This window comes from Aythya ferina (assembly GCF_964211825.1).
Source record: "Aythya ferina genome assembly, chromosome: 31".
NCBI lineage: Eukaryota > Metazoa > Chordata > Aves > Anseriformes > Anatidae > Aythya > Aythya ferina.
Window position 1 is genome coordinate 1043427 of NC_140328.1, and position 67358 is coordinate 1110784.

The 67358-nt window shown below is 57.3% G+C and overlaps 5 protein-coding genes across 7 annotated transcripts in view; 1 reads left to right on the forward strand and 4 right to left on the reverse strand.

Annotated features, from left to right (window-relative positions):
* Positions 1–13406: 13406 nt before the first annotated feature.
* LOC311425456 (putative serine/threonine-protein kinase SBK3) lies at positions 13407–17144 on the reverse strand. The gene is made up of 4 exons (XM_084501323.1): positions 17024–17144; positions 16059–16235; positions 15761–15963; positions 13407–15441 (listed from the first exon to the last, which is right to left on the reverse strand). Exons 2-4 carry the CDS (start codon positions 16228–16230, stop codon positions 14695–14697), a joined length of 1122 nt encoding a protein of 373 aa, XP_084357449.1. The 5' UTR covers positions 16231–16235; positions 17024–17144; the 3' UTR covers positions 13407–14694.
* A 3197-nt stretch (positions 17145–20341) lies between these two features.
* LOC311425559 (CD5 antigen-like) lies at positions 20342–22096 on the reverse strand. The gene is made up of 5 exons (XM_084501500.1): positions 21984–22096; positions 21766–21795; positions 21053–21364; positions 20646–20965; positions 20342–20549 (listed from the first exon to the last, which is right to left on the reverse strand). Exons 1-5 carry the CDS (start codon positions 22015–22017, stop codon positions 20541–20543), a joined length of 705 nt encoding a protein of 234 aa, XP_084357626.1. The 5' UTR covers positions 22018–22096; the 3' UTR covers positions 20342–20540.
* A 389-nt stretch (positions 22097–22485) lies between these two features.
* Positions 22486–32820, reverse strand: LOC311425457 (uncharacterized protein). 3 transcript variants are annotated; one of them, XM_084501325.1, is made up of 11 exons: positions 32525–32820; positions 30735–30761; positions 29705–30019; positions 29358–29432; positions 29192–29269; positions 28742–29056; positions 28264–28431; positions 27540–27854; positions 24498–27236; positions 22948–24198; positions 22486–22801 (listed from the first exon to the last, which is right to left on the reverse strand). In XM_084501325.1, exons 1-11 carry the CDS (start codon positions 32547–32549, stop codon positions 22524–22526), a joined length of 5586 nt encoding a protein of 1861 aa, XP_084357451.1. In that variant the 5' UTR covers positions 32550–32820; the 3' UTR covers positions 22486–22523. The 3 variants fall into 3 exon arrangements, with proteins under 3 accessions (XP_084357451.1, XP_084357450.1, XP_084357452.1); XM_084501324.1 differs by lacking the exon at positions 32525–32820 and having other exon boundaries at positions 30735–32372; XM_084501326.1 differs by lacking the exons at positions 29705–30019; positions 30735–30761 and having other exon boundaries at positions 32525–32555.
* Positions 32821–34145: 1325 nt separating this feature from the next.
* On the reverse strand, positions 34146–39664 carry LOC311425458 (uncharacterized protein). Its single transcript, XM_084501327.1, has 2 exons — positions 39428–39664; positions 34146–38449 (listed from the first exon to the last, which is right to left on the reverse strand). Exons 1-2 carry the CDS (start codon positions 39643–39645, stop codon positions 34879–34881), a joined length of 3789 nt encoding a protein of 1262 aa, XP_084357453.1. The 5' UTR covers positions 39646–39664; the 3' UTR covers positions 34146–34878.
* A 15257-nt stretch (positions 39665–54921) lies between these two features.
* LIG1 (DNA ligase 1) overlaps positions 54922–67358 on the forward strand; it is a gene marked incomplete at its 5' end in the record, with an annotated part of 13059 nt that continues 622 nt past the window's right edge. The window contains 23 exons of the mRNA XM_084501328.1: positions 54922–54938; positions 55055–55099; positions 55221–55401; positions 56262–56404; positions 56505–56591; positions 57132–57188; positions 57301–57473; positions 57577–57743; positions 57841–57917; positions 58013–58104; positions 58221–58320; positions 58593–58678; positions 58767–58882; positions 58974–59069; positions 59166–59276; positions 59379–59450; positions 59547–59691; positions 59784–59866; positions 59941–60093; positions 60171–60224; positions 60305–60448; positions 60535–60627; positions 60738–67358. The exon at positions 60738–67358 is cut by the window's right edge and continues 622 nt beyond it. Of these exons, the coding sequence (XP_084357454.1) occupies positions 54922–54938; positions 55055–55099; positions 55221–55401; positions 56262–56404; positions 56505–56591; positions 57132–57188; positions 57301–57473; positions 57577–57743; positions 57841–57917; positions 58013–58104; positions 58221–58320; positions 58593–58678; positions 58767–58882; positions 58974–59069; positions 59166–59276; positions 59379–59450; positions 59547–59691; positions 59784–59866; positions 59941–60093; positions 60171–60224; positions 60305–60448; positions 60535–60627; positions 60738–60818 (2373 nt within the window). The 3' untranslated portion in view covers positions 60819–67358. The remainder of the gene's footprint in view (positions 54939–55054; positions 55100–55220; positions 55402–56261; positions 56405–56504; positions 56592–57131; positions 57189–57300; positions 57474–57576; positions 57744–57840; positions 57918–58012; positions 58105–58220; positions 58321–58592; positions 58679–58766; positions 58883–58973; positions 59070–59165; positions 59277–59378; positions 59451–59546; positions 59692–59783; positions 59867–59940; positions 60094–60170; positions 60225–60304; positions 60449–60534; positions 60628–60737) is intronic.

Sequence of the window (67358 nt, forward strand, 5' to 3'; positions counted from 1 at the left end):
CAGAAAGGCAGGGTAGCATAACATAGCAGAGAGGGATTCTTGCAATGAACCTGTGCAAGGAGGGTGACAGAAATGTCACAGGAACATGGCATTGCCCTGCACCCACAGACTTACCATGGGGAGGTGGCTGTGAAAATTTCTCCCCCTGCAACTTCTCCTCTGCCTTTCCCTCCCATACACAGGGTGCCTTAAACCTCTTTCCCCCTTCTCTCCTCTCCCCATGTCAGCTGCAGGTAGTGCCCCCAGCCCTGCTGCACCTTGCAGAGGAGCTGGTGCTTGGTGGCTGAAGCAGCTTCTCAAGTAGTCCAAGCCTGATACAAACTCCAAAGCCTCTCACAGTGTTAATGGTCCCACTGAGGGACATTACTGACAAAGACTCCCCATAGACTTTGATTCATGGAAAACTGACTCCACAGTCAGTAAGACTGTAAAGTAGGTATGTTTATTCAGTGCTGGGCAGTGCAGGGGGTAGTCATACCAAAGTCGTGCATGCCCTAACGCGGCAACTTGCTTTGGTTATATGCAGTAAAGAGTTACATATGCATGAATTTTCCCAATATGCCTATACATATGCATAACCTATCCCTGCTTAGTATTAAAATTAGCTCCAATAAGTCATTTCCATAAACTGCTCCCATCTGTGCTTGCACAGTGTCTTCTGATGGTGGGCACTGAGGGTCGTGGGGATGAAGTAAGATGTCTTCTTGGGGTTGAACTTTTCACCTCGTCTCCTTGCACATGCTCTCTGAGCCCTTGGTCACAGTCTGGTTTGTTCCAGTTCTCAGGGTCCGAAGGATTCCTGTTATCTCGAGGCCTTGCAAGTTTGACATTCTTTATCTTGTCCTTTTATGAACAGTCCTCCTTATCTCTGAGCCATTGGTCACAGTCTGAACCATAAGGCTGGTTTGATCTGGTTCTCGGGGTCCCAGGGGCTCCTGTTATCTGAAGGTCTAAGCGCACCACAGGCACATCGCAAATGTAGCACATATTAAGCAATGAGTGTTGCCTATATATTCATTCTAAATCAATTGCTATCTAATTTCTAACCCCGTGTCTCAACTTGTTAGAGCAGAAAAGTGCAGGCAATGATGATGGGGAGACCAAGGCCAAGTAAAGATGGCCCTGAGGCTGAGGAAACCTTGATGTTCCTCATGAAGTCCAACAGTTGGGCCCTGACCCCAGTCTGTGGGAAAGGAGATCCTGTCCCTCCAGTGGGGTTTAGGGCTCCTGTTGGGTCAGACCAGTGTGGGGATGAGCAATGTCAAGTACAAGGCTACACGTGGACATTTCCTAGACTCTTGGAGGGGGATAAGGAAGCCTTGAGATCCTATTGCTGTAAGGAAAATGTGTCTTCTCATTGACATCACTGACAGAGACAAGAGTCAGAGATCAGCAGATAAAGACGTTCCCTCTGTTGGGGACTTTCAGCCTTGCAAAAGAACCTTGATCATAACCACCGCATGCTGTCCCTGTGCTGTCCCATGTCTACACCTGTTTCCATGTAGGACTCAGATACCCACCCTGCTTCTCATCCTCCTCTCACCTGAGCACCTTCCTGCCTTGACTGATGTCTCTCCATCTGCCCTCAGTAATCCATGAAACACAAAGCCAAGGGCTGATCCAAACACCCTCTGGGTGATCTCTTGCACCCCAGGTCTGCTCATTGAGTAAGATTTCACCTCAGCTCCCATCTCACCATGCCCAAAACTGAATTTTGTGACATTTTCTTTCTCATGCTCTTTCCTATTAGGAGGAAAAACTCCATCACTGCAACCACCCCTCAAGCAGTCTCTGCATACTTCTTTACTGCCCAGAGCCTGCATGACACAGGGCCAAAGAAGCCGTCAGCCTGTGCCACGCTGCTCCAAAAATAGCCACAGCAGAACTGAGTCAAGGGGGATGATAACCCAAGTGGTCTGGGTGACCCCCACTGCCTCTATTGCTGCCCCGTAAGGGCTTTCCTCCCTGTCAGCATGTCCTGTCCCACTGGCTCCTAAGGTGTCCTCGTAGTACCCAGGCCTTCTCCTCAGGGTCCCCCCTCAGCTGCTCACGTCCAACCCTGCCCTGATGGATGCAGGTATTCTGCCCCATGTGCAGCACTGGCCACGTCTCCTTGCCAACTTCAGGGGTTTCTGTTGGCTGAAGGCTGGAGATTCCCAAGGTCAATTCCTCCTGCACTGAAGCTCCATTTTGTCACCTGTTCAGGATTGAGTGCAGATGGCTCATTCTGATCACAGTATTGATCACAGGATAACAGCATGAGGGTTGTCAGGACAGTACAGGCACTAAAAGAGGTACTCGTTTGGAGGCATTTCTGACCCAGGAAGGAATTACCATGAGAACCATCTCTGAAACACCCAATGACACTACAAAGCAAGCAAAACCAGAACCAGAGTAAATGAATGTTGGGCTGTTTGTATGCTAGGGTATTTTGCAGGAAAATATATACCTATACAGACATCCATGCAATGTGGAATCTTCCAGCATCTGGTCTTGGACCCTGTGTAGAGCCAGGACCAGGCCCCAAGATCCTCTCACATTTGCTGAGCAGATAAATTCCAATGGGAATCTCCCACATAGAATCACTGAATCTCTTTCAGCATCAATGATAATGGAAGGCACCCAGATGCAACGATTTAACTGCTTCCTTCTCCTATCTGGTTTTAGTTAGGAGCTCCTTTCTCATCCGTGACAGGTTCCTGCCACCTTTTCTTGACTTCATTTGTGTCTGGGTGGACTGCACTTGGGTTCAAAGAGGAGATCCTTAAGCATTAACTGCTCCTTGTACCACTGCTCTCTGCAGGACCACATCCCATCGAATTCCTCCAAAAATGTCCACCAGCAGGCCCAAGTCTGCTCACCTCAAGGCCTCTGCTTTGCCTTGTTCCTCTCTCTCAGCAACCTCAACTCTACCTTCTCATCCCTTGCTTTTACACCCATAACCACCTCATCTTGGTTTATAATATGATGTCCTGGAGGGCACCTCATCTTATTGGTTCCTCAGTCTCCCATGCCATCAAGATATTATCAAAAAGCTCCCAGATCCTTCTGGACATTTTGTGTAAAGCTATGCTGAAGAAGAGAGTCTGCTCCTTACAGTTTATCTGGTCAAGTACCTTTTCCAGTGCACCAAGGGATGATGTAAGCGGACCAGATCTAGACACCACATCTTGGGACCAGGTCTGGGGATGAGATCTGGGTCAGCCATGGGCTCTGTGCTCTGTAGTCAGCACTTGGGCTCAGCTGTGGTGTGTAGGGCCTGCAGTCGGCGCTCGGGGTGAGCCGTGGGCTCTGGGTCCCGGAGTCAGAGTTGCTCCACTCAGAAGACAGTCTGTTGACAGAGAGACCCACCCCAGGTGCTCTCTTCCTTGCAGAAATTTGTTCACAAGTAAACACAGAGGTTTGGGTAAGATCACTGGCATGAACAGTGAGCTGCCTGAGATGGGAAAAAGCAGAATCAGGATTATTTTGGGGTTGGACTTGATGATCTCTTGAGGTCCCTTCCAACCCCTACAATTCTGTGATTCTGTGATTATGAGTGAGGATCTTCTGCAAATGGTTCTGCCTGTGTGATATCGATCAAAACAGAGATACTTGTCACTGAAAATTGTTACTTTCAGAGTTAATGCTGAGCAGGGGTACTACATTGTCTGGACAGATTACCGTCTGGGGATGCTGTTGCAATTCACTGTGCAGGATTTTTATGTTAGATGAGTGGCAAGATACTTTTTCAGTTTAAGAATGGAAACTTCTGTCAGCTGTCAGGCCAGTTGAAGTCTGGTTGTTCAGCATAGGAAAGACTGTTACTTTTAGGGCAGGAAAACTAAAGCTTGAGGACAAAAAGTCTAAGCAGAGTATTGTGGAAGTCATCTGACTAATGCATGCCCTCCTGGGACTCTGGGCAGCTTTAGGTCCTCTTCCAGCTTTGGGTGTAGGAGGAGAAGGAATTGCAAAGGAATACCCATGCCCTGCTGGCTTTAGAAGTGGCTAGTGAGTAAAAACCATATGCTGTGGGTATGAGTGGAAAAACCTACTGCCTTTTGAGCATGTTTTTTCCCTTCAAGTAGATATAACCCTGCACTTATAGAAGGGTCTACATTTCTAGCCTTTTATATTTATTGCTACTCCAATTGCTTTTCATTTAAGAAATTTTAACAGCCAGGGCCCTGGGCTTCTGGTATTACTCCCCAGCCCTGCCTAGCAGCCTTGGGTCCTTGTCCCCATACTGACTGTGCCGGTGCGAGACAAGCAGAGCCAGCAGTGTTACAGCTATGGCCACAGACATCTCCGCGGGATCACCTCTTTCATGCTCTCTGGCCATCCCATCATGACTTAAATCACCCAATGTCATCCCCATCCAGCAGCTGACACCCAACAGCTCCCCTGCAGATGAAAGGAACAGGACAAGAAAGTATTTTGTGGCTGACGATTAAAGGAAAATTCATATGTTTGGCTCTCCCCTCCTGTTCCTCCCTAGGAAAGGCTTAGTCAAGAGGCTTTGTGTTGAGATTCAGCACCTGCTTGGCTTTAGGTTTCGGTCCCGGCCACACACAGATCCAGGTTGATCACTGGAGAAGTTCCTTGTTTTGGACAGTAGGGGTCTCTAGAGGATCACAAAAGCTGCCAAAATTCAGCAGCGGCTCCAGTTAATACGTCAGGTGGAGTTGAGGTTTTACTTTGCTTTCCTCCATTTGACTAAAGGTTCCTTCAGCTACAGCTTCCTACATGTCTTTTTTAATCCTTTGGCATTCAGGGTGTCATGCTGTGTGCTTGGGACAAAGATTTCAATATTGGCAACCAGAACAACATCCCTTCTCATAATGCTGTTGGTTCATTGTCATCCCATCACAGGAATTAGGCAGTTGCAGCTCAGATCGAGCTGATTCCCCACCACCTTCCTGAGTGAGAGGGTCAGAGAGACGGTGAAGTGCTTCAGCGCCTTTCCCCTGCCAAAGCTCTGCTCTGACCTCCTGCCTCCTGCCTGGGGTGTCTCAGTGCAAGCTCTTGGGGTGGCTGCCACTTTTTGGTGCAGTCCTAGATCTCCTCGCCCATAGCAGGACTGCAACTTGATGTGGCAATGCAACAAGATCTGCTCTTCTGCTCTGTTTGTCTTCCACTCTTTGGCTGTTTTCTCTAGGCTTGCCTGCAGTGTGGGGGGCTGTGGATTTCACCTGCCAGCCTGCAAATGACCTGGCTGCTATTGTAGCTGAGTTGGAGAGACCAGTATCTGCAGTGTCTGACAGCCGCCTTCCACCAAACCAAAGCCCTGGGGAATGGCTTGTGAGCCAGGACACCTCTCTCCAACAGTAAAAGGAACAGAGGGAGTGATAAACTTATTAGTGTTAGCCACTAAGGTGGGCTTCAAAGGCATTGCTTTCCAAGAGGGCCTCCAACACCTGCTAGCAGATTTACCACTATGTATAACAAAAATATAAAAACACGTGGAGTACTTGGATTGGAAAAGAACCAGCTTGTCTCTGTGCAAAAGGGGGGAATGAAATGGGGAAACTAGGGAGCACCTTCAGTCACTGCTGAGTATAAAAGGTGATGGAAAATGAAATAAATGCCTGCCTCCGAGTCACCTAAATGAGCTGCCAACTTCTGTTTTGCTGCAGCTGGACATGTTTCCTTCATTATCTCCATGTACTCCTGTTGGATCTGTATCAGGGGATGAGGGTGACACTGGGTGATTTAAGAAAGCCATGGAGATGACCCAGGGAGATATCTGAATCCACTTCACTGTCAACTCTCATCCCTGTACAGTGCTCCTGTATGGCTTCATGCTGAAATGGCTAAATAGCTGAAAACATTAAAATTACCAGAGGAGGTCACTATTGAGCAGGCTATGGATGGATGTCTTCAGAGGTGGCATTGCGAACTTGTGAACCAGGCTGTGGATAAGGTTACTACACACCTGCAGTCCCTTGAGACGGGGAGGGCTCCTGGAGGAGAAGAACCAGGGACACGGTCAGGAAGGAATCTTCTTGGTAGTCAGATGGAAAGCAGCCCTCACTGAAGAACTACAAAAAATCCAGCAGTTACTCATCCCTTATAATTAAAAAGGAGTTACATGTGCTAGGGGCACTGAGGTTTTAGAGGACATGTATTTTAGGTTTTGATATAACTGCCCAACCACTTGATAGCTTTGTAAAAAGAAATGCAATCTGGTGGTTGACCCCAAAACAAGAAGACTCATGACTGTGTGCATGACTGGTGACCCAAGGTTTATTGCGTGTTGGCCTGCTCAAGATGTGGTGCTCAAGCTGTGGTGCAGCTTGACCAGCTACAGAAGAACATAGTATAAGCTCTCTGAGGTTTAACTGTGATCACCTTAGAGACACGTCTTGTTGGAAATCTGGTATTGCCATACTTTCCTCAGTCCTTAGCTTATGTAAAGTCACCTTTTGGTGAACAGATTATCGGATATTGTTGCCATTTTTGCATACCAAAGTTTGCCACCACTGTGCATTCAACTCTAACACATTATGCAGACTGGGGGATGAATGGACTGAGAGCAGCCCTGTGGAGGCCTTTTGGGTGTCGGTGGGTGAAATACTCAACCATAAGCCAGCAGAGTGTGCTTGCAGCCCAGAAAGCCAATTGTTTCCTGGACTGTATCAAAAGGAACCCAGCAGCAGGTTGAGGAAGGTGGTTCTCATCCTCTGTTCCACTCTCATGAGACCCTTCTGGAGCACTGCATCCAGCCCTGGGGTCCCCAGCCTTGGAAGGACATGGACGTGTTGGATCAGGTCCAGAGGAGGGCCATGAAGACGATCAAGGGAGCACCTCTCCTATGAAGACAGGCTGAGGGAGCTGGGGTTGTTCAGCCTGGAGAAGAGAAGGCTATCGGAAGACCTTAGAACAGCCTTCCAGTACCCAAAGGGGGCTACAAGAAAGCTGAGGAGGGACTCTTTGTCAGAGGATGTAGTGATAGGACAAGGGGCCATGGTTTTAAACTTAAGAGGGTAGATTTAGATGAAATATAAAGACAAAAAAAAAAAAAAAGATGTACATGATGAGACGTGGGAACAGGTTGCCCAGTTGTTCCACTGTGTATACCCCATCCCTGGAAGTGTTCGAGTTCAGGTTGGATGGGGCTTTGAGCAACCTGGTGTAGTGGGAAGTGTCCCTTCCCATGGCAGGGCACTGGAACTACATTATCTTTAAGGTCCCTTCCACCCCAAACCATTACAAAATTCTATAAATGTGATGTTCATAAGGAACTGAGAAAGAGAACTCAGACTTCCCAACTTTAAAGAGAAAAGAAATTAAGTTTCAGCACAGCTTGGCAACCTTTGTACCATTGTTCACTGCATTACTTTTCTCAACAAATTATGACACTGTCCAACAGATACAGCAACACTCAGTCTCCCACAATATAAGGCAGAATTTGTTATTCGCAAAGCTCTTAAACAAACCCCTATATTTTTACTCATTTCTGCACAATGAAACTGATAAAATAGAAGAGTTATATTCTACTGAAGAGAATGCAAGGGCAAAATGCACCTCTATGCTATCAACTGTAATTGGTGGTGCTGAGTCCTCCTAGGGCCTTGCTCTTAAATAAGCCCCTCAACATTTACCAGAAAGGGGTAAATAGGGGCACAGAAAGTGCAGCCTGTTATTCCAGGCCTCTCATTGTAATCCAGGCTCTAAGCATCCACCAGCAATTAAAATAGAGAAAAGGTACAGACCTCTACCAGAAATCAGCAGTTTTGTTACCAAAAATGGTTACTTCAGTCCATACTTTTGGTTTCTTTTCTTCTTCAGGGAAAGAAGATTCCCTGATATCCGGGGGAAATTTGTCAGCTATTTTTCATGTGCTCTCATAGCCTGGAGTCTGAAGAAAAAGGAAGAAGACAGTAATTTGAAGAGAGAGTAGAATGGCTCCTTTGTGGCTTCTGGTAATATTGGGGTCATTAAAATATTTTAAAGTTCTATGAAAGTTCAGACTTTCTGAAAGCAGACACCACCACCAAACACAAGCTGCACAGATCCTAGCTCAGTCAGAATAGGGCTGCTCAAACAAATCCAGTGGAAACAGTTCAAATGGATCTGAATAAATAGATAAATAAATAAATAAATAAAGCGAGCTTTACTTGGTATGATGAGCCCTTCTTCTGTGGACACTGCAAAAAGAAACATTCAACGTGACTCCAAGGAAATGATATCACTACTTACAAAAAGCCTTTGTGTAGCTCCGAGGATTATCTGTCTTTCAGCAAACCTCTTACCAAGTCTTCTTGCCTTGCTCGAACGAGCTGCAAAGCCTGGGACTGTGAACAAGTGCAAGTACAAAATCTTGTAACCAAGTGCAAGGTCCTGCACCTGTTTCAAGTAAATCCCAAGCACAACTACAGGCAGAGAACGGCTTGAAAGCAGCAATGAGGAGAAGGACCTGGGGGCGTTGGATGACAAGAAGCTCAACATGAGCTGGGAATGTGAGCTTGTAGCCCAGAAAGCCAACCATATCCTGGACTGCATCAAAAGAAGTATGGCCAGCAGGGCGAGGGAAGGGATTTTGTACCTCTACTCAGATCTCGTGAGACCCCACCTGGAGCACTGTGTTCAGTTCTGAGGCCCCCAGCACCAGAAGGACATGGACCTACTACAGAATCACAGAATCACAGAATTGTCTAGGTTGGAAGAGACCTCAAGATCATCGAATCCAACCTCCAACCTACCTTTCAGTAAAGAAGTTCTTCCTAACATCCAACCTAAAACTCCCCTGGCGCAACTTTAGCCCATTCCCCCTCATCCTGTCACCAGGCACATGGGAGAACAGACCAACACCCACCTCGCTACAGCCTCCTTTACTGTACTTACAAAGAGCGATAAGGTCACCCCTGAGCCTCCTCTTCTCCAGGCTGAACAAGCTCAGCTCCCTCAGCCGCTCCTCTTAGGACTTACTCTCCAGACCCCTCACCAGCTTCGTCACCCTTCTCTGGACTCTCTCAAGCACCTCCATGTCCTTCTTGTAGCGAGGGGCCCAAAACTGAACACAGTACTCGAGGTGCGGCCTCACCAGAGCCGAGTCCAGGGGGACAATCACCTCCCTAGCCCTGCTGGCCACACTGCTTCTTATACAAGCCAAGATGCTGTTGGCCTTCTTGGCCACCTGAGCCTATTAGAACAAGTCCAGAGGAGGCCCACAGAGATTAATTGAGGGGCTGGAGCAGCTCTCCTATGAAGACAGGCTGAGAGAGATGGGATTGTTCAGCCTGGAGAAGAGAAGGCTCTGGGGAGACCTTAGAGCAGCCTTCCAGTACCTAAAGGGAGCCTACAGGAAGGCTGGGGAGGGACTTTTTGTCAGGGAGTATAGTGATAGGACAAAGAGGAATGGCTTTAAACTAGAAGAGGATAGATTCAGATTAGATTTTAAGAGTGTTTTTGTTTTTTTTCCTGTGAGGGTGGTGAGGCACTGGAACAGGTTGCCCAGAGAAGCTATGGATGTACCATCCCTGGAAGTGTTCAAGGCAAGGTTGGATGGGGCTTTGAGCAACCTGGTCTAGAAGAAGGTGTCCCTGTCCATGGAAGGGGGTTTGTAGTGAGATGATCTTTATAGGCCCTTGAACCCGAACCATTCTGTGATTTATTCTGTAATTCTAGTCTCACAGGGCTAGGAACACACAGCCTTTTTGCAAGAGCTCAGAGCCTCATCCAGAAGACTGCTTGTTTGCAAGAATCATCAGTGGAGGAAAGCACAAGGGAAGGCACAGTGTAGAATCCAATAAAAGTTGTGTTTGGAAGGGACCTTAAAGGTGATCCAGTCCAACCCCCCAAAACCAAACACCAGGGACCCTTCCCACCTCTTGGGACATCATGATTCTTGAAGGAGTCTGTAGGATGCAGAGAGAGTCAAAGTGAAAGGACACTGCCTTCATCCAATTTCCCCATGAATAATTTAAAAATAATATTAAACCAAAGGTAAAATAAACATCTAATAAATATTGAAATTAAAAAAATAATCCACTCATGATTGTCACTGATGACAAGAAGGTGCTTTGCTTTTAATACAGGTTGGGCTCACAGCTGAGTTTGAGGGAGCTTTTCAGAATCTGAAAACCAACAACAAACCTGTCAAAGTATTATCGAGTTCAATGCAGAAAATAGTAGTTTCCAATAAAACAATCCTAAAGAACTGAACCACCAGATCCTTAGTGTAACTTTAGGATTTTGCAGTAACTCACTAATATTCTCAAGAATATAAGCTGCACCAGCTTTAGACCAAAGCAGATGGTGCAATATTTTCTATCCTCAAGCACCCAAGAACTATAGGTAATGCACTCCCTGGATGAACCCCTGAGACCCTCTAGAGCCTGCTAGCTGCATCTCTCCACCAGCGCTGGTGCATCCTGTAATTTTATTCCTGTCTTTCTTTTCCCACTATGAAATCCATCCTGAAAGAGCAATTAGGAGTAATCCTGTGTCTGATATAAATGGGAGAGTTTCCTGCAGGACGTGCTGTAACCCATGATGGCATAGGTGGCCCTTGAGGGTTACATCTAAATGGGGCTCTCAGGTTTTGCTGCTAGTGTGTCTGCTGAATACACCCAGCTGTAAAAAGTTGTGCATATTGGTGTACAAATCCAGAACACATCCATATCCAAAGCACATTGTTTTTCCATATCATGGTGAACTCTTCTGGCAGCCACTGACCCTGTGTTTTGCAGCATATCCTCCACAGCCCTGTCACTGTGACAGCAGGGCTGGAGACAGAACTGTTAATAAAAATCCCATGGACTTTGAGACCCAGCAAGTTTTCTCATTCCTGGTACCCTAGAGCTGAGATTGGTGGACCAGGAGGTTTCTCCCATCCTGTCACCATAGATGCAGCCACTGCTTTTACCACTTGCAGGTACAGCAGCTCCACCTCATAACTGATGCAAGGCGTTAGTGCAAGATTGTACTTTTTGCACAATGCTTTTGTGCATTGCTTGTTGCAAATATCACCCAATGCGTTGTCCACTAAATGTTGCTGTGGTGAGCCTGGGGAGGCTTCAGCACCATGAAAGCCAGGCTGCTCTGGAGGAATTTGGTGACCCTAGGATCCCACCCTACCCCCTCAGCTTCAGAGTACCTCATGGGCACCTCACCACAGTTTGGGTGCTAAGAGTTACAGCGGTGAAAATCCCACCTCAATGCAGCTCAATTTCAGCTTCATCAGCAGTTTGATGGAGCCAAAACACGGGACCAAGCTGGTTCTTCTGGGATGAGGGAGTTTTCCACCCCTGGCTGCAGGGATCACCACCATCCAGCCCAGCATTGCTGTGTCCAGGTCCACAGTCCCCAGGCTGGGATTTAGGAGAGACAGCTATAATTGAAAAGCATCTGTACACATTTCAGCTGCTGGTGTCAGGCTCTCGGCATGAGTCCCAGCTGCCAGGCACTACATCCACATTCCCTGTGCCTTTCCCATTCATCCCTCCAGCCTGTCCAGCTCCTGCAGAGGGCTGGGGCCCAAATCCCTCTGGGGTTTGAGCTTTTCTCAGGATCTGCCCACCCCAAGGAGAGATGCCAAAAAGTACAGGTGTGGGGCATTGGGAGGAGTGGTGATGCCAGAGAGGGTGAAACCATAAAATATAGAATGACTCGAGTTGGAAGGAACCTTAAAAATCATCCCATAGGCAGAGATGCCACCCAGTAGATCAGGTTGCTCAGGGCCTCATCTAACCTGGTCCCGAACACCTCCAGGGATGGGGCATCCGCAGCTTCTCCAGGCAACCTGTGCCAGTGCCTTACTACCCTCTGAGTGAAGAATTTATTCCTAGTGTCTAATCCATTTCTCTCCAATGTGGAGATCAGGATGTCATGTGAGACCATGTCAAAGACCTTGCAGAAGTCCAGCTTGGTGACATCAGTTGGTTTTCCGCTGTTGACTGATGCAGTCACCCCATCACAGGCCACCAAGTTGGTCAGGCATGATTTGCCCTTGGTGAAACCATGCTGGCTGTCTCATCTTTGTCTTGCATGTCTCGCCCTTGTCTTGCCTTGACATTGCTTCCAGGAGTATCTTTTCCATGATCTTTCCTGGCACAGAGGTGAGGCTGACCAGTCTGTTCTTCCCTGGGCTCTCCTTTCTACCCCTTTTAAAAATGGGAATGATGTTTCCCTTTTTCCAGTTACTGGGAAGTTTGTCTGGCTGCCAGGACTTCAAATATGATGAAGGGAGGCTTGGTGACTCCATCAGCCAGTTCCCTCAGGACGCTGGGAAGCATGTCATCGAGCCCCATAGTCTTGGGTGCTTTCTTACCCAGGGGGATGTGCTCTAAGTCCTTGTGTTCTGAGGGAAACATCCTTAAGGAGCTGCCAGCTCTGCTCAGCTCCTTTTCCAGCAGACACTGGGTGCTGGAAGTCCCCCATCAGGATGACAGCGTGTGAGCATGATGCTTCCTGTAGCTGAAGCAAGAAGGCCTCATCCACAGGCTGCCCTTGGTCAGGCAGCCTGGAGCAGACCCCGACCACAAGGTGTCCTTTATTGGTGTGGTCCATAACTCTTACTCACAAGCTCTCAGCCCAGCTAGCTTACTGCCCACAACACTCTTGCCCCACCTGGATAGCTGTGCCCCATCCAGCATCAGCACACCTGGCCCCTCAAAAATGCACCCAATGTCACAGAACCCAAACCCTTGGGCATGGCACCAGCCTCTCAGCCAAGCATTCACTTGTCCCATTTGTCTCCTTCTTCCTGGGTCCCAGTCGCCAACTGGGAGGCCAAAGGAGAACACTACTTGTGCTCCCCATCCCTTCGATATTTTTCCAAGGGACATAAGATCCTTTTTATATTTCAGAATGTCCTTGCTAGAGCATCGCCTTGCTACTTGAAAATGTAGGAAGGTGTGGTGGTCTTTCGGACCCAAGAGAATTGTTAGCCCTAATATCATGAATGTGGACCCCAGGCAGGCAGAAATTCTCTGTGGAGAGATAGTCTGGACGGCAAATGGGAGCCTTGGTGCCTCTTGTAGATGAGTCTCCAATGACTTAACACCCTTCATGCCTTCTTTGTGGCACTGGTTTGGATACAGTTGGGAGAGACTGAGCCCACCCTGTGTGTTGGTCTTTCTGAGGTCTTTACTATTTCTCCCCGAGTCTCCTCTCTCCTGCCTTAGGACCTCATTTCTATTGTGCAGGGGCACTTCAGGGGCAGGGGGAGGTTTCTTTTCCAGCTCTGATCAGACAAGGGTCTGCTTTTCCTTGTCCTGTGAGTCCAATACCCTTCCAATACCTCGCTCTGCAAGCATGGCACCCAGAGGAGATTCAGGGCTTGTGGGAAAACACAGTTATAAAAAGGCAGAACAACAGAGAATTTTATTAACTTTCAGCATCTCAGCTGATTTTCACCTCTCCTTCCCCTGTGCAGCGGGGCTCCTCTCACTTGGCAGATCACAGAACTAAACAATGGTTTGGGCTGGGAGGCACCTTAAAGACCATCTCTTTCCAGGTGCCCAGGACACCTCCCACAAGACCAGGTTGCCCAAAGCCCCATCCAACCTGACCTTGAGCACTTCCAGGGATGGGGCATCCCCAGCTTCTCTGCATGACCTGGACCACTGTCATCATGAAGAATTTCTTCCTAAGATCTAATCTAAATCTACCACCTTTTATTTTTAAGCTGTTACCCCTTGTCCTGTCTCTACACAACCTGATAAATCCCTCCCCAGCTTTCTGGTGGGCTCCCACGAGAGATGGGAAGGGCTGGCATGCCAGTGGCAGCACTCAGCACCCCTCTGGGCTCCCTGGGCAGAGCAGGGTGAGCCTGGAGGGAGCAGGTTTTTTTGTCCAGCCAACATGCACCGGGCTCACACCAGGTGAGCTCCACTTTGGTGCAAACAGCCCAGACCTCAGCGGCTTCACTTGTGGAACCCCTCTGCTGACATCTGCCACCCTTCGAGCTGCTGATGCCCATTCTCCTGACCCCCACCCCACCTCCTCCACATCCAGCGTCATCCCAGCTCATTCGCTGTGCTCTCTTCAGACTTTTGTATTACCCAGTCCTCGTGGTGCAGATTATCCCGCCTGTGGCAGAGCCTTGCATAGCTCAGAGGGAGCTGAATCCCACGTTGATCAGGTTTCCGTCAAGCACTAAATTCGCCCTGCGGCTCCTCCCAGCCCAGCTGTGTGCCTGGAGGGCTCATGCTTGGTTCTTCAGCTCATTAACCCCAAGGAGACTGCTTGGCATCTTAACTAATTACAGCAGGGATGACAGCCTCCTCACACACACGTGCGAGTAGGGGAGGTTGGACCCATTTCTGGGTTCCCCTGCTGTTACTGAGCCGTTTTTGCAGCTGCTCCTACCAAGGCCTTGCACCAGCCTTAATGATTTCTGACTGATTGCTCTCCTCCCACTTCTCTGTCAACCTTTGGCTGCTTTTCCCTTGGCTTCTCCTTGCCACCCTAGCACATGTGTTAATCAAGCATTTTGTCATCATGAGTGATGTTCATTAGCAGCAGGCGAGGTGCTGAGATGGGACTGGCATCCCTGACCCCCCTCCTCCTCCCCGCCAAAAATGCTGCCCCGAGCATTTCTTCTCCTTCCCTTGCCTGCAGCACTTTTCTGGCACTGCTTGCTGCCTCTGACCCTTACACCCAGGGTGCCGCGTGTGGACCAAGTTTTCACCCCAGCCCACAAGAAGACCCTGGCCCAGACCTTAGGACCCCATTGCTGCCTGTCCCCGGGGCTTATGGAGATGCTGACTAATGGCACAGGGCGAGGGTACCAGCGGGTGGTGTGGGTACACCCTCCCCGCTACTGCAGCTGCCATCACCCTGCTCCCCAGCACCTGCAGCATCCCTCACACCCCCTCCTGAGCCACTGCCTGGGGCACAGCCCTGGGTAATGGGGGCCTGGGGGCTGCCTGCTGCTGCCTCCTGCCTGTCGCCACCATCCAGCCGAGCCCCGGTGTCCTGTGCTGTCAGCCACGGCAGGGACAGGTATTTCTGCACCTCGATGGCTGGGCTCCGGCGGTCGGGGTCCAGCCTCAGCAGGCGACGGAACATCTCCTGTGCCCCATAAGCAAAGCCCTGCCAGGATGGAGGCGCCTCCCGCCCCTCCGCACCGCTCTGCCAGGCGCTGAAGTCCTCAAACTGGGGGTCAGGGCTGGCAGCCACAGCCCAGGGGAAGCAGCCGGTGCAGAGGCAGAAGAGCAGCACGGCAAAGGCCCAGACATCAAGGCTGGAGTCCAGCTCCAGAGTGTCTGAGCCCTGGAGCAGGCAGAGCTCTGGTGGGGAATAGGGCAGGGTGCTGGACATGGCACGAACGGCAGAGCCCTGCAGGCGGGTGAGCCCGAAGTCGCCCAGCTTCACCCGCCGGCACTCACAGTCGAAGAGCAGCACATTGTCCAGCTTGACGTCCCGGTGGACCAGGGCCCGGCTGTGCATGAAATCCAGGGCCTCCGCCAGCTGGGAGGCGCAGCGTTTCACCAGCACCTCCGCCAGGCCCTCCTGCAGGAACGGCAGCACTGTCACCACCTGCCACAGGGCGTGCTGCAGCCCCCAGCACCCTGACTGGTGCCTCCAGCATGGGCTTCACCCCATAACAGCCCCCAGACACATCCCCATGCTGCTAAGTGTGTCCCAATTCACAACAAGAGGTTGGTTAGGGTTAGGGTTGGGGTTAGGGTTAGGGTTAGGGTTGTTAGGGTTCCTGCCCCCTCCCTGCACCCCCTGCCACACCACCCCAGTACCTTCTCCTCCCTATTCCCTCCCCAGCAGCCCCCCAGCAGCCCCCCAATCCTTGTCAGAGTCCCTGAACTTCACGCACCCCCGGGGTGAGGAGGGTGCACAGGTCCCCAGCAGGAGCGAGCTCCTGCCCGAAGGCAAAGTGCGTGGTGCTCTCGAAGGCGACGGGCAGAGCACGGATGCAGGCAGCGTGGCCAGAGAGGCACAGGGCGATGCAGTACTCCCGCAGGAACGCCCTCCACTCCGTGTTCTCCTTCAGCATCAGCTTGAGGACCACCGGTGAGCCTGAGAAGCCGGGAGAGGGTCAGCAGCTCGGAGGGATGCTAGGGGTGAAGCGGCCATGGGGTGAATCAAGACAGGGACCCCCCAAAGCTCCTCACCACCATCCCGGGGCTCGGTGAGCACCACACGGCCATAGGTGCCGCTGCCCAGCTCCTCCAGCACGGTGTACTGCTCCTCCAGCTCCTGCCGTGGCACGGCCTGGCCCGTCTGCACCATCAGCTGCTCCAGGAACACCTCGTTGTCCTCCCCGTCCTCCTCTGACTCCTCCATGGGCCCTGCAGAGCCAAAGCACCCCACGCTAGTGTGATGTCCCCCCCCCATCACACACAGGGGAAGCCTGGGGACACCCAGCTGGTGCTGCCCAGTCCAGCCCAGCTTAGTCCAGCTGAGCGCAGCCCACACCAGTACAGTCTGAAACAGCCCAGTACAGCCCTCTTCAGTCCCGTTCAGCTCTCCCAGCCCAATGCTGCCCAGTCCAACACAGTCTAACCCAGTCCAATCCAGTTAGCCCAGTCCAGCCCACCCAGCCCACTGCTGCCCAGTCCAGTCCAGTCTAGCTCAGCTCAGTCTAGTGAAGCGCGAGGTCCAGTCCTCTTCAGTCCATCCCAGTCCTGCTCTTTCCAGCCCAGCCCAGTCCAATGCAGCCTAGCCCAGTCCAACTCATTCTAGCCCAGTCCAGCCCAGCCCAACCCAGTTAGCCCAACGCAGCCCAGCCGGCTTGCTCTGCCCCCATGGACAGCCCCACATCCCACCCCACATCCCCCCACAGCAATGGGTGAGTGCTGGCTCTGCCCTTTGCCCACTCCCTGCCCTTCTCTCCTCCATCCTCAGCTGTGAAGCAGGACCCGGACCCTTCTCCCATCCCTCTGGCTGCAGCCCCCTGCACCGGCACAGCCACAGGGGGGTCACAGCCACCCCCGGGGTGCACAGGGCAGGAACAACAGCCCTGTTCCCCCCTCCCTGTCCCCCAGCCACGGGGGCTGAGCCATGCAAGAAAGCTGCAGAGTGAAAGCTGGCGTCCACTGGGGTTGCACAGGGACGGCCCGAGCGGCGCGAGGCTCACCGGTGTCTCTGCGCTGTCCCTGGGGCACGGCGCGGTGCCACCGGCCCCGCAGCCGCCCCGGAGCCCGGAGCCGTGACTCAGATTTTCCTGCGCGCTCCGACGCCGCTGGACCCAGGGCAGCGCCGGCCCGTGCTAATCTCTCCCGCTCGGGCTGGGAACATGTGTCAGGCACAACGCGTGCCGACCTCCAAACATAGGCAGGGGCAGGACGGACGGGGCATTGCGTGGGGACAGACGGACAGGATGGAGAGAGGCACGGGGGGACTGACGGACAGAAGGGAGTATGGAAAGGAAAAGACAGACGGGGCAGTCCAGGTGGGGACAGGTGGGATGGAGCACAGCGGGCAGGGGCACGTGGAGCATGGTGCATGGCCAGGTGGAGAGAGCACCGAGGGCATGGACAGACAGACAGACGTGGGGCATGGCACAGGGGGAACGGACAGGTCTGGGTGTGTGGGTGGGTGGGCAGACCTGTGGGAAGGGACAGCCGAAAGAAGGAACAGGGTGTGGGGGCGGGGACAGATGGACAGGGAGCTGTGTGGGATGGATGGATGGATGGACAGAGCAGAGGACAGCTTGCAGGGGTGGCTGGACAAATTGTGGTGTGTGGGACAGGCACCCTGTTTGGACGGACGGACGGCGCAGGGATGGACAGACACGTGGCATGGAGCACTCTGTACCAGTGCACTGCTAATGTCAGTATGAACGTCACAGCTCCTCGACGTCCCCAAACCACTGACCCCCCCACAGAACACCTCCAGCAGCACCCCCCACACCATCACTCCCTTGTCCCCTGCTTGCAGCAGCTCCCTGACCACTGCTACCACCCCACAAAGCCACGGCCCCAGCCTGGCCAACACTTGCTGTATGTTCGTTCCTCCTCTGCCTCAGTTTCCCCACTCCCATGTCTGGGGCCTTCTGTGCCCCCACCCCAGTGTCTCAACACACTGCCCCCTGAGGTTTGCCCCTATTCCCATGGAGGTTTGCCCCACTGGTCCTATGGAGCTGCGGGAGCAAGCAGTGGGCACCAGACCCCCCAGATGTGGGGCAGGACAGTGCGGGGACAGGTTTTGGGGTGTGTGTAGGGATCAGCCCCAGCTGATGGCCCAAAGATGGGGGGCACTGACCCCAGGCTGACACCGTCCCCGCACGGAGCTCCCTCTGCCACCATCCCTGGCATCCCCTCCCTGCCCACAAGTGTCCCTGTGTCCCACCACCCTGACTCACATCTGGGCCCCTCTGCAGGAGCACTCCCGGGGTCTATTTTGAGCTGGGGCTGGCAGATCCTTGCTGGTGGCACACACACACACACGTGTGCATGTGTGTGTGCGCGTTGCCCTGCCAAGGAAGCAGTGCCGAGACGCAGAGCACCCAGCACCCGTAGGGGCAGGAGGAGCAGGCACCAGTCAGGCTTTGCCCCACAGGAGATACCAGGGGCCCCTGGGTGCTGCTCTGTGCATGGAGGGGGTAGCACTCTGGCACCGGGTGGGGGGAGCAGAGGGTATGAGGCTGGGCTCATCCCTGCATCTGCTCAGCGCCCCAATACCAAACCCGCCCCACAGCTGCACCCCTGAAGCTGCTCCTGCCCTGTGCCCCTGAGATGTGCCTGCCTCCTTCCTCCTGCCCCAGTTCCCAAGCTATATCCCTCCCTCTCCCCCTTTTCCCATGTCCATATCTCCCCTATCCCCCTGTTCCCATGTCCCTTCCTCTCCCTCTTTTCCCATATCCATACCCTTTCCCCCTTCTCCCCTGTCCATACCACTCCCTTTCCCCCTTTTCCCACACCCACAGCCCTCCCTCTCCCCCTTTCCCCATGTCCATATTCCTCCCTCTCCCCGATTTCCCGTGGCCTGCTCCCTCCTCCCCATTTCCCATATCCTCATCCATCCCACTCCCCAGTTCCCACGACCATATCCCTGCCTCTCCCCGAGCCCCCTGCCCTGGGGGCTGTTGTTTCTCCCTCTCCCTCCCCACCTGCTCTTTCCCCCCATCCCAGCTGCTTACGGCTGCCCTGACCCCGGCCCGCTGGGAGGTAATTAATACTTGACAGCACATTAACAGGACCCGCTTGGCACGTGGCCGGACGGGAGAAGGTCACATAACCCCATCACTCACCCTGCCCTCTCTGTCCCCAGTATGGGGAGCAGAGGCTGCTGCTGGGGTTGTTCCCCCTGCCCTGGAGCAGTGGTTTTGGGGCTGGCCCCCTGAATTGCCCTCCTGCCCTGCCAGGAAACATCCCCAGGGGCCGGTGCCAGCCCCACGGCTTCCAGCCCCACCGGCACGTCTCCGGCCCCGGCGGCATGCAGAGGATGCAGAGGACAGGGACAGGCAGTGGCCTTTGCTGGCCAGGTCCCCAGTGCGTGGGAGGGAGCGTGGTAGCCAGGCTGCGGGGGTGGCTGGGGGCGGAGGTACCAACAGCTGCGGGGGCACCGAAATAGCCAGCGGGCAGCCGGGCCAGGTGGCGAGAGCTCAGCCCCGTCCCTGTCCCTGGGCTGGGGACAGGGCCCGGCATGGCCCCATGCTGCAAGAGGAGCTGGGGACGTCCCTCTGCCCCCGATTTGTCCCCTGTCCCCTTCTACTGCCAGGGAAGGGGACAAGATCCCCAATAAACACCACCACCCACAGTCCCCAGCTGCTGCCCCCAAGCTCATTGCCCCCCCGGTCTCCATTTCCAACTCCCTGCTCCTCTTCTCCTCCAGCCCCCATTGCCCCCCTCCCTGCCTCTTTGCCTTCCCATTGCTCCCCACTGCCCCACTCCATGCCCCTCTGCCCTCCCGTTACACTGCAATCCCCCAATCCCAGCCCATCTGCTCCCCACTTCCCCGTGCCCAGCCCCTGTGCCCCCTGTGGCCCCCATTACCCAATTCCCTGCCCCTCTAACCCCTCAGTTCCCATTACCCCACTCCCTGCCCCTTTGCACCCCCTGATTCCATGACCCCACTCCTTGCCTCTTTGCCCCCAGTAGCCTGCCATTACCCCACTCCCTGCCCCTCACTGCCCCTATTGCACTACATCCAGCCTCCCTGCCCCCATTATTTTTTCCCCCTACCCACTCTCCCCCCCAGCAGGGCAAGGCCTGGCCCTGGCCCCACGGCTGAGAGCTGCTGGCGGGCAGCCGGTCCCATCCCCCGGCTGGGCTGGGTGCCGGGAGCGGACAGGTGGCTGGCGGGATTAGCGCTAACGAGATGTTTCATAACAGGGTCAGGGGGCCGTGGGGGAGGGCCTGGGCAGGGGGCCAGGCTGGGCACGGTGCCGCACCTGGGGTGGCCAGGACCCCTGCCCCACGCAGCGCACAGCACGAGAGCCCACAGCCCTATCTCGGTGTTATGGCTGCTCTGCCTTTAATAATGGGACAGGGGGCATCAGGGGCTGCAGCAGGAGCTCCCACACCCACTGGTGGGCTTTGTCGGGGCAAAGACAGCCGTGAGCAGGGTCCTGTTTGGGTTTGGGGTCCCCCCGCTGGAGGCGTTGCAAGACGTGATGGCAGCAGGGATGGCCATGGGCAGAGCCGCGGTGCTCAGGGGTCCTGTGAGGAGAAAAGGCTGAGCATGGCCACATCCCGCCCCGCAGGGCCCTGTGGCCACACCGAGCCTCGCACGGGGCAGCAGGGACCGTGCCGCACCTGGCAGACCACGCCAACATCCTCGTCATGGGTGCAGTCGTGGTACCCCCAGGCTCGGTGGGCACAATCCTGCAGGGTCCCCTCCTTGCCCCGGCACCGCACGTCATCCAGCCAGATGCGCCCGGTGCCGGGCCCGAAGCGTGGCCGGTCCCCAAGGAGCTCTGCCGGCACCTCCCTGCAGCCCAGCTCCTGGCACACCACCGCCGCATTCGCCGCGCTCCAGCCGTCGTCGCACACCGTGCCCCAGCTCCCGTTGCGCTGCACCTCCAGCCGCCCCGCGCACCGCCCGGGGCCCCCAGACAGCCGCAGCCCAAATGGCTCTGCAGGACGAGATTTGGGGTCAGGCCAGGCCCAGCCAGACCCTCCCCACTCCAGGGCGAGTGCCCTGCAGCCTTCCACACGCTCACCCTCACAGTCAACAGCAGCCAGCCGGTCTGAGGGGCAGGACGGGGCGTCCCGTGGCTGCAGGATGCAGTGCGCCAGGGCTGGCTCCTGCCCCGAGCACTGCACCCGCTGCAGGGCCACCGGGGGCCCGTCTGCCGCCGGGGGGCTGCAGGGCGCGGGGATGAGGCGGGGGCGGCCGCAGCCCAGCTCCCGGCAGAGCACGCGGGAGGCCGCCCGGTCCCAGCCTGAGGCGCAGACGGAGCCCCAGGCGCCATCCTGCAGCAGCTCCACACGTCCATGGCACCGGGACCGGCCACCCACGAGCCGGACGGGCACTGTGGGGGGAAGAGCGCAGCAGGGATGCATAGGGAAACGGGTGCCAGTATCCCCAGTGCAGTCCCCAGCTGCCCAGAACAGGCCTTGTACAACCCTGGAATAGCCTGCCCACAAGAGCCCCAGTCTGCCCAGTGCAGCGCCAGCATGACCCCAGTCTCCCCAGTATGGCCACACTTTGCCTAGAAGAGCCCCAGTCTGCCCAGCACAGCACCAGCATGACCCCAGTCTCCCCAGTATGCCCATACTTTGCCCAGAAGAGCCCCAGTCTGCTCAGTCCAAGCCCTCCCCCTATTGCCCCTGCCCCAGTGCCTGCCATATCCAGCAGCCGCTGACCCCAGGGCACACAAGTGGCACCCAGGGGACACCCCCCTCCCAGTGACACCCAGCAGCACCCACGTACCAGATCCAATTACGGCGCCGCAGCACAGAGCTGGAGGGTGAGAGGGAAGAGTTGTAATGGGATAAATGGGATAAAGGCACCAGCACCCATTCCATTAACCCCCCCTCCCCAAGAACCCTCCCCAGCTGACACCCCCATGTGCCTCAGCTCTACACCCACCCCCCACATACCCCTCGGCTCTGTACCCCCCTATGTGCCCCCACTCCCCGGTACCTCACCCAGGCACAGCCCCAGTCCGTGCAGCCCCCCCATTTTGCCAGCCTGGGGTCCCTCCACCCCGAGGCCACCCTTTTAACGAAAGTCCTGGGGCTGGGAGGTGGGGCAGAGGCTGGGGGGGGGGAAGTGAAAGCCAAAGGGAGGAAGGGAAATGGGGCAGTAGCCAGGCAGGCGCCAGGGGAGGGCAAGCTGGGAGGGCCCCAGATGGGGGCTGGAGAAGGGGAACCCCCAAAATGGGGTGAGGAGGGCACAAAGGGGATTGCCAGCCTCAGGAGCCTTGGCCCTGGCCTCCCTGGGGGGCTGCAGGGGGAGATAGGTGAAGGGAAGGGCAGCAGGGCACGGGGGGGCAGCATCCCAACAGCCCCACGACTGCTGCAGGCACCCCAAACCTGCACAGGGGGGCACACCCAGCAGGCTGGGGGGTGCCCAACACCCCCTCCCCAGGACCACAGTGGGTGCAGTCCCCATACCCTCCTCCCCCCCCCAAAAAAAAAAAAACAAACATTGCTCAAGATGATTTGGGGAACCAGCCCAGCTTTATTTCACTTGCAGCCCCTACAAAGACCCCCCCGGGTGCCCACGGCCCCATAGAGCTGGGGGGGCCCCCCCAGGAGGTGCTGGCCGAGGGCAGACAGCCGGCCCAGGCGGCGGGCAACAGCCTCCAGGCGCTGAGCCCCCCGCCGCTGAGCACGGGCCAGGGCCCGCAGCTGCCCCCGCAGCCCCCGCACCTCCCACAGCAGCACCCGCAGCAGGGGGGCCATGCAGGGACCCCCCTGACCCCCCACCGAGGGGGGTGTTGGCACTGCTGGTGGAGCTGGACCTGTGCGGAGAGAAGCAGAGACACAGTGTGCGTCATTGTGCCCTCCCGCCCCAAGCCCCTCAACAACCCCCCAGCACTGGGGGCCCATCTCAGGGGTCCCAGGCAGGGACTGCTGCCCCCCCCCCCGTCCCATCCCATAGACCTACCTGCACATGGGGGCTCAGGCAGCATGGGGCTGTCAGGGGGGGTGTGGAGGAGCTCTGTGGGTACTGGAAGAGTCTGGGTACCAAGAGTCTCCATAGGGTGCTGGGGGCGGACTGGGGGTCCCTGGGTGCCATGGGTCTCCGTAGGGTGCTGGGGAGGGATTGGGGCTCCTTGGGTGCCAAGGGTCTCCACAGGGTGATGGGGGAGTGATGGGGGTCCCTGGGTGCCAAAAGTCCCCATAGGGTGCTGGGGAGGGATTGGGGGTCTTTGGGTGCCAAGGGTCTCCACAGGATGCTGGGGAGGGATTGGGGGTTCCTGGGTGCCAAGGGTCTCCACAGGATGCTGGGGAGGGATTGGGGGTTCCTGGGTGCCAAGGGTCCCCACAAGGTGCTGGGAGTATGGGGGGGTCCTCTGGGTGATGAGCAACTTTGTGGTGTGCTGGGGGGGTGCTGGGGGTCCCTGGGTGCTGGGGGGCTCTGGGGATTGCTGGGGGGGTGCTGGGTGGGTGTGGGTGTCAAAAATCCCCATGGGGTGCTGGGTGCGTGCTGTGGGGGTCCAGGTGCTGGGGCGCTCCGTTGGATACTGGAGGGGTGCTGAGGGGCTCTTGGAGCTGAGGGTGTCAGTGAGGTTCTGGAGGGGTGCTGGGGGGGTTGGGGTGCCAAGCAACTTCACGGGGTGCTGAGGGGATGCTGGGGGGCTCTGGGAGATGGGGGGCTCCATGGGGTGCTCCGAGGGGGCAGCAAGCGTGTAAGGGCTGGTGGCACCTGGAGGGAGCACAGTGAGTGCTGGGGGGCTCTGGGGACTGTGGGTCCCTGGTGGGGACTGGGTAAAGGGGGCTGGGGGCATCCAGGAGCTGGGGGACTTTGCAGGGGGGTGCTGGTAGTGCACAAGCTCCATCCAGGCAGGGGGTGTCTCCACACCGTGCTGGGTGTGTGCTGGGGGTCCCTGGGTGTTGGGGGTCCCCTCAGGCCTCTGGGTGGGTGCTGGGAATCCCCGGGTGCTGGGGTTCCCCAGGGGGCTCTGGGTGTGTTCTAGGGGTCCGTGGGTGCTGGGGGTCTCCTCTGGGTACTGGCTGGGTGCTGGTGGCTCCTGGGTGCTGGGGGGCTCTGTGGGGCGCTGGGAGCCCAGACCCAGTTGGACTGCAAGGGCAGGGGGGCTGGCCGGCCACAGGGTGGGGGGCAGAGACGAGGGGTGTGATGGAGATGTGGTGGGGGGCACAGAGACCCCAGTGATGCCCAAGCCTGCGCCAGCACCTGGATGGGGAAGAGTCCATGAGACTACCCCCTCTCCTTCCCCTCCTGCCCCCCTTTCTTTGTCATCTCCTCTTCTTCTGCCCCTCCCTCTCAAACCCTTCCACCCAACAGCAGCCCATCCCATCCCATCCCATCCCATCCCATCCCATCCCATCCCATCCCATCCCATCCCATCCCATCCCATCCCATCCCATCCCTCTCCTCCTCACCCCTATGCACCCATCGCTCTTCTGTTCACCTGCCCTCCCTCCCCTTCTCCTCACCAACAGTTCACCCATCCACAATGCTCCCCGTGTTACCTTCTGGATCTGGTCTTGTTGTGGGATGTGTGCTCCACATGGTACCTTCTGGGCCTGGTTCTGATGTGGGATGCGTGCTCTCCATGGTGCCTTCTAGACCTGCTTCTGCTGAAGGATGTGTGCTCCTCATGGTTCCATTGAGATCAAAATCATCTGAAGGACTTGTCCCCCACGTAGTACCGTCTAGACCTGATGCTGTTGCAGGATGTGAGCTCCTCATGGTCCCGTCTGGATTTGGTTCTGTTGAAGGGTGTGTGCTCCACGTGGGAACAACTGCTGTGGGACGGGCACTCTGTAAGGTATCAGCCAAGCCCAGTTCTGTTGAAGAATGTGCACTCTGCGAGGTGCCATGTAGACCTGGTTCTTCTGGAAGATATGTGCTCCTCATGGTACTTTCTGGACCCAGTTCAACTGTAGGATTTGTGCTCCTCATGGTACTTTCTGGACCCAGTTCAACTGTAGAATGTGTGCTCCTCATGGTACTTTCTGGATCCAGTTCAACACCCAATGTGGTACCTCCTGGACCTGGTTCTGCTGTGGGCTGTGTGCTCCATATGATATCAAACAGGCCCAATTCTGCTGCAGGACTTGTGCTCTGTGTGTTTCCTTCAGGATCCAGTCCTGCTGTGGGATGTGTGCTCCTCATGGTAGCTCCTGGGCCTGGTTCTGCTGTGGGATGTGTGTTCATCATGATACCTCCTTGGCCTGGTTCTGCTGTGGGATATGTGTTTGCCATGCTGTCTTCTGGACCTGGTTCTGCTGTTGGATGCGTGCGCCACATGGCACCATCTGTATCTGGTTCTGCTGTAGGATGGGTGCTCATCATGGTATCTTCTAGACCTGGTTCTGCTATGGGATGTGTACTCATCACGATACCTTCTGGACCTGGTTCTACTGTGGGATTTGTGCTCCACGTGTTACCTCCTGGACCTGGTTCTGCTGTGGGATGTGTGATCCTCATGGTACCTTCTGGACCTGGTTCTGCTGTGGGATGTGTGATCCTCGTGGTATCTTCTGGACCTGGTTCTGCTGTTGGATGTGTGCTCCACATGGTACTTTCTGGCCCTGGTTCTGCTGAAGGATGTGTGTTGCCTCTAGGATCTGGTTCTGCTGAAGTACCCCTCTGGGTACTGTTCAGATTTAGTTCCAACACAGGACGTGTTCTCATGGTACCTTCTGCACCCAGTTCTGCATCCATAGGACGTGTGCTCCTCATGGGACCTTCAGGACCTGGTCTTGCTGAAGGACGTGGATCCCAGGTGGTACCACCTGGCCCTGGTTCTGCTGTGGGACGTGTGCTCCGTACAATATCATCCAGGCCCAGTTTTGCTTCAGGACGTGCACTCCATGTGCTGCCTTCTGGATCCAGTCTTGCTGGAGGATGTGTGACCCTGATGGGACCTTCAAGACCCGGTTCTGCTGTGGGATGTGTGCTCCCCATGGTACCACCTAGATCCAGCACTGCTACAGGATGAGTGCTCCTTATGGTCCCCTCTGGACCTGGTTCTCCAACGTGGTGGTTCCTCCACGTGGTAGCACCTACTGGGAGCACCACGGTGGGGGCTGAGTCTTGCCCTGCTTTGGGCCATGGGTGCCACCCATTGGTTTGGGTGGCACTAACAGGATCCCGTCCTTCCAGCGTCTGGGTGCTCCTGGTGGCACCAACCAGACCCCAACCTGCTTTGGGCTTGATGCCTTGCGTGGTTCCCACCGAAACCCAACGTGTTGGGCTCATGGTGGTCTGTTTGGCCCCCACCACAACCCGCTCAGCTTTGGGCTGGGTGATCTGCACAGTGCTGAGCGGATCCTGTTCTGCTTTGGGCTGGGTGACAGGGATGGTACCGATCTGATCGCGTCCTGCCTTGGATCTGTTGGTGCCAGATAGATCCTGTCCCGCTTTGGCTTTGGTGGTGCCAACTGGATCCTGTCCTGCCTTGGATCTGTTGGTGCCAGCTATATTCAGTCCTGCTTTGGGCTTGGTGATGCCAACTGGATCCCGACCTGCTTTAGACCTGTTGGTTCCAGCTGGATTCTGTCCTGCTTTGGGCTTGGTGATGGCAACTGGATCCCGTCCTGTCTTGGATCTGTTGGTGCCAGATAGATTCTGTCCTGCTTTCACCTTGTTGATGGCAACTGGATCCCGTCCTGCCTTGGACCTGATGGTACCAGCCAGATTCTGTCCTGCTTTGGGCTTGGTGGGACCACCAGGCTCCCGTCCCACCTTGGACCTGTTGGTAGCAGGTAGATCTTGTCCTGTTTTGGGCTTGATGATGCCAACTGGATCCCGTCCTGCCTTGGACCTGTTGGTAGCAGCTAGATCATGTCCTGCTTTGGGCTTGGTGATGCCAACTGGATCCCTTACTGCCTTGGACCTGTTGGTGCCAGCTGGATCCCATCCTGCTTTGGACCTGGTGGGACCACCAGGCTCCCGTCCCACCTTGGACCTGGTGGTACCAGCCGCACCAGGTCCTGCCTTGGGCTTTGTGCTTTGGATGACGCCAGCAGGATCCTGCTCTGCTTTGAGTCGGGTGATCCTGATGATACGAATGGGATCCCGCCCTGCTTTGGCTGGGGTGGTGCTGACTCGATCCTGTCCCGGGGGGCGCTGGGTGATGCTGGGGATGGTGCTGGATGGCTCCCGACCCAAGGGGCGCCGGGTAGTGCTGGGGATGGTGCCAACTCGATCCAGTCCTGGAGGCCACTGGGAGGTCCCCGTGGGTGATGGCAGGTCCTCTGGCCCTGCAAGAGTGCGGGGGGGGCTCAGTCCTTGTCCCAGCCCCATCCTGTGCATGGGGGCCCCCCTGTCCCCTCAGTGCCCCCAGGGTGATGCTCCCTGCTTGGGAACCCTGCCCACCCCCAGGGGCACCCAGGGCCAGAGGTTAGGGCATCCCTTGGGGACAGGGACTTGAGGACACAGAGAGGGACCCCAGCAGGCAGGGGGGTGCACGGGGAGGGCTCTGTGCCCCCCCAGACCTGCTCCAGCCCCCAGCCACGACACGGAGCAGGGATCAGGGTGTCTGCCCCGTCCTGGGGCCATCCCACCTGCGCAGATGACAGCGGCATCCTCATGGTGGTTGCAGTTGTGCCTGCCCCAGGGCTCAGCCGGGCAGCGCCGCAGCGTGGGCTCCGTCCCCTCACAGTTCACCTCGTCCAGCCAGACAGGGCCGGTGCCGGGGCCAAAGTGGGCGCTGCGGGGGGCTTCACGTGCCACCCCACAGCCCAGCTCCCGGCAGACCACGGCCGCGTCTGGCAGCCCCCAGCTGTCATCGCAGACGGTGCCCCAGCGCCCAGAGTGCAGCACCTCCACGCGCCCCGCACAGCGCCCGGGGCCCCCAGCCAGGCGGAGCTGGGCTGGAGCTGAAAAAGAGCTGGCGTCACACCACTGCTGGCTACCGGTGTCTGGGGACAGGGTCTCCGTCCTCGTTCCTTCATTACAGCATCCCGACTCCTTCCCCGTGCTCCTTCCCTTCTCCAACACCTGTTCCTGCCCCTCTCCGTCCATGTCCACGCCAAGTGATCCCAGCTCCGTCCCTGCTCCATCCCCCTCAATCTCAACTTCATCCCCTCTCCATCTGTCTATCCCAGCTCCATCCCAGCTCCTTCCATGCCCCATTCCTGTTCCTTCCCTTCTCCATGCCCCCTCCATCCCCGGCTCCTTCCCTGCTCTATCCCAGCCCTTTCCACCCTCCTTCCTTTCCAATCTCCAACCATGCCCCATCCCCACTTAATCCCAACCCCATCCCCGCTCCATCCCTTCTCCTCCTACCCTTGCGCCCCATCCCAGCCACGGTCTGGCTGCTCGGGGCAGGCTGGGGAGAGCTGGGGATGTGGGGCCGGGTGGTCTCGTGTGGCACAGCAGAGGGGGGCACCCGAACTGGGCTGGTTGGCAGCTGGTGGGGACTGGGCTCCATGGGGTCCACAGCGGTCAGCTCATCTGGGTGATGCAGGACAGCAGTGTGAGCCCTGCAGTGCACCGTGCATACGTGCCACACTTTGCCTGTCCATGCACTGCGCCCTGCAGCACTGCACTGCTCAATCACCAAATCTGCAATTTAGCCACGGCAGCCCCCTGCCCATGCGCTGCACCAGGACCGCGTGGGTGCTCACTGCACAGCCCCTGTGTGTCTCCACAGCACTGCACGCACTGCATGCAGGCCAGGAGCACACCGGGGCACGTGCACGCAGCCTGAGCACTATCCCCAGCAGCCGGGGCACTGTGCACGCCTGGCACACGGAGCAGGTACCTGCACAGACGACAGCCGCGTCCTCCCGGTGCTGGCAGTCCGTGATGCCCCACGGGGCAGCCGGGCACTGCAGCAAGGTTGACTCGTTCCCCTGGCACCGCACGTTGTCCAGCCAGATGGGGCCAGTGCCCTCGCCGAAAAACGCCCCACGGGGAGCAGCCAGTGCAGCGCCGCAGCCCAGCTCCTGGCAGACCACAGCCGCGTCCTCAAGCCCCCAGCCATCGTCGCAGACGGAGCCCCACTGGCCGGCATGTAGCACCTCCACGCGCCCCGCGCAGTGACCCTCGGCCCCCACCAGCCGCAGCGTGGGGGTCCCTGGGGAAGAGACCGGAGTCAGCAACAGTGTAGGGAGAACAATTCAAGTGCCACCCACCAGCAGGGTGCACAGGGACAGGCAGGGCTGCGGGCAGCAGCTCCTGGGTGTGGGTACAATGCACACCAACGCTGTACCTGTGCATGCCACACTGGTGTCCTCCGTGTGCCCCGTGCAGCGTCTGGGACCCCCAGCCGGCCGCGGTGCCGTGTCACCTGCGAGGCAGTCGGTGTCACTGTGGGGTGCACAGCTTCCCCTCCCCATGTGGCTGGGGACATGGGTGTCCCTGGGGATACCACTCACCAGGTGCTGGGGTGCTGGTGGTTGTGGTGGAGGGCGGAGGGGGCTCCATGGTGCCCAGGGAGAGGAAGGGGTGAGCTGTGGGGAAAGGCAGTGGGGCAGGGGTCCTGTTTAGCTGGGAAAGAGCCTGGCAGAAAAAGACCTGGGGACATTGGTCAACAGCCAGGGGAGTGGCTGAGTCACTGGAGGTATCCAAAAGACATGCAGATGTGCCTGGGGACCTGGTTTGGTGCTCGACTTGGCAGTGCTAGGCTAATGGCTGGACTTGAGGACCTCCCAGCTCTTTTCCAACCTTTGCGCTTTTACCATTTCTGCCTTTCCTCCCCCCCGGTGCTGGGGTCGCAGCCCACCTGAGCACACGGCGCTGGCGTCCTCCTCGTGGGTGCAGACATGGCTGCGCCAGCCCCGGTGCCGGCACTGGGCCAGGCGCCCCTCGCCGCCGCGGCACCGCAGCCCGTTCAGCCAGATGGGGCCGGAGCCTTCCCCAAACCAGGCGCCCGTGGGGGCGGCCAACGCGGTGCCGCAGCCCAGCTCCCGGCAGACCACAGCCGCGTCCGGCAGCCCCCAGTCGTCGTCGCAGACGGTGCCCCAGCGCCCGGTGTGCAGCACCTCCACGCGCCCCGCGCACTGCCCCGGACCCCCAGCCAGGCGCACCGGGAACGGGCCTGGGGAGGGGAGCAGACATCAGGCAGTGGGGCTGCCGGCACCCACCAGGAACCCCCTGGGACCTGCTGGGACCCCTGCATGCACTGGGACATGCTGGGAGGCTCTGGGACCTACTGGGACCACGGTGTGCTCCAGAACTCGCTGGGACCTACTGGGACCCCAGTATGCTCTGGGACCTACTCGGATGTGCTGGGACCCTTTTGTGCTCTGAGGCCTTCTGGGACCTGCTGGGACTCTTTACCAAAACCCACTGGAACCTACTGGGACCCAGTGGCACCCCGTGTGCTCTGGGAGATGCTGGGGACTCCCAGACTTGCTGAGACCTACTGGGACCCACTGGGATCTACTGGCACCTGCTGGGAACCTTTCCACACACCAGGACACACTGGGACCCACTGGGACCTACTCAAACCCACTGGGACCTACTGGGAACTGGTATGACCCAGTGGGGCCCATGCATGCTCTGGGACCTGCTGGGACCCACTGGGATTTTCTGGGACCATTTGCACAGACCTGGACCTGCTATGACCCACTGGGACCCCTGCATGCTCTGGGACCTGCTGGGATGGTTCCCACACACCGGGACCCACTGGGAGTCACTGGGACACACTGGGAGCCCTGCACACCTGGGGACCCACTGCAGGCTCCCACTGGCTGGCAGTGACTGGGATGCACTGGTGCAGGTACCCCCCCAGCCCAGCCCTGTCCCAGTACCTGCGCCATGGGGAACCAGCAGCCCCACTGGAGCCGAGAGAGGAGGGTGAGGGGAGGCCGCAGCTGGCTGAGCCCCTCCTAGCCCCCACATGGGGCCACGAGCAGCTTGGAGCCCGTAGGGGGCTTCCCAGTGCCCAGCACCATTCCAGAGTCCCATTCCCAGTGCCCCGTGCCCTCATACCAGTAACCAGTGTCCCACTCCCACTGCCCCATTCCCAGTGCCCAGTTCCCACCGTCCCACTCCCAGTGCCATTCCCAGTGGCCTTCCCATTGCCATTCCCATGCCTCCATGCCCCATGCCTCCAAACCAGCAACCAGCGCCCCATTCCCAGTGCCCCATTCCCAGTGCCCCAAGTGCCATTCCCAGTGCCCCATGACCAGCGCCATTCCGACCACCCCATTCCCAGACCCATGATCAGTGCCCTGTGACCACGCCCTTTCCCAGTGCCCAGTGCCTTTCCAGTGTCCTTCCCAGTGCCCAGCAACCACAGACCAGTGCCCAGTGCCCTTCCCAGTGCCCCACACCCAGTGCCCATTGCCCCACATGCCCAGTTCCCTTCCCAGCACCCTATGCCCACCACAACCCAGAACATCCAGTGCCCTGCACAGCGCCCCACAGCCTTCCCAGTACCCACCGCCCAGTGCCCAGCACAGCCTCCAGTACCCACTGCAATTCCCAGTGCCCTTCCCAGTGCCCCATTCCTCCCCCACTGCAGGGCTCTAACTGGGAGCAGTGCCTACTGCATTGCCTGGCACCCCCCGTGGTGCTGCTGCAGTGCCCCATGCAGTGCCCTGTGCCCCTTGCAGTGCCCCCATGCAGTGCCCAGTCCCCTGCTGTGCCCCGAGCCACACAGCCTCTTTGCAGTGCTCCTGCAGTGCCCGGCCCCCATGCGGTGCCCGGGGCAGTGCCCTTCCCTTTCCAGTGCCCGTTGCAGTGCCCACACCATGCTCAGTTCCTATGCGGTGCCTGTGCAGTGTCCAGCGCAGTGTTCGGCTCCCTGCAGTGCCCGCGTGGTGCTCAGTGGGGTGCCCAGCACCATGCAGTGCCCAGCACCATGCAGTGCCTGGGTGCTCTCTGTGCAGTGCCCGTGCAGTGCCCAGCACCGTGCTCAATCTCCCAGTGCCCGTGCAGTGCCCGTGCAGTGCCCAGCCCCTCGTTGTCCTCACCTCTTAGCCATGCAGTGCCTGTGCCCAGGCTGTGCAGTGTGCAGTGCACTGCTCTGCTGCCCCACGCCGTACCCACTGCTGCACTCATGCAGTGCTCGCCACCTGCAGTGTCTGAGCCCTGCCACGCCGTGCCCAGCACAGTGCCCATGCAGTGCCCATGCAGTGCCAGTGCAGTGCGCCCTGCTGGATCTGTGTCATGCCCAACCCCTCAGTGTCAGTGCAGTGCCCAGCGCTGGCTTCATGCCATGTGCACTGCAGTGCCCGTGCAGTGCCCGAACCCTCGGTGTCAGTGCAGTGCCCAGTGCTGGATCCACATCACGGGCACTGCTGCGCCCATGCACTGTCCACGCACTGCTCGGTGCAGTGCCCGTGCAGTGCCCAGCACAATGTCCACGCAGTGCCCGTGCAGTGCCTGTGCAGTACCCATGCAGTGCCCGTGCAGTGCCCATGCAGTGCCCGTGCAGTGACCATGCAGTGGCCTTGCAGTGGCCTTGCAGTGACCATGCAGTGCCCATGCACAGCCCCCCCTCCCAGCCCCCACACCCATGCCATAGCCATGCAGTGCCCATGCAGTGCCCATGCAGTGCAGTGCAGTGCAGTGCAGCACGGTGCCAGGCGCTCACCCAGCAGCAGCAGGGTCGGGGCCATGGCGGGTGCCGGCGCGGGGAGGGCGGGATGGAGGAGCAGCAGCAGCAGCAGCAGGAGGAGGAGGAGGAGGAGGACGGGGACGGGGCCGCGCGGCTGGGCCAAGGATGACTCAGTCCGTCCGTCCGTGCGGCTGTGTGTCCGTCCAAGGCCGCACCCGGCCCCCCTTGGCCGGGATGAGAGGGGCCGGGGGGGGGGTGACACAACTTAGGGACCCCCCTGGGAGGGAACGCCCGGGTGCTGCTCCCCCCTTGCAGGCCAAGGAATGGGGAAGGGGGGTCCCAGGGGGGCTGGGGTTAACGCTGGGGGGGCCCCGGCACGTGCAGGCGCCCACGCACCCACGTGGCAGGAGGGGGGGGATGGAGACGCACACGTGGCTGGGGGGCGCAGGGCCACGTGTGAGCATCCTGCACCCATGGGCCCCCCCCGGGCACCCCCATGCGTGGCAGTGGGGGCACACTGAGGGCAGTGGGGTCATGCTGGGGGTCAGCAGGGTCGGTGGGGGTCAGTGGGGGCACACTGGGGGCAACAGGGCCATGCTGGGGGTCAGTGGGGGCATTCTGGGGGCATTGGGGTCATGCTGGGGGTCAGTGGGGTCACACTGGGGACAGTGGGGTCATGCTGGGGGTCAGCATGGTCAGTGGGGTCAGTGGGGGCACGCTGGGGTCAGTAGTGTCAGGCTGGGGGTCAGTGGGGTCACACTGGGGGCAGTAGGGTCATACAAGGGACCAGCAGGGTCAGTGGGGGTCAGTGGGGGCACACTGGGGGGCAGCAGGGTCATACAAGGGGGATCACAGGCCACATACTGGGCATCACCACAGCCATACTGGGGGAGAGTGGGGCCGCACTGTGGGGTGGGCATTAGGGTGTAGGGGACACAGGGGCTATACTGGGCGTCTCAGGGTCATACTGGGAAGACTGGGGCAGTAGTGGGTGGGATATCGGTGGCATAATGTGGGGGGCATCAGGAATATGCTGGGGAGGGGGGCACAGGGGCCATACTGGGGTACAGTGGGGCCTTAGTGTGACTGGGCCACATAAAGCGGGGATACTGGGGCCACGCTGGTGGGCAGTATGGCCATACTGGGCATACTGGGGCCATACTGGGGCACAGCGGGGATGCCAAGAGCTATGCTAAGGGGGCTACTGGGGCCACACTGGGGGCCTGTGGGGGGTCCCCCGAGCTCGGCAGGGTTATACTGGGGAGCACGGGGCGGGGAGGATGGGAACAGAGGGGCCATACTGGGGTCACTGGTCCATACTGGGAGAGGCGCAGGCACAGCGTACCCGTGTGCGGGGCCACACTGTGGGGCAGTAAGGCCGACCCTGGGCTCGGCAGGGCCGTGCTGGGGCCCAACTGGGCCGTACTGGGAGCTATGGGGCTGTACTGGGGGCCGAGGGGCTTCCGCTGCCCCCCCCTCCCAGCGCGCCATGGTCTGAGCCGCTTCCCCCCGCCCAGCCCAGCCGGTGGAACCGCCCGACCCCGCCCCTAGCAACGGTCGCCATGGCGACGCCCCGCCCCTAGCAACCATCACCGGGGAAAGGCCCCGCCCCCCTGCCCCGCCCCTTTCCCCGCGCGGGAAGGAAGGAGGCGGCGCGCGCCAGCAGGGTCCGTTTATTGGTCGGGTCCGGGCGGAGCCGGTGCCACCGCGGCGCTGCCCCCCCGGCTCCCGCAACCCCGTGCTTATAGGGCCCCCCCTCCCCACCCCCCCCAACTCGCCCTGCTGCAGCACCGCGAGGGGTGGCCACTGGGCGGCTGTGGGTGGCCACTGGGGGCACTGGGTGGCTGTGGGTGGCCAGCATGGGCCCCTGAGTGGCCACTCGGGCCACTGGGTGGCCACTGGGGTCTTTGGGTGGCCAGCAGGGGCCACTGGGTGGCTGTGGGTGGCCACTGGGGTCCTTGGGTGGCCAGCAGGGGCCACTAGGTGGCCAGCAGGGGCCCTTGGGTGGCCACTGGGTGGCTGTGGGTGGCCAAGAGGGGCTCTTGTGTGGCCAGCAGAGGCCCCTGAGTAGCCACTGGGGCCACTAAGTGGCTGTGGGTGGCCACTGGGGTCCTTGGGTGGTCACCAGGGGCCACTGGGTGGCTGTGGATGACCACGAAGGGCCACTGGGTGGCCAGCAGGGGCCCTCGGGTGGCCACTGGGGCCACTGTGTGGCTGTGGGTGGCCAGCAGGATCCCTTGGATACCCACATTAGCCATGGGGTTGCTGCGAGGTGGCCGTGAGGTGGGGGCTGCGGTAGCCCTGGGGGGGCCACGGTGGCCCTGGGGGGTCCGTGTGGCCACCCCGGTGGCAGCAGGGTGGCCACGGGGTCCGTGCCGCTCGCCCCCCCCTCAGAAGGTGTGCACCAGCTGCGCCCCCGGCAGCGCCTGCACCCCCTGCACCACCGACAGCTGAGGGGCCGGGGGGCCGGGCAGCAGCTGCACCACGGCCTGTGCCCCCCCCTCGCCACCCGCTGCCCCCCTCTCCCCCCGCCACGGCTCCCCCCTGAGAACCAGGACTTTTGGGGGTCCCGCAGGGGTCCCAGCCGAGGGCTGCGCGCCCGCCCCCCGCAGCACCAAGATGCTCCGCAGCCCCTCGGCCGTCTGCAGCACCCCCAGCCCCACGGCCGGCGCGGCTCCCCCCTGCACCAGCAGCACCTCTGGGGCCGGAGGGCCCCCCGCCAGCGGCACCCCGGGGGGCTGCGGGGCTGGGGGAGCCCCCGCCGGGGGCTGCAGGTGGAGCGGGGGCACCTCCACGGCCTGCAGGTGGAGGTCGGGCACCTCCAGGGCTTGGAGCTGGAGGTCGGGCACCTCCGCGGGCTGGAGGTGGACGCTGGGGGCCTCCGGGGGCTGCGGGAGGGTCTGGAGCTGGACGCTCGGGACTTGGGTGGCTTGGAGGTGGAGGTTGGGCACCTCGGCGGTCTCCAGTTGGACACTGGTCACGTCCGAGGTCTGCAGCTGGATGTCGGGCACCTCGGTAGCCTGGAGATGGACGCCGGGCACCTCCGAGGGTGGCGGCAGGGCTTGGAGCTGGACGTTGGCCACCTCGGCGCCCTGCAGCTCGATGTCGGTGACCCCCGGGGGTTGTGGCAGGGCCTGGAGCTGGATGTTGGTGACCTCCGAGGGCGGCGGCAGGGCTTGGAGCTGGACGTTGGCCACCTCGCCGGCTTGCAGCTGGATGTTGGTGACCCCCGGGGGTGGTGGCAGGGCTTGGAGCTGGACATTGGTCACCTCGGCGGCCTGCAGCTCGATGCTGGTGACGTCTGGGGGCTGCAGCTGGACGTCGGCCACCTCGGTGGCCTGCAGCTGGATGTTGGCCACCTCCGAGGGTTGCGACAGGGCTTGGAGGTGGACGTTGGCCACGCTGGCCACCTCGGTGGCCTGGAGCTGGATGTTGGTGACCTTTGAGGGCTGCGGCAACGCCTGGAGCTGGACGTTGGCCACCTCAGACGGCTGCGACAAGGCTTGGAGGTGGACATTGGCCACCTCGGTGGCTTGCAGCTGGATGTTGGCCACCTCCGAGGGCTGTGACAAGGCTTGGAGGTGCACGTTGGTCACCTCAGCGGCCTGGAGCTGGATGTTGGTGACCTTCGAGGGCTGCGGCAGGGCTTGGAGCTGGATGTTGGCCACCTCAGAGGGTTGCGGCAGGGCTTGGAGCTGGACATTGGCCACGTTGGCCACCTCGGTGGCCTGGAGCTGGACGTTGGCCACCTCAGCAGCCTGAACCTGGACGCTGGTGACATCCGAGGGCTGTGGCAGGGCTCCCAGCTGGACGCTCGCCCCCTCTGCTGCTGCCTGTCCCTGGGGGGCACCTGCCTGGCACGGGGGCTGCTCAGGGAGGCCCTGCAGGAGGAGGACACCGGGACCTGGTCCCTGCGTGGTGCCGGCCACCGCCTGCAGCCGCAGCCCAGGCAGTGCCGTCCCCGTGCCGGGCACCAGCAGAAGGCTCTGCCCAGGGCCCGGAGGCTCCCCTCGGCGTGGGGTGGGCTCGGGGGGCGGCCGTGGGGCAGCGGGGAGCAGGATGAGCTTCTGCGGGGGCGGCGGGGGGCTGGGGATGAGCTGCAGGCCCTGCGCCGTCTGCACCAGCAGGAAGGTCTGGGCGTCGGGGGCCGCCACCTCCAGGCTGAGGGTGGCCTGCAGGACGGGGCCGTCGCGGGGGGCGGCGCGGGGGGGCCCCTTGGGGCCGGCGGCGTGGGTGCGGAGGTGGCGCTGGAGGTAGGAGGCCATGACGAAGGCCTTGGGGCAGAGCGGGCACTGGTGGGGGCGGGCGCTGGAGTGGGTGCGCTGGTGGAGCTGGAGGTTGGAGGAGTGGGTGAAGGTCTTGCCGCAGTGGGCGCAGGCGTAGGGCCGCTCGCCCGTGTGGGTGCGCTGGTGCTGGCGCAGGTTGGAGGTCTGCGCGAAGGCCTTGCCGCACACCGGGCAGGCGTGGGGCCGCTCGCCCGTGTGCAGCTGCCGGTGCCGGCGGAGGCACGAGGTGTTCTTGAAGGCCTTGGGGCAGTCGGGGCAGGCGTAGGGCCGCTCGCCCGTGTGCAGCCGCAGGTGGTACTGGTAGTGCGAGGACCACTTGAAGGTCAGCCCACACTCGGCGCACTTGAAGGCGCGCAGCCCCGTGTGCACCCGCTGGTGGATGGCGAGCAGCGAGGAGCGCTTGAAGGCCTTGGGGCACTCGGAGCACTTGTAGGGCCGCTCGCCCGTGTGGTCCCGCATGTGGTAGCGCAGCCCCGAGGAGCCCTTGAAGGCTTTGCCGCACTCGGTGCACTGGTAGGGGCGCTCGGCCGGGGCCGGAGCCGCCGCGCTCGGCACCGGCGGGGGCCGCGGGGCCTCCGGCTGCGCCGGCGGCGGGTGCTGCTCGGCCGAGTGGCCCCGCTGGTGGCCCAGCAGCCCGGCCAGCTGCCCGAAGCTCTTGTGGCACAGCGAGCACTTGTAGGGCCGCTCGGTGGCGTGGCTGTGCCGGTGCCGCGCCAGCCCCGAGCCGTTCTTGAAGGTCTTGCCGCAGGTGGGGCAGCGGTGGGCTGCTGGCGTCGCCGCCGCCTCCCCCGGCGTGGCCGGCCGGAGGTGGCCGCGCTGGTGGCCCAGCAGCAGCTCCTGGGTGGCGAAGGCGAGCTGGCACTCGCCGCACTTCCAGAGCATCCCCACCGCCTCCACCGCCTCCAGCAGCAGCGGCGGGGGCTGCGGCGGGGGTGGCGCGGCGTGGCTCTGCAGGTGCTTCTGCAGGCAGGCGTCCGAGACGAAGGCCTTGGGGCAGGCCGGGCACTTGTGGGGCCTGGCGGCGGCGTGGGTGCGCTGGTGCAGGAGGAGGTTGGAGGAGTGGGTGAAGGTCTTGCCGCAGTGGGCGCAGGCGTAGGGCCGCTCGCCCGTGTGGGTGCGCTGGTGCTGGCGCAGGTTGGTGGACTGGGTGAAGGCCTTGCCGCAGGCGGCGCAGACATAGGGCCGCTCGCCCGTGTGGATGTGGCGGTGCCGGCGGAGGCTGGAGGAGTTCTTGAAGGCCTTGGGGCAGGCGCTGCACTTGTAGGGCCGCTCACCCGTGTGCTGCCGCAGGTGGTACTGGTAGTGCGAGGACCACTTGAAGGCCATGCCGCAGAGCGCGCACTTGAAGGCGCGCAGCCCCGTGTGCACGCTCTGGTGGATCTGCAGCAGCGAGGAGCGCTTGAAGGCCTTGCCGCACTCGGAGCACTTGTAGGGCCGCTCGCCCGTGTGGCTGCGCTGGTGGTAGAGCAGCGCCGAGGAGCCCTTGAAGGCCTTGGGGCACTCGGAGCACTTGTAGGGCCGCTCGCCCGTGTGGGTGCGCTGGTGGTGGATGAGGCGCGACGACCACTTGAAGACCTTCCCGCACTCCAGGCACTCGTAGGGGTGCTCCCCGCTGCCCGACGCCGCCCGCCCCGCTGCCAGCTCCGGCTGCTGCGCGCCCACCATGGCGGCTGCCCTGCGGAGATAGGGTGGGGATGGGGGCGCTGCACCCGGCTGGAACGGGGACGGCAGGGACAGACCCTGGGGATTGGGACAGGGATGGGGACAGGGAGTGGGGCTGGCTGCAGGGATGGAGATGGGGATGGGGATGGGGATGGGGATGGGAAAGGGGATGGGGACGGGGACGGGGATGGGGACAGGACAGGGATGGGGACAGGGACAGGGAGTGGGGCTGGCTGCAGGGACCGGAGTGGGGATGAGGAGGGAGATGAAGATGGGGACAGGGATGGGAAGGGGGGAGGGAGATGGGGATGGGGATGGGGAGGGGGATGCGGAGGGGGATGGGGATGGGAAGGGGGATGGGGACAGTATGGGGATGGTGAGGGGGACAGGGAGAGGGATAGAGATGGTGATGGGGACAGGGATGGGGATGGGGATGGGGATGGGGACGGGGACAGGGACAGGGACAGGGACAGGGAGCGGGGCTGGCTGCAGGGACTGGGATGGGGACAGAAATGGGGACAGAAATGGGGACAGGATGGGGATGGGGACAGGGACAGGGACAGGGAGCAGGGCTGGCTGCAGGGACCACGATGGGGATGGGGACAGGGCCTGGCCTGGGGGGAGGGCAGACCAAGGGACACAGGCAGGGGGCGTGGCCGGACCCGCGGTGGGCGTGGCCATGCTGGAGGTGGGCGTGGTTATGCAGATGCAGGACGCGGCCGGGCAAATGGCGGTGGGCGTGACCAGCCCGTGGTGGGCGTGACCAGAGAGGTGCTGGGCGTGGCCGCCCCGGCGGTGGGCGTGGCCCCGCGGGGCGGAGGGGGCGTGGCCACCGCTCCGCACCGCCCCCGCCCCTCCGCCTCCGGGCAGGAGACCCCGGCGGCCGCGCGCCCTTTAAGGCCCCGCCCCCTCCGGCGCCCGGCGCAGGCGCCGCCGTCACCGCCGCGGCCGGGCCCGGCTCCGCCCCGCCCCGCCCCGCGCCGCTGCTCACCTGGGCGGGGGGGGGCCCGCGGCTCCCCGGCCCCGTCCCGCGCGGGCAGGGCCCGCTCCGGCCTCCCGGCGGCCCCGACGCCCGCCCGCCCCCGGCGGCGCGCACGGCAACGGCGGCGCCCCCGCGCACGGCCCCGCCCCCGGCCCCGCCGCGCGGCCCCATTGGCCGCGGGCCGCCGCGCGAGGCCTCCTGGGAAATGTAGTCTGCATCGCCGCCATCTTGGCGCCGGGGAGGGAGGAAAGGGAGGGGGGCGGGCACGTGACCGCCCGGTGGCTACCGGTGAGGCGGCGTGACGTCACTGCCGGGCCGGGGAGCTCACTCAGTGCTCCCAGTGCCTCCCAGTGCCCTCCCAGTGCTCCCCCAGTGCTCCCCGTGCCCCCCTAGACTCCTCAGTACCTCCCAGTACCCCCAGTGCTCCCCCAGTCCTCCCAGTGCTCCCAGTTTCCCCCCAGACCTTTCAGTGCCTCCCAGTACCCCAGTGCTCCCCCAGTTCTCCCAGTGCTCTCCCAGTGCTCCTAGTGCCCTCCCAGTGCTTTCCCAGTCCCCCACAGTGCTCCCAGTGCTCCCCTAGTTCTCAATGCTCCCAGTGCCCTCCCCCAGTGCCCGCAGTGCTCCCCCAATGTTCCCAGTGCCCTCCCAGTGCCCCCCAGTGCTCCCAGTGTCCTCCCTGACCCACCAGTGCCTCCCAGTACCTTCAGTGCTCCCCCAGTTCTCCTCAATGCCCCCAGTGCTCCCAGTGCCCTCCCCCAGTGCCCCCAGTGCTCCCAGTACCCCCCCAGTGCTCCCAGTGTCCTCCCAGACCCACCAGTGCCTCCCAGTGCCCGCAGTGCTCCCCCAGTGCTCCCAGTGCCCCCCTGTGCCCCTCCAGTGCTCCCAGTGCCCTCAAAGTGCTCACAGTGCTTCCCCAGTGCTCCTCAATGCCCCCAGAGCCCCACAGAGCTCACAGTTCCTCCCAATGCCCTCCCAGTCCCCCCCCACAGTGCTCCCCAGTTCTCCAGTTCTTCCCCCAGTGCTCCCAGAGCTCCCAGTGTCCCCAGTACTTCCCCAATGCTCCCAGTGCCCTAGCACTCTGTCTGCAGCCCCTCTGCACCCCCCCAGGACCCCCAGGGCACAAGGGAGCCACCACACACCACAGCTCATGGTAAAGCAAGTTGTAAAGTGGGTGTGCCTTTATTCTGGCACCGGGACTGTGAGGCATAATTCCTCAAAGTTAGGCTCACTCCAAACAATGTGTGCCCTAGCTATATACAGTGTAACTTTACATGTGCATTAATTTTCATAATGCACTTATGCATATTCATAATGCCCGTCTTATATTATAATTAGTTCCGAGAGCTGATCTACATGAGGTCCTCCCATCTGCGCCTGCGTACTGCTCTGGCGGTTGTCTCTGGTGGTCTCTTGCGACGAAGTCAGGATCTTCCTTCCCCATATCTGAAATTTTCACCTTTTTCCCCTGCGCTTGCGCTTTGAAGTCCTTGGCTTTGGTCCAAACTACAGGAGTGGTTTCAGCTGGTTCCTGAGGCAGGCTCTTCATCTTTATCAGGAGCTGTCCTTTGTGAGGGGCCCCACAACTTCTTGCTTCGGTTAATTTGCACAGTAGTTAGCAGCAACATCTACTAGTTCAATACAACAATCTAGGTATTCATTACTCAGCATCCCATCTACCAAGAGTCTCTTAACTCCCTCTCTCAGTGTGAGCAAGCATGTGTGTGCACGCTCATGTGAATGTTTGCACATGTGTGCATGCATGTTGGAGTAAGAAACAGGTGCTAAAGGGTTAACTGTGGAACTAGAGCAGGCCTGGAGAAGTCGCCCAGTGATGATTTTGCAAGTTTTGCCCAAAATCAGCCACAAGGACAGGAGTGAAGCATGGAATATCTACAGGACGGCCCAGGAAAATGAGGGACATCCACAGCCCAGACCAGTGTGCAAAATGATCAAACATGAGCTAGCAGGAAGGTCATGATGACTTTATCCCATGCTTCACAGATAAGAATACATGGCTTTCAGTTGCCAGCCTGTTATTTTTCAAGTTTCTTTCGACTTTTTTTGCTCTGTGAGGTGGCAATATTTCTTCGCTTATCTGACCTGACACCATGATTTTCGCCTAATTGCACTCAGGAGTTTTAGCTAACAGGAATATATATCGTAGAATAGCCACATGGACAGGACTGAGACGGATGGTCCTGGAAGATAAGGGATATCTATAGCCCAGGCCATAGTAAACACTAATTAGCAAGAAAAGCAATAAAACGGGAAGATAACACATTCCCTGTAAAGCAGGAACCGGTTTAGCCAAGTTTTGCGCATGAGGTAAAAAGCCCATAGTGAGGAAGATGTACAGCCTTCATCCCAAAGACCCTGGCCCCCAGCCACCAGAAGAGTCTACGTGTGGGCAGCCAGGAGGAATTAAAGGCAGAGACGATGGAAATGATTTCTCATTGGAATAAAGAACTCATTGTAATAAAGACTGCCCCTTCGGGGAGAGGTTATGAATATTCATAGGTGTTTCCTTTACCGTGTAACCCCTTCTGTATAAATACAAGAGGAACTACCGCGGTGGGCGCGCACGATTGTGGTGGGCTGACCCCCCGTGCTGCCCAGCACTGAACAAACATACCTACTTTACAACTTTACAGTCTGTGGAGTTAATTCCAAAATCCATCAATTTTGGTGAGCCAGACAGGACACAACTCTGCTCAGCTGTGGGACCGACTGCGGAGTGGACGCCCCTAGGTGCACCCCGAGCATATTCCTTCGAGGATCCTCTGCTCCCAGCTGCTCACCTCAGGGGTAGACAACGACATCCTGAACCCACGGATAAATGGGATGTTTTACAACGGGACCAGTAAATCGTAGAGAATACCTACATTTGGCCAGGGCTGCCAATAAACCACAAAGAGACGTCTGGAGTATGGCATAGTCCCCGTACAGGACAAAGTTATCCTGCGGGTCCGTGGGGATTTGCTAAGTGATAAAGTGGTCAAGGGGATTTGCTGACTGATTTTGGCTGCCAGCGATCTTGGGACCAGATCGAGCAAATCCGAAGTTACTGCTGCATCCCAGTATCGAGAGCCAGGATGGACCTGCTAAAGGTTGTATACGAAGTAAGAGAGGGGTAAACGGGCTTCTCACAATTGTGACACAAACACCTGGGTAATATTTGCAGCTGCTGGAGGGGTAATAACTGTAGTAATGATTGTCTGTCTTATTTGTGAATGCCCAGGTATCTCGTTTTGAAAGTATTTGTAAAAGTGCATGTGTTTGAGACAAAGTATTGTTGTGAAGTGAGTGGCTCTGTGAGGAACACAGCCAGAGGCGATACAAACGAGTTCGGTTGTTGTTCTAAGTGATATATTCTTGTGATATGAATGAGAAGTGCGAGGGGGCTCTCGGTGTGACCGCGTGATTGTGCTGTGTGAGTGTGGGGTTCTGCTCTGTGGTTCTGTATTCTCTGCGAGGGGAACGGCCGGAGACAAGCAAAGAGTGCGACAGACCGAAAGGAAGTGCTGTTTTATCCAAGTATTGATTAGTGGTGCCCAATACACGGGCCTGGTGGTGTATCTTGTAATCCTATTTTGTTCTGAAATGTTTTGAGTGTGACAAAGAGGAAGGCGGGAGCATTATCTAAGTAACAGTATAGAAGTTTTGGTGTATTCACTGTGGTGTTTGGTCAATTTCCCAAGTATCGGGGGTGAAAGGGGGGCTGACTGATTATCAAAGTGATAAGAGAGGTGGTTTGGGCTTGAGTCCTGGAGGAATTTGGCTAGGAGAGGGGTAGAGCAAATTTATTTAGGAGAAGCGTATTTAACACCCAGTAGACAGAAAGTGGCCTTAGATTGGGAACAACCTATCCCCAGTACCTTTTTAAACCCTGATATTGTTGGATAAGTAGGAGTGATTCCTTGTTTTGTGTGGGATTACTAACAAGGTGCATGAGAAAAATTGGCATTTGGCTTGGGTCCTGTTGAAATGTAAATTTTGTGAAAAAGGTGCTATTGTTTGTCTAGAAGACTGAAAGCTGAGTGCTCCAGGTGTTTTCCTGAAATCCTGAAGATTTATGATTGGAACAGGGCTCATTAAGAATCTGAAACAGTAAAGTTTGTATGTGGAAAGAAGAGTTTAATTCCAGAGATTTGGGGCACTTGGGAAGAAGATTAGGAAAGGATAGTAAAAAAACCTGCAATAAAAAGGTTTGCGTGGAAATTGAAAGAAGGGACAGTAGCTAATAAGAAATAGGTAATAAATAAATAATTACTATATATATATATTTTTTTTAAAGGGAGGGGAATAGGAAATCAAGGACATGGGTAATATCCAGAACAAAGATGTTTTAAAGAAAAGCCCCCTTGGGTGCATATTGGCACATTGGAAGGATATTGTTGGAAGTGGGAGCACAGAAAGTAAGAGAACTCTCATTAAGTATTGCAATCAATGGTGGCCACTGTATAAGCTTAAGGATGGAGCTAAATAGTCGCTTTATGGATCAATTGACTATAACACTATCTTGCAATTAATGTTGTTTTTGAGGAGAGAAGGAAAATGGGATGAAGTGGTGTATGCAGATATGTTTTTCACCCTCCGAAACCACCCGGAGTGGCAACGGGACTGTGGAATATTGCCACCACAGATCCCTATGGAGCACGTCCTCAAGCGAGAAAATAATAAAGAATTTAAAGCTAATCTGAAGCAGTGCTGTTCAGCACGTAGCATTGGACAAGAGCCTCTCTGGAAGGCAGCAGGATCGGGTGGAGGGACGATACTAAGATACCCTTTTCCATCACCTATTTAGGAGCATGGGAAAGGGTTGCCAAGGGTTACAGAAATGATCTGGTACGTGTAGCCAAACACTTCCAGTTTATTGTAAAACATTACAATCTCAATTGGAGTGACATGCAGTTATTATTAGAATGTATGACCGAAATGGAGAAACAACTAATTTTAAAAACTGCAGGGGATTTGGCTGAGAATCATTATAAAACTACCGGAGGGAATGTTAAGGAATACTTTCCCCTTCAGGATCCAAAATGGAGTGCAAATAGATCCGCAGATATGGAGAGGCTGCAGGCATATCAGGGGTGGATTTCAAAAGGAATGGAGAGGGCCATTCCCAAAACCATAAACTGGTCAACACTATATGCAACCAAACAAGGTCCCTCTGAGTCCCCATCCGAATTCTTAGATCGATTAAGGGACGAGATGCGCCACAACACACCGCTGGATCCTTGGTCAGAGGTAGGAACGCAACAGTTAGTCTCCTTGTTTTTGGAACAGTCTACAGGTGATATTAAGCGCAAGCTCCAAAAGCTGCATCCCCCAGAAAGTAGAAACCTGGAAGTATTGCTGGATGAAGCATGGAGAGTGTTCAGTAACAGAGAGGAGGATTATAAATGAGGACAAATAAAGGTGGTGGTGTTTGTTAGGGAGGATGAAGAGAGGAAGCTTAGAAGCAGGCTGCCTCGATTAGGCAGGGACCAGTGTGCGATATGTAAAAGGTTTGGCCACTGGAAAAATGAATGCCCAGAAAAATGGAAAGGCAAGATGGGACAAAACAACCAGAAAGGAAGAATAGTGGCCCACATGAAGGAAGACTGATGGGGACCTGGGGAATCCACCCTAGCGGATCCACTGGTTATAATGAAGCTAGGGAAGGAGCAAAAGAAGGTAGAATTTTTGGTTGACACGGGGACAATGTATTCAGTCTTAAACAAAGCCTTGATACCCCTGGGAAATGGTTATATCATGGTAAAAGGGGCAACCGGCCAAAGTGAGAAGACATATTTTTGTGAACCTCTGAAACATAAATTGGGGCAAGAAAACAACTTGGCCTGGCCTCAGTCCTTCCCTTCAGCTCTCTTGCGCATATGAACTAAGCCAAGAGCGAAGGAAGGACTAAGCCCATGTGAAATCTTGTATGGACAACTGTGTGGAATACAGAAAGGAATTTCCACACAGGATGGGGATGAAATCATGACCTCCTACATAGTGGCATTTCCTCATTAGGTATATTCCTCATAAAAGATATTTTATTCCTCATAAAAGATTTATATTCCTCATAAAAGAGCCATAGTGAATATTTTGGCTGAGATCGAAATAATAGCAAACTCTACCACGGTAGCTCTCTTTCACCTGGAAAATTACTTGAAAGTAATTTTCAAGTTCCTACACATTCCTTGAAAGGAATAGTAATGCAGAACAGGATGGCCCTCAATATCATAACAGCCAGTGTAGGAGGAGTCTGTACTTTAATCAATACCAGTTGTTGCACCTACATTGACAAATCTAGGGAAATAGAGACCAACATTCAGAAAATTTGGAAACATGCCAAAGTCATGTATCTCATCAAGTATCTCAGGATAGGGCTACTTGTCCTGGTTTCATCTAGGCTAGAGTTAATTTTCCTCCTAGTAGCTGGTAGGGTGCTGTGTTTGGGATTTAGGATGAGAATAATGTTGATGAACACCCTGATGTTGATTAACACCCTGATGTTTTAATTGTTGCAGAGCAGTGCTTACACTAAGCCAAGGACTTTGCAGCTTCTCGCTCTGTCCTGCCAGCGGGCAGGCTGGGGGTAAAGCAGGAGCTGGGAGGGGACAGACCCAGGACAGGTGACTCAAAGTGGTCAAAGGGGTATTCCATACCATCTGGGGTCATGCTAAACAATATATAGGGGTGGCTAGCTGGGGTGGGGGGACCAGCTGCTCAGGGATAGGCGGGGCATCGGTCAGCAGGTGGTGAGCAATTGCATTGTGCATCGCTTGTTTTGTATACATTAGTAGTAGTACTATTATCATTATTATTATTTTCTTTTCTGTCCTAATAAACTGCCTTTATCTCAACTCACGGGCTTCACTTTCCCATTCCTCTCCCCCATCCCAGAGAGGGAGGGGGAAGGGTGAGCGAACGGCTGTGTGGTATTTAGCTGCCGGCCGGGTTAAACCACAACAGTCCTTTTTGGTGCCCAACGTGGGGCACGAAGGGTTGAGATAATGACAGATCTGACCAGAGTGTGTTAAAACAAGATTCTGATAAGCATTACATCAGTTTAATAGTAGCTAATCGCAATGCCAATTTTTGTGATCTAGTCTGCTGTGCCTGCTTTCTGAATTGAATTATATAGCACATTACTGAGTGTATGTGTTCCCTCTTGTGTTGCTTATCCCTTCTGGAGGTTGGTATTATTTTGCTTGTCACTTCTGGGGTTTGGTATTATTTTGCTGTACTGTGTATCACTGTCTTATGATATGATAAAATTACCAGCCATGAAACTTATCTGGTATTTGTACTCAGCATTGCCATCAACTCCATAATTTGGGAACGCTACCTCAGAAACTCTTAATAATTACACCTTACATGCTTTTACTTCAGGCATCCATTCTATGGAGGGGGAAGATGTTTTTTCCCACTTGTTCACTCTTCCTTTGTTCTCCTCCAGGCGAGTTATGGTAGCTTTCCAAGACTTCAAATATCCTTGGGATGTTCACACCAGCATGTTCTCATTGTTATGTCTCCTGAATGCACTTTTGTCTAAGGTTAAACAAATACTTAAGAGTGTCATCCAGAGATCTGTCCTGAGGCAGGATAGTTATGAGTGGCAGGGAGAGTGGGAGGATAAGGGCAGGCATCTAGAGCAGTGGGCACCTCCAATGCTTTGGAAATTTACCCCTGAACAACTGAGAAATCCTAAAAAAATGGAACAGTGCTTGAAAAAAGGGTGGCATCACCCTGGCAGTACCAGACATACACAAATCACCGCAACATGCTTGGGCTTGGCCTGTGCTTACCAAGCTGTACTCAATGCCAATATAACCCCAGTGACAGATCCGGCAGCCACTTCAACCTCTGAGACAGGCTCAGTGGCTGCTCCAAGTCCTAAAACAGGCCCTGGGGCTGAGCCAGCGAAACAAACTGTACCAGTGTCAGTTGCACCCGTAACCAAGATGAAAAAATGGTTTAGAGAGTCGGATTGTTAAGAATGCAGAGAAACTCCTGCTAAGACTAAGCTTGGAGAAGATGAGGCCGGGCCATCAGAAGAACAGGAGGATGAAGATGTTGCAAAAAACAACAGGAAATACCCAAAGCCTATAACAGTGTGAGCTACAGGACATGCAAAAAGATTTCAGTCATTGCATAGGTGAGCAGCTTGTCACCTGGCTGCTCCGGTGCAGGGACACCAGAGCCAATTGTGTGGAATTAGAGGGCAAGGAAGCCAGGTGGCTGGGATGCCATGCTAGAGATGCAGGCATTGACAAAGCAATTGCAGATGGAGCACAATCTCACAGCCTCTGGAGGCGTCTCCTGTCAGCTGTGAGGGAAAGGTATCCCTTCAAAGAAGAACTACCAGGCAACTGGACTGCTATGGAGAAGGGAATCCAGTGCCTGAGGGAATTAGCCGTACGGGAGGTGATTTATAGAGACCTAGACAATGGACAAATACCCACAGATCCAGATGAAGCCAAGTGTACACGACCCATGTGGCGGAAGTTTGTACGGAGTGCACCATCATCATATGCCAGCTCATTGGCAATAATGGCCTGGAAAGAGGATGAGGAACCCACAGTGGATGAAGTGGCTAAACAACTTTGGCAGTACAAAGAAAGTCTCTCCGCCTCCCTGCAGGCCTGTGTCTCAGCTGTGGAGAAACTTTCTGAAGAGTTCCACCAACTTAAAGAGAATTGATCTTCCTCCCCACCTGAACAAACCAGTGTCTCAGCTATCAGGGGTAAGCGTCCATCCGTGCAAGGAAGACAATATGGTGGGTAAACACCCCACAACATGCTGTGGTTTCACCTACATGACCATAAACAGGATATGAGAAAATGGGATGGAAAATCTACCTCGACCCTACAGGCATGGGTACGTGAGTTGCAAAGAAAAACAATCGGAAAAAAGGGGTTGTCTGAGAAACTTGCTGCTCCGACTTCCAGCAGGCAGTCCTCCAGACACAGAAATGAAGATTCTGACCAGGATTAGACGGGCCCTGCCTCCAGCCAGGGGGAGGAAAGGGACAATCGAGTTTATTGGATTGTGTGGATTTGATGGCCTGGCACATCAGATGCACAGAAGTATAAGGCTTTAGTAGACAACAGTGCCCAATGTACTCTAATGCCATTATGCTATAAAGAGCCAGAGCCCATCTGTATTTATGGAGTGACGGGGGAATTCCAGCAGTTAACTGTATTGGAGGCTGAAGTGAGTCTGACTGGGAATGAGTGGCAAAAGCACCGGATTGTGACTGGCCCGGATGCTCCGTGTATCCTTGGCATAGACTATCTTAGCAGAGGATATTCCAAGGACCCAAGAGGGTTCCGGTGGGCTTTTGGCATAGCTGCCTTAGAGACAGAGGGCATTACACAATTATCTACCTTGCCTGGTCTCTCACAGGACCCCTCTGTTGTGGGGTTGCTGAGGGTCGAAGAACAGCAAGTGCCAATCGCTACCACAACTGTGCACTGGCGGCAATATCGCACTAACCGAGACTCCCTGATCCCCATCCATAAGCTAATTCATCAATTGGAGAGCCAAGGAGTGATCATCAAGACTCATTCACCTTTCAATAGTCCCATATGGCCAGTGCGAAAGTCTAATGGCGAGTGGAGACTAACAGTGGACTATTGTGGCCTGAACGAAGTGACGCCACCACTGAGTGCTGCAGTGCCGGACATGCTAGAACTCCAGTATGAACTTGAATCGAAGGCAGCCAAGTGGTATGACACAATTGATATCGCTAATGCATTTTTCTCCATCCCTCTAGCAGCAGAGTGCAGGTCACAATTTGCTTTCATTTGCAGGGGAGTCCAATACACCTGGAATTGGAACATCTGAGGCCTGCTACACTCCAACTGAAAAGGAGATATTGGCAGCATATGAAGGATTTCGATCTGCTTCAGAGGTGGTCGGTACTGAAGCGCAGCTCCTCCTGGCACCCCGACTGCCGGTACTAGGCTGGATGTTCAAGGGAAGGGTCTCTTCTACGCATCATGCAACTGATGCTACATGGAGCAAGTGGGTTGCACTGATTACTCAGCGGGCTCGAATAGGAAACCCCAGTTGCCCAGGAATACTGGAAGTGATTATGGACTGGCCAGAAGGTAAATACTGTGGGATACCATCAGAGGAGGAGGTGGGTCATGCTGAAGAAGCCCCATTGTACAACCAGTTACCAGAGAATGAGAAGAAATATGCCCTGTTCACTGATGGGTCCTGTCGTATTGTGGGGAAGCATCGGAGATGGAAGGCTGCTGTATGGAGTCCTACATGATGAGTTGCAGAAGCTGCTGAGGGAGAAGGTGAATCGAGTCAGTTTGCAGAAGTGAAAGCCATTCAGCTGGCTTTAGACATTGCTGAACGAGAAAAATGGCCAGTTCTCTATCTCTACACCGATTCATGGATGGTAGCAAATGCCTTGTGGGGGTGGTTACAGCAATGGAAGCAAAACAACTGGCAGCGCAGGGGCAAACCCATCTGGGCTGCTGCATTGTGGCAAGATATTGCTGCCTGGGTGGGGAACCTGGCTGTAAAGGTATGCCACGTAGATGCTCGTGTGCCCAAGAATCAGCCTACGGAAGAACAAAACAACCAGCAGGTGGATCAGTGTTGGGAATTGGCATAATTGTTCGATCTAAGCTTGCTTTAAGCAACCAGGGGTAGGCCTTAGAAATCTCAGGGCCTGCTGTAGCTGAGCAAACCAAGCTGCCAGAGTACCTGTGAGAAGCTCCCACGGCAATGACTCCCACATCGCCCAATTAAGGAACTCAGATAATATTGTTATCAGCAGCTGGCCTCAAGGACTAGGTCTACGTGGCCTGGCCGTTAAGCACAAAGGGGATTGTTTTCCTAACTTCTAATCAAAAGGGGGGTTCTTTTCTTGCAGGTGGTGTTATTTTCTTAACGGTTTGTCTGAGTGCTTTTGACCAATAATCTTGTGTGAAACACTGTCCACCCCTGTAAAATTCACTATAAAAGTTGGGCTATTCGGGCAATAAAATGGTGAAGCATGATCTGACTCTGCTGGTGTCTGTCGTGCTTTCGTCCGTGCTTCGCAACAGATCAGGCTGCTAAGATTGAAGTAGCTCAGGTGGACCTGGATTGGCAGCATAAAGGTGAATTATTTACAACCCGATGGGCCCATGACACCTCAGGCCATCAAGGTAGAGATGCAACATACAGATGGGCTTGTGAGTGAGGAGTGGATCTGACTATGGACACTATAGCACAGGTTATTCATGATTGTGAAACGTGCTGCAATCAAGCAAGCCAAACGGTCAAAGCCTCTTTGGCATGGAGGACGATGGCTGAAATATAAATATGGAGAGGCCTGGCAGATTGATTACATCACACTCCCTCAAACTCGCAATGGCAAGCGCCATGTACTTACAATGGTGGAAGCAACCACCGGATGGCTGGAAACATATCCTGTGCCTCATGCCACCGCCCGGAACACTATCCTGGGCCTTGAAAAGCAAGTCCTACGGTGACATGGTACCCCAGAAAGAATAGAGTCAGACAATGGAACTCATTTCCAAAACAACCTTATAGACACTTGGGCCAAAGAACATGGTATTGAGTGGGTGTATCACATCCCCTATCATGCACCAGCCTCCGGGAAAGTTGAACGATGCAATGGACTGTTAAAGACTACATTGAAAGCAATGGGCGCTGGGACATTCAAAAATTGGGATACGCATTTGGCAAAGGCCACCTGGTTAGTCAATACTAGGGGATCGGCCAACCGAGCAGGGACCTGCCCAATCCAACCTGTTAAGTATTGTAGATGGGGATAAAGTTCCTGTAGTGCACATAAGAAATATGCTGGGTAAAACAGTCTGGGCTACTCCTGCCTCAGGAAAAGGCAAACCCATTCGTGGGATTGCTTTTGCTCAGGGACCTGGATACACTTGGTGGGTAATGCAAAAGAACGGAGAGGTCTGGGGTGTACCTCAAGGGGAATTAACACTGGATGAGAAGAGCCCATGAGTGGAATTGTATCATGTTAATTATTATATAATGCTGTATTGTATGTCATTATATTGTATGTCATCAATACTATTATTGCTATATGTCAATGTCATATTAATGGTATCACAGTAACAGCTACACAGATAATAATGAATTAATTTTGATAGAAATGGACAATCACAGAGATGTGATGAAACAAGAACAGGCTTCAACGTGTGACAATCTAACTTAACACACCATCTCTTCTGCCCTAAAAGACTGCTGTGACAGATGGAGCCTGAAGTCAGTCACAGACTATGCAAACTCAGTGGACATTCTATATATCATAAATGAAAATAGTGATTTATTGGAACGTATTGGAAAGGGTGTAACCTGAGCATGACATAAATGGTATGGAATAAGGGGTGGATATATGTCCTGGTTTCAGCTAGGCTAGAGTTAATTTTCCTCCTAGTAGCTGATAGGGGGCTTTGTTTGGGATTTAGGATGGGAAGAGTGCTGATAACACGCTGATGTTTTAATTGTTGCAGAGCAGTGCTTGCACCAAGCCAAGGACTTTCCAGCTTCCTGCCCTGCCCTGCCAGTGGGCAGACTGGGGGTGCAGCAGGAGCTGGGAGGGGACAGACCCAGGACAGGTGACCCAAAGTGGCCAAAGGCGTATTCCATACCAAAAAAAGTAATGCTAAACAATTAATATGGGGGGCTGGCTGGGGTGGGGGGGACCGGCTGCTCGGGATTAGTCTGGGTATCGGTTAGCAGGTGGTGAGCAATTGCATTGTGCATCGCTTGTTTTGTACACATTATTATTAGTAGTACTATTATCATTATTATTATTATTTTCTTTTCTGTCCTAATAAATTGTCTCTATCTCAGCCCAAAGGCTTCATTTTCCTGATTCTCTCCCCCATTGTGTGGTGCTTAGCTGCTGGCTGGGTTAAACCACAACACAAGAGTTGTGGGATAAATTAACCCCATGGTCGCCCAATGTTGCCTGGCTAAAACAATTATTTGTATTATTAATTGTACTAATCATCTTAGGAATTCTGCTTTGTCTGTTGCTGAAGTGTTTTATGTTTTGTAGTAAGAATGTCCTAGCTGACTATGAATCCTGGAAAAAGCATCAACTTCTCCAGAAGACAGAATCAGGAAAATACTTTGGGAAGTTCTTAAAAAAAGAAAGCATTTTGTAGAAATAAGTAAAAGATTTTACTAATGGTTTAGAAAAAGGGGGTTGGGGATTGAAGTAAGAAACAGGTGTTAAAGGATTAACTGTAGAACTATAGCAGACCTAGAGAGGTCGCACAATGCTGATTTTGCAAATTTTAGCTAACACAGATGTACGCTGTAAATCAAGCACAAGGACAGGACTGAAGTAGGGAGTATCAACAGGACAACCATGAAAGATAAGAGAAGAAAAATAAACCTAAGCACCAAATAGAGACAGGGAGTACTTTAAGAAAATTTTGAATAATTAGACCGTCAAAGGCAAAAGAATTCACCTCGTATTTAGGAAAGGAGGGATTGGCAGGGAGGACTGAAACTTAGAAGGTAACAGCAGTTTGAAATATATTTATAGCCTTGTGCTTACATTTTATAACTAACCACAAGACAGAGGATATAGAATGTACACGAGTGGTTATGCAAGTAGGAACTCATCTGATAAAACAGGAAAATAGCTTAATCCATGCCAAACAAGAGCCGGTTTAGATGAGTTTTGTGGTCAAGGTGAAAAGTGCATAACAAGGAAGACGTGTGGCCTTCATCCCAAAGACCCTGGCCCATGACCACCAGAAGACGCTACAGATGTGCAGCTGGGAGGAGTTAAAGGCAGAGATGATGAAAATGATTTCTCAGAACTCGTAATAATTTTGAGGGAAAGGGTATGAATATGTATAGGCATTTCCTTAATCCTGTAACCCCTTCTGCATAAATACTGGAGAAACTACCACGATTGTGGTGGGGTGACCCCCCATGCTGCCCAGCACTGAACAAACGTACCTACTTTACAATCTTACAGGTTGTGGGGTCTGTTTTCCGCATGTCATAGGAGCCCAGGGTTGTTTGGGGTCCCTTTAGGGCCAGGACACAGCCTCCAGCACCAGCCATATCTGGTGGCCACGCTGGGGACAATGCCCATAGAATCATAGAATCATTAAGGGTGGAAAAGACCTCCAAGATCATCTGGGCCAACCATCCCCCTACCACCAATATCACCCACTAAACCACATCCCTAAGTATCACATCCAGCCTTTCCTTAAAGGAAAGGTGACCCAGGGACAGTGACTCCACCACCTCCCTGGGCAAACCATCCCGATGCCTGACTGCTCTTTCTGAGAAGAAATGTCTCCCGATTTCCAACCTGAACCTCCCCTAGTGCAACTTGAGGCCATTCCCTCTTGTCCTATTGCTAGTTATCTGCAAGAAGAGGCCGATCCCCAGCACCCACACCTTCCTTTCAGGTAGTTATAGAAGGCAATAAGGTCTCTCCTCTCTCCTCCAGACTCAACAACCCCAGTTCTGTCAGCCACTCATAAGACTTGTGTTCCAGACCCTTCACCAGCTTTGCAGCCTTTATTTGGACACATCTCAGGGCCTCGATGTCCTTCTTGTAGTGAGGGGCCAAAAACTGAAGACAGTACTTGAGGTGAGGCCTTGCCAGAGCTGAATACAGGGGGACAATCACCTCCCCGCTCCTGATGGCTGCACACTGCTGGCGGGGGGACATGGGGACACAGGAATGGGGGGATATAGGGGCAGAAGGGCTGGGGGACAGGGGGACGTGGGGACAGGGGGCTGTGGGGACAAGGGGGCCACTGGGAACTGGGGGACATGTGGACAGGGGGACATGGGGACAGGGGGATGTGGGGACAGGGGTCCGTGGGGACAGTGGGATGTGGAGATAAGGAGGCCACTGGGACCTGCAAATAGGGGGACATAGGGACATGGGGAAAGGGGGATGTGGGGACAAGGGGGCCACTGGAACCTGGGAACTGGGGGACATGGGGACAGGGGGATGTGGGCATAGGGGAATATGGGGACGGGGGAATATGGGGACAGGGGTACGTGGAGACAGTGGGATGTGGGGACAAGGAGGCCACTGGGACCTGCAAATAGGGGAACATGGGGACATGGGGACAGAGAGATGTGGGGACAGGGGGATGTAGGGATGAGGGGGCCACTGGGACCTCGGAACTGGGGGACATGGGGACCGGGGGATGTGGGGACAGGGGGAAGTGGGGAAAAGGGGGCCACTGGGACCTGTGGGACATGGGGACGTGGGGACAGGGGGATGTGGGGACAAGGGGACACTGGGACCTAGGAACTGGGGGACATGGGGACAAGGGAACACGTGACCACGGGGACACAGCCCCCAACCCCACAGCGCTTCCCCTTGGGCGACACCGCCCCCACCCCCCCCCGCCGCGGGACTACATCTCCCAGCACCCCCCGCGCCGCTCGCCCCACCCCCCCCGCCCTCCCCGCCGCCGGTGACGTCACCCGCTTGGATTTTTTTCCCGCGAAAAGCGGCGGCCATGCAGCGGCGGATCACGTGAGCGGCGCCGGGACCCCCCCAAAAAAAACCGGGACCCCCCCCCCCCCATGGGGCTCTCCCACCGCCCGGTGCCGGCCGTGACCGCCCCCCTTTCCCCTCCCCCCCCTTTCCAGGTCTTTCTTCGGCCCCCCCCGGGCTGCGGACGGCGGCGCCGCCCCGTGAGTGGGGGTCTGGGGGGGATGGGATTTGGGGTGGGGGGGGCAAAATGCTGGGGGGGTTCGGGGGTGCTGCCCCCGCGTCCCTCCCCCCCTCCATGACCCCCCCCCCCCCCCACCGCAGGGCTCCCGCCCAGCAGCAGGGGCACGGCCCCCCCCGCGCCCCCTCCCCCTCCTCGGAGCCGTCGGCGGAGCCCCCCCGGGACCCCCCCCAGGACCCCCCCCAGGAGCCGGCATCGCTGGAACGAGGGGACCCCGATGGGCGGGGGCCGCCCTCCCCCGGGACCCCGGTCAGAGACCCCCCGGTAACCACCGGTGACCCCCCCGGTGACCCCTGATGACCCCGGTGACCCCTGATGACCCCCAGTGACCCCCCCCCGGTGACCCTTGATGCCCCCCGGTGCCCCCTCCCAAATCCCGCCCCCCTCGGTCCCAGTCCTGCCCCAGTGCTCTCCCAGTCCAGCCCCAGCCCTGCTCTGGCACCCCAGTATCTCCCAGTCCTCCCCCAGTAACCCCGCAGTCCCCCCATTGCCACACCAGCCCCATCCCAGTACCCCTTACATCTTCCACTGTTAGTCCCAGTATCCCACCAGTATCCTTCCAGTATCCTGCCCTGTGCCAGCCAGTGTGCCCCCAGTGTCTCCCTGGTTCCCCCCAGTATCCCCCCAGTGCCCCCCCAGTATCCTCCCAGCTCGCCCAGTACCCCTCCAACTCCCCCAGTATCCCCACAGTGCTCCCCCAGTATCCTCCCAGCATGTCCCCAGTGCCTCCCAGCATCCCCCCAGTACCCCTCCCAGCTCCATCAGTATCTCCCAGTGCCCCCCAGTACCCCCTTCAGCACCTCCCAGTATCTTCCCCTAGTGCCCTCCCAGTGTACCCCCCAGTATCCTCCCAGCATCCCCCCAGTGTTTCCCTCAGCACCTCCCAGCACTCCCCCAGTGCCCCCCCAGTGCCTCCCAGTACCCCCCAGCACCCCCCAGCATCCTCCCAGCATGCCCCCAGTGCCTCCCAGTACCCCCCCAGTTTCACCCAGTATCCTCCCAGCATGTCCCAGTGCCCCCCCAGCTCACCCAGTACCCCCCAGCACCCTCCCAGCTCCCCCAGTACCTCCCCCACCACCCCCCCAGTACCCCCCAGTGCCCCCTAACCCCCCCCCTCCTCACAGGGCCCTGCACCCCCTCCACCCCCTGACTCCCCCCGGTGCCCCCCCACCCCGGGGGTCCCAAGGGATGAGGTCGGGCCCCCCCCTGCCAAGCGCTGCCGCCAGGCTCCCGGTGACCAGGACCGGGGACCTCTGGCCGCCAGCAGGTGGGTGACAGCACAGTGTGGGGGGTGGGGGGCACCCATGGGTGCTGGGGGTCGCCGTCGTGCCACCGCTGCCCCCCCCCACCCTGTGGTGTCCCCGCAGCCCCCCGCCGCTGGACCCGTCCCAGTACGACCCTGCCAGGAGCGGGTACCACCCGCTGCGGGACGCCTGCTGGGGGCATGGGCAAAGGTGAGGGGGGGGGGGCAGAATTTGGGGAGGGGGGGGCTGGGATTTGGGGTGGGTGGGGAGGGGGCATAGGGGACATTGGGGTGATGGGGAGGGGGTAGAGGGGGTGATGGGGGGGGTAATGGGGTAGGAGGGTGATGGGGGTGGGGGGGTTACAGGGAGATTGGGGTGTGGGGGGGGCATTAGGGGGTGGGGGGGTGAGGGGGGTGGGGAGATTGGGGGTGGGGGGGTGATGGGGGAGAGAGAGGGGTTAGGGGGGTGGGGGGGTGATGGGGGAGAGAGAGGGGTTAGGGGGGTGGGATGGATGATTGGGGAGCTTGGGGGAGGTGGGGGGATGATGGGGGGTGGGATGGGTGGGTGGGGGTTGGGGGGCTGGGAGAGGCTGGGGGGTTGAAATGGGGGGTGGGGGGAAAATGGGATGGGTGATGGGGGGGTGGGAGGGTGGGATGGGGGGGTTGGAGAGGCTTGGGGTGGGGGAGGAAGGGGCTTTTTGAGCATTGGGGGGGGGGTCACAACCCAACTCCCCCCCCCCCCATTTTTCAGCGTCCCCTACCTGGCGGTGGCTCGCACCTTCGAACGCATCGAGGAAGCCTCAGCCCGGTGAGACCCCGAGCACTTTTTTATTATTAATATTTTTTTGGGAAGAAAAGGCCTACAGCGACACGTAACCCCCCTCCCCTTCTCCCTGACCCCCCTCCCCCCTCCCCAAAAGGCTGAAGATCATCGAGACCCTCAGCAACTTCCTGCGCTCGGTGCTGGCCCTGTCCCCGGGGGAGCTCCTGCCCTGCCTGCGCCTCTGCCTCAACCGCCCGGGGGCCGCCTCCGAGGGGCTGGAGCTGGGCATCGGCGAGAGCCTCCTGACCCGCGCCCTCGCCCAGGCCACCGGTACGGCCCCAAACTCATGGGGACACCCCCTTAATGCCCGGCCTTCCCCTTCAGATCCTGAGATTTTGGGATTTTTTCTGGGGGGGGGGTGACGTCCCCGCAGGCCGGCAGCTGGCGCAGATCCGCAGCGAGGCGCAGGACAAGGGGGACCTGGGGCTGGTGGCGGAGAGCAGCCGCTGCACCCAGCGCACCGTGCTGGCTCCCGCCCCGCTCAGTGCTGCCGGCGTGCTGGGCAAGCTGCGGGAGATGGCCACCATGTCGGGCAACGCCGTGAGTGCGAGGAATAAAAAGGGTTTGGGGACCGGGGGGGGGGTCACCCGTTGCGTCCCTGTCCCCGGGGGTGCCAGCGGCGCTTTGGGTTTCGCAGTCGTCCAGCAAGAAGATCGGCATCATCAAGGGGCTCTTCGTCGCCTGCCGGCACTCGGAGGCGCGCTACCTCGTCCGGTGAGGGTTAAGGGTTGGGGGGTTATAGGATGGGGGGGGGTCACAGCATGTGGGGCTGCCCCGTAGCGACCCCAGAGGTGTGCCCCGTCCCCCAGGTCGCTCAGCGGGAAGCTGCGCATCGGGCTGGCCGAGCAGTCGGTGCTCACCGCCCTGGCGCACGCCGTGGCGCTCACCCCCCCGGGGCAAGGTGAGGCTGGGGACACCCTGAGGACACCCGGTGGTGATGGTGGTGACGGGGGGGACACCCAGGTGGTGACACCGTGACTGTGTGTGTCCCCCCCCCTGCTTTGCCCCAAATCTCAGGGTGGCCGCCGGCTGTGCTGGACGCCGGGCAGGGCATGGCCCCCGAGGCACGCAGGGCATGGCTGGAGGAGCAGAGCCGCATCCTCAAGCAGACCTTCTGGTGAGGTGCCCCGGGTGGCCCCCGCTTTGGTTCCCCCCCCTAAGGGTCCCCGTTTTGTCCCCCGGGTCCCCTTTTGTCACTTCGATCCCCTTTCCTCCCCCAGGGTCCCCTTTTGTCCTATTGGGAAGGGGTCTGGGGCATGGGGACAGGGAGGGGACACAGGGAGAGGTAAGGGATATGAGGACAGGGAGGGGACATGGGAAGAGGGAGGGGACACAGGGAGAGCTAAGGGACATGGGGACAGGGAGAGGTCACTGGGGCTGTCCCCGCAGTGAGCTGCCTGACTACGCTGCCATCGTCCCGGTGCTGCTGGAGCACGGGCTGGAGAAGCTGCCCCAGCACTGCGGCATCACCCCAGGTACTGCGGGGTGAGGGGAGGTCTGAGCGTATTGGGAGGGGGTTTTTGGGGGGGTCCTGGTCTCATCCTGTCCCTCTCCCCCCCCCAGGTGTCCCCCTGAAGCCCATGCTGGCCCAGCCTGCCCGTGGTGTAGGGGAGCTGCTGAAGCGCTTTGAGGAGGCAGCGTTCACCTGCGAGTATAAATATGACGGCGAGAGAGCCCAGGTAAGGCTTTTGGGGGTGTTGGGGGGTCCCTGGGGTGCTGCCCCCCCTCATTCATCACCTCCATGCGTTGTGTTCCTTCCCCAACCCCCAGATCCACGTCCTGGAGAGCGGGGCCGTCTTCATCTACAGCCGCAACCAGGAGAACACCACCGCCAAGTACCCCGACCTCGTGGACCGCATCCCCAAGGCAGGTGGGGGGGAGTTGCGGGGCCCTGGGGGATTTTGGGGGGCTCATTTGATGCTGAGCACCAGCCCCCTTTCCCCCCCATTTCCCTTCCCCCAGGTGCTGAAGCCCGGTGTGCGCTCCTGCATCCTGGATGCAGAGGCTGTGGCGTGGGATCGGACCACGAGGCAGATCCAGCCCTTCCAGGTGCTGATGACGAGGAAGAGGAAGGTGAGAGCAGGGGGCAGGGACACGGGGAGACAGCGCCCAGCCAGTGCCGTGACACCCCCGTTCCCTTTCCTCCCCCCCACAACGTGTCCCACCCCACCACAGGACGTGGACGCTGCTGCCATCAAGGTGCAGGTCTGCCTCTACGCCTTCGACCTGCTCTACCTCAACGGGGAGGTGAGTGTGCAGCCCTGGAGGGGGGACATTTAGTCCCCAGGGGGGGTGTTGGTGACGTTGTGCCCCCCGGGGGGGTGTCCCCGTGTCCCCCTGCAGCCCCTGGTGCGTCAGCCCCTGTCTGCGCGGCGCAAGCTCCTGCGGGAGTCCTTTGAGGAGGTGGAGGGCGAGTTCGTCTTCGCCACCTCCGCCGACACCCGCAGCGCCGAGGAGGTCTCTGAGTTCCTCGACAAGGCCATCAAGGGTGAGCGAGGCCACCGGGGGGAGCGGGGTCGGTGTCGTGTCCCCGTTGTCCCCCCCTCTTCCCCGGGTGACGATGGCTGTGGGTGCCCCCAGCCTCCTGCGAGGGCCTCATGGTGAAGACCCTGGAGGTGGACGCCACCTACGAGATCGCCAAGCGGTCGCACAAGTGGTTGAAGGTGAGTGGTGGGACCCCCTCTGGGTTTGTCCCTGTGTCTCCGAGCCCCCTTCCCCTCTCTCTTTCTTTCTCCAGCTGAAGAAGGACTACCTGGACGGGCTTGGGGACACGCTGGACCTGGTGGTCATTGGCGCCTACCTGGGCAAGGGCAAGCGTGCAGGCATCTACGGGGGCTTCCTGCTGGCCTGCTACGACGAGGAGAGCGAGGAGTACCAGAGCATCTGCAAGGTGACCCCTGGGGCCACCTGTGGGCTTGGGGACGTCGCTGGGGACCATCCCAAACCCTTCCTTGTCCTCCCATGCAGATCGGCACCGGTTTCACAGAGGAGAGCCTGGAGAAGCACTACGGCTTCCTCAAGGTGGACTTGCTGGAGAAGCGGCGCCTCGGGGGCGAGTGCCGGGCTGGCTCCTGATGCTGTCCCTTGGTGTCACCCTCCAGGAGCACGTGCTGGCCCAGCCACGTCCCTACTACCGCTGGGACAGCGGGGCGGCCCCCGACCGCTGGCTGGCGGCGGTGCAGGTCTGGGAGGTGAAGTGCGGGGACCTCTCCATCTCCCCTGTCTATAGGGCAGCCGTGGGGCTGGTGAGTGGGGCAGGAGGACACCGTGGGGATGGAGGGGGCCCTGTGTTTGGCCCCGGTGGCATCTCAGCCCTGTGGGTGTCCCCAAGGTGGATGAGGAGAAGGGCATCTCGCTGCGCTTCCCCCGGTTCCTTCGCGTGAGGGAGGACAAGAAGCCCGAGGAGGCCACCAGCAGCACCCAGGTGCTGGGGAGGGGATGGGGAGGGCGCCTGGGGTGTCCCCGTGGTGTGTGTGTGTGGGAGGGGGGACGCAAGAAAGCGGGGTGTCACCACCTCCTCTCCCTGTCCTGCAGGTGGCCGAGCTGTACAAGAAGCAGCAGCAGATCCAGAACCAGCAGCAGGCAGAGAAAGGGGAGGACGAGGAGTTTTACTGAGATACCACGGCCCCTGTAGGGCCCCCCCCAGGGCCTCCCTACTGTGGGGGGCACGGGGTGGGGACACTGGGGCCTGACCTTGTCCCTGAGGGCTACCCTGGGGACGGGGACACTGGGACTTGGTGTCACTCCAGGCAGGGCCAGGTCCCTGCCCCCTTAGCCCCCCCCAAACCCTCCCTGCCTTCCCCTTTTGGGGGTCCCTGCATGCTTCCCATCAGGGACAGGGATGCACAGATGTGGTCACCCTTTATCCCTGGGGTCCCCCTGTCCCTCTCTTCCATAACAGGGACTCTAGGATTCCCCCCCCCCCCCCCCCAATCTATGGGGTCCCAGGGCTCCCCCTCCATCCCTCGGGTACCCCCTGCCTTCCCCTTCCCCATAGTAGGGACCCCCCATATGTAGCCCTTCTTTCCCAGGGTCCCCACATCCCTCCCCTCCAGCCTGGGGTCCCTAGGGCCTGATCCTGCCCAGGCTACCTGTCTGCCCCCACCTCGTGTCCTCGTATACCTCCCTGCTGGGACAGGGATGCTCAAACACGGCCATCCTCCGTCCCTGGTGTCCCCACGGCCCTCTCCTCCAGCAAGGGGACCCCAGGGCATGCCCCTGCCCCATCCCCGTGTGCTTCTCCCCCACTGCAGTGGCTGGGGGGGGGGCCTGTGGTCCACCCTTGTCCCCAGGGTCCCCAAGTGCTTCCCCTCCAGCACCAGGGTCCCCACGTGCCTCTCGTGGACAGCGTCCCCTCACCCATCCCCTCTGCTACCGTGTCCCTAAGGAGCTGCCCCTAATAAAGCCAGGGGCTGTTTTTTTTTACTACCTCCTTTATTTACTGCTGGTTCCTGGGGCTGGGGAGGGGCAAAGGGGGGGCTGGCATGGGGCTGTGCTGCTTCTCACCACCCTATAACCCCTTCCTCCTCCCCTCCTAGTTGTGCTGCCCCCTGTTCACCCCCTGCCTAAACCATCTCCCTGGCACTGCCCTGTGCCCCCCTCCTGCCCCATATCCCTTTTGCCCCTTCCCCATGCCTCTCCCTCGTGTTCCTGGTCACCTCCAGAACCCTCAATAATGCCTGAAATCCTCCTCAGGTGCTCTCACCCCTTTTGTCTCCCCCCAGCAGCCTCCCTGCAGGGTTTTTTCGGGGCTGGGGAGGGTGGGGGGGAGAGGGTGTTTTTTTTTTTTTTTTTTTTTTTTTTTTTTTTTTTTTTTTTTTTTTTCCTGAGGTTTTCCCAGGCGATGGAGCAGGGCCACCACCACTGCCCTATAGTCACCAGCAGTCACCCCACCAGCAGGGTTTGTGGTGGGAGGTCCAGTTCCATGCGTGGCTCCGAGGCTGGTGCCACCAATGCAGTTTTGGGTTTCTCGATCACGGGAAGGTCTGCGTGGCACCGAGCCTGACGGGGAGCACTTTTCTATGAGGGGGGGGGAAAGGGTTTTTGCCCAGTAGTTAGCAGGGCTGCTTCATAGGGTTTTAAACTACGTTTGTAGTGGGAGAGGGACAAAACAAGGCTCAGAGCAAAAAGAGTTGTGACCCTGGACTTCAGGAGAGCGAACTTGGGCCTCTTAGGGGATCAGTGTGGAAGAATCCCATGGGTTATGGACCTGGAAGGAAGGGAGGGTCCAAGCTGGTCCCTAAAAGTCACAGAAAACTCCACGCTGAGGGTGGTCCCAACCCCTTGGCCATCCAGCACAAGGAGCCTGCATGAGTGGGATGCCACGAGCACACCCCAAAGTGACAGTGGGCAGGGATTTGTCACGGCCATTGTCACCCCCATCTTCCATGGGGCTTGCCCAAGAGAAATCCCATCCCCTTTGCCTCTTTTGCCCCCCATCTGGGGGCTCTTGAACCCCAAGCATCCCTTTACCCACAGCAGCCTGTGAGCACTGCAGGAGACTCCTGGAGTGCTCTGAGGATAATTTCCTGCTCCAGGCACGTGGAATAATTTAGGTGACTTATTGAAACTAAAGCTTTGTCCACGTATTAAAAAAAGGTATAGCACTGAGGAAAATCCCAGGGTGAGACCTGGCAGATAGGCAAGGAATCTGTTCGTGATAGTCCCCTTGGCAACGTAACCTGGAGCCTTGCATATTGGCAGCACCAGGGGCGCTGGGTGTGCTGAGTAAGCAGCACAGAGGGTGGAGTGAAGACACCGTGTTCAGGCTCTGTGCTATCACTGCAGCGATGGGAAACCTGGTGATACCATGGAATTGGTGGACTGATAACCAAATCGTGTCCTCTGGGTGAGCTTTGCTCATTATACTCTCGTTAAAATGTCAAAACACACCTCCACTCCAAAGGCTACCCACTTCCAGCGTGCGCTCTGGATTTCTCTAAGCCTAGGCCTTTAAACAAGAAAAAAAGATTAATACCAATTTATAAATTTATACCAATTTCTAAGTTTATACAGATTTATACAAGGGTACATTTGACTAGAGTCACTCATGCTCCACCTAGAGGTAGGAAAATAGTATAGAAATGGCTTGAGAGAAAAAAAAAAATGTTAGGGAAAATACCATCAAGTTGGAAGGACATCACTGGCTTCTGGGATCAGTCAACAGGTTGAACCTCTCTTCCCCCCCAACAGGGATGCCTACTGAGTGAGATTCAAACCCTTGGGTATAATGAGTGCTTCCCCAGGAAACCTAACATTGTCTATAGAGTTGTTTCATAAGTTAACTTGTATGTAGTAGGTTGCATTGGTCATATTCTTGGTATTTGCATGTGCTTGGCATACAGCCTTCTTATCACCAGGTATCCAATAGAATCTGTACTCCTGTTGCTTCAATAAACTATGGCAGTCATTAATCTACTAGACTGAAGGTGTGCCATGCTATCTGCGCTCATGATAATTCAATATATTGAATGTGACTGGACTCAGTGCTGAACTGGGTCGAGCCCAGCCGGCTGCCCCCAGCCCCTCTGATACCTGAGGACAAGATGTAACACAAGGGGGTTTAGGGCCTACCAAACTTCTTTACCATAAGTTATTACAGAAACCAACCAGAGAAGTGTTACTGGACCTGGTGCTCACCAATGAAGACAAACTCATTAAAGAGGTTAAGACTGGAGGCAGTCTGGGCTGCAATGACCATGCCCTGGTTGAATTTCTGATCTTGGGCCTGGCAAAGAGCAAAGTCAGGACCCTCAACTTTAGAAGAGAGAAATTCCGTCTGTTAAAGAACTAGTGGAAATGATCAGAGCTTGCAAATTTTTAAGGACACTTGTCTTAAAGCAAAAGTGTTCGCCATCTGGAAGAAATCAAGCAGGGAAGGCATGAAACAGGCATGGCTGAGCAAGGACCTGCTGGTCAAAGTGAGGTGCAAGAAGGAGATGCAAAGGCAGTGGAAGCAGGGACACATGGCCTGGGAAGAGTCCAGGAATGCTGTCTGGATGTGTAGGGATGGGATCAGGAAAGGTACAGGTAGAATTGAGCTCGGCAACGGGTGCAAAAAATAGCAAGAAGGGTTTCTATAGGTACATTGCTCAGAAAAAAAAAAGTGTGCCCCTCTGATAAATGCGAAGGGTGAACTGGTGGTGTGGTTTAAACCGGCACCACACAGCCTTTCACTCACCCTCACTCTCCGGAATGGGGGAGAGAAATGAGACAATGAAGCCTGTGGGCTGAGATAAAGACAGTTTATTATAACAGGAAAATAATAATAATGATAATAATAATGATAATAATAATGATAATAGTACTACTAATAATAATGTGTACAAACCAAACAATGCACAATGCAATTGCTCACCACCCACTGACCAATGCCCAGCCTATCCCTGAGCAGCCGGCTCCCCCACCCCAGCCAGCCCCCCATATTAATTGTTTAGCGTGACTTTGGTATGGAATACCCCTTCGGCCACTTTGGGTCAGCTGTCCTGGGTCTGTCCCCTCCCAGCTCCTGCTGCACCCCCAGTCTGCCCGCTGGCAGGGCAGAGCAGGAAGCTGGAAAGTCCTTGGCTTGGTGTAAGCACTGCTCTGCAACAATTAAAACATCAGCGTGTTATCAGCACTCTTCCCATCCTAAATCCCAAACACAGCCCCCTACCAGCTACTAGGAGGAAAATTAACTCTGTCCTATCTGAAACCAAGACAACTGGTAACAACAGACATGGTGAAGGCTGAGCTCCTCAACAACTTCTTGCACGCTTATTCAGGAGCTGCTAGGGTCTCCAGCAGTGACTTACCAAGGATGAAGCATTCTGGCCCATCACCATGGTTGGCAGTGATAAGGCTTCATTCAAGGCTGTGTGCTGTAGTGTTCTTCAAGGCAAGCTGTGGTTGTGTGGACAAGGGGAGAAGATAGTTTGGCAGGTGGGAAACTGGTTGATAAGGGAATCAAAACCCAGACCTGGAGTACCTCAGGGGACCAGTACTGGGACCATGATTGTTTGATGTCTGCTGATGGTCCCAGCTTCTCTCCTGGGCACCTGGGTGCGTATGACCTCAAAACATTTGAAACTGGTGAATTCCCCTCTCCAAAGACAAAAAGGGGCTCCAGAGAGCCCCTGCTCCTGCACCGCAAGGTGTTTGGACACAGAAGGTCTCCACTTCTATGCCTGTGCTGGGAAGGAGTGTGGTGAGGAAGAGGAGGGGAGGTGGGGATGGGTTCCCTGCTGTAGGCGTTGGCTGCTCTGAATACCGATGGTCAAAGCTGGGGTGACCTGGGGGCACAGCTCATGTGGGGAATAGAAATGTGGGGTAGCTGGGGCAGCCCCTCACCTGCACCCTCAGCACCCAGAAAACACCAGGAGACAGCCAGGGTCCTCACCAGCCTGGAGAAGAAGCCCCCAAGCAGGACATGGGATGCAACCTGTCCCTTTCCTGGCTATTGGAGATGGGACACTGTTCTTATCCTGCCTTTGTTTATGCCATTGGGGTTTGATGATGAAATGTGCTGGTGACATGAGGCACGGGGGCTCCACAGGCTTGGGAACTTGGGGAGTGGTGGACATGGAGGCTGCAGCGCAGGCAACCGGTGAGAGGCAGAATAGGGATGGTACCACCAACCCCACACAGTGGGGATGGAGATACTCTACTGCAGCACCTCCTGCAGAGATGATGCTCTTCTGGAGAGCCCTGCCACACTCGCAGACTTCACAGAGATGAAGCCACAGCAGATCCAGAGGCTGTGATGACCTGTAGGGCTGTGCTGCACATTGCAGGAAGCTCAGGCTGGGCTGGGGCTTTCTGTCCTGCCACCCTGGTGGCACTGGACATCATGTCAACAGGCTACCAGCAGCCACATGGTGGCTTTTCACTCTGCTCCTTGCAGGTGGGAACAGGTTTCACCTTGCCAAAGGGAAAAACCTCTCTGAAGCACTGAAAAACTCACGGGTTAAGCTAAGAATGGGGCGATGTCCCACCAGTTACTCGCATGGGCAAAACAGATGCAGCTTGGGTAAGATTGCTGTGATTTATTGCCAACGAATGACAGTGGAGAGCAGTGGGAACTAAAAGCAAACAACAAACACCTTCCCCAGTCATCCATCGCATTCTGCCTCCTCCCCCCAAGCAGTGCACAGGGATGGGGGAATGGGGGCTGCAGTCAGTCCCTAACGCTTCGTCTCCCTCACTTCTCCACACTCACTCCCTGCCCCTGCCCCAACAGGGGGTCCCTCCTCTGGAATGCTGTCCTTCTAACCTGATCTTTAAGATCTGCTCTAACATGGGTCCCCCACGGGCAGCAGCTCCCCCCAGGCCCCCTGCTCCTGTGTGGGCTCCTCTCCACGGGCTGCAGCTCCAGCCTGGGGCCTGCTCCTGCCAGGCCTCTCCATGGGCCACAGCCACCTCCAGGACACATCCACCTGCTCCACCGGGGGCTCCTCCACCCATGGGGGGGCTGCAGCATGGAGATCTGCTCCGTGTGGGACCCATGGGTGCAGGGGGACAGCCTGCTCCAGCAGGGGCCTCTCCACAGGCCGCAGGGGAACTTGTGCTGCATGCCTGGAGCACATCCTGCCCTCTTGCTGCACCGACCTTGGTGCCTGCAGGGTTCTTTTTGTCTCACTTTATCTCAGCTGCTGCTGTCCCTTTTCAACCTGTCTGGAACTCGCTTGTCCCTGACATGAGGCAGCTCCTGGTCTCTTCTCACAGAGGCCACCCCCGCAGCCTCCCTGTGCTATGGAAGCCCAATACAGGGAAGGTTGCTTTTCTTTTGTTGTTTGTTTGCTTGCTTGCTTTTTCTGACGAGGAATTTTTTTGTTGTTTTTTGTTTGTTTCATTTTGTGTTTGTTTTCTGATGTCACAGCCAGTGACCACGTGAGATTTAAAGAAGGGAGGGAAAGGGTGAGGGAAGCGAAGCTGAAATCCCCCTTTTGTCCCAGTGGCTGCTGGCTCGGGGAGGGGTGGTGGAGCAGGGTGCTGGGAAAGCAGAGGGGAGGAGCTCGGCTGAAGCACAAAACCAAGGCCCCCTTCCAGGAAACCATGACGTGCTTTCTGTTAGCCTGAGCTCCACTGCAGCAGGCTCCACCCGACACTTCGTCCTCCAGTGTGTATTTATTTACACGTTGGCCCGGATGCATCATTTTGCAAAAGCCAGCCCCTCTC

Bases quoted from the DNA above. Each gene is read 5' to 3' on its own strand.
- LOC311425458 (XM_084501327.1), bottom strand. From the start codon at position 39,645: ATGGCGGCGATGCAGACTACATTTCCCAGGAGGCCTCGCGCGGCGGCC. The intron at 38,450-39,427 runs GTGAGCAGCGGC...CTATCTCCGCAG, and splicing joins GCGGGCCCCCCCCCGCCCAG to GGCAGCCGCCATGGTGGGCG.
- LOC311425559 (XM_084501500.1), bottom strand. From the start codon at position 22,017: ATGGGGGGGCTGCACGGACTGGGGCTGTGCCTGG. The intron at 21,796-21,983 runs GTGAGGTACCGG...CTCACCCTCCAG, and splicing joins CGGACTGGGGCTGTGCCTGG to CTCTGTGCTGCGGCGCCGTA. The intron at 21,365-21,765 runs GTACGTGGGTGC...TTCCCCCCACAG, and splicing joins CGGCGCCGTAATTGGATCTG to TGCCCGTCCGGCTCGTGGGT.
- LOC311425457 (XM_084501324.1), bottom strand. From the start codon at position 30,891: ATGGGACTCTGGAATGGTGCTGGGCACTGGGAAGCCCCCTACGGGCTC. The intron at 30,020-30,734 runs GTACTGGGACAG...TCCCCTCCCCAG, and splicing joins GCTGGTTCCCCATGGCGCAG to GCCCGTTCCCGGTGCGCCTG. The intron at 24,199-24,497 runs GTAACACGGGGA...TTCCCCATCCAG, and splicing joins AACAAGACCAGATCCAGAAG to GTGCTGGCGCAGGCTTGGGC.
- LOC311425456 (XM_084501323.1), bottom strand. From the start codon at position 16,230: ATGGAGGAGTCAGAGGAGGACGGGGAGGACAACGAGGTGTTCCTGGAG. The intron at 15,964-16,058 runs GTGAGGAGCTTT...CCGGCTTCTCAG, and splicing joins CACCGAGCCCCGGGATGGTG to GCTCACCGGTGGTCCTCAAG. The intron at 15,442-15,760 runs GTGCGTGAAGTT...CCGTTCCTGCAG, and splicing joins GCACCCTCCTCACCCCGGGG to GAGGGCCTGGCGGAGGTGCT.